The sequence below is a fragment of the Capra hircus genome, chromosome 12, assembly GCF_001704415.2.
Source record: "Capra hircus breed San Clemente chromosome 12, ASM170441v1, whole genome shotgun sequence".
NCBI classification, from domain to species: domain Eukaryota; kingdom Metazoa; phylum Chordata; class Mammalia; order Artiodactyla; family Bovidae; genus Capra; species Capra hircus.
In genome coordinates, this window is record NC_030819.1 from 50,430,638 (window position 1) to 50,491,953 (window position 61,316).

The 61,316-nt window shown below is 36.1% G+C and overlaps 1 protein-coding gene and 1 pseudogene across 1 annotated transcript; both read right to left on the reverse strand.

The window, feature by feature from the left end:
- Nucleotides 4,906–54,217, reverse strand: PSPC1 (paraspeckle component 1). Its single transcript, XM_018056523.1, has 9 exons — nucleotides 53,711–54,217; nucleotides 49,749–50,050; nucleotides 41,316–41,411; nucleotides 37,008–37,204; nucleotides 32,431–32,515; nucleotides 28,818–28,923; nucleotides 11,235–11,292; nucleotides 7,580–7,749; nucleotides 4,906–5,383 (listed from the first exon to the last, which is right to left on the reverse strand). Exons 1-9 carry the CDS (start codon nucleotides 54,071–54,073, stop codon nucleotides 5,198–5,200), a joined length of 1,563 nt encoding a protein of 520 aa, XP_017912012.1. The 5' UTR covers nucleotides 54,074–54,217; the 3' UTR covers nucleotides 4,906–5,197.
- LOC102172912 lies at nucleotides 46,183–46,504 on the reverse strand (annotated as a pseudogene).

Here is a 61,316-nt window from a genome sequence, read left to right on the forward strand (position 1 = left end):
AAACATTTTCTTGTCATAAAATGATATATTCATATTAGATAGCACAACATTTATTTCTCACAATCCAGTTTGCTCAGTTTGCTAAACTGTTGGCTCCATAGTTATTCTGTTTAAAATATTCTAATCACAGGCATAAAAATGTAAATATTTTAAACACAGGCATAAAAAAAGAATGAACATTATAGATTAAATAACCACTGAAGAAGTTATTATTGTTTATAACACTAAAAAGGTCAGAAATTATTAAAAGAGAATCACTATGTGAAGTTAACATCTTTTTAGTACATAAAGAGAAAAAAAAAGTCACACTTGTAAATCTAAGCAATGGATCATATTTGATACGAATTTACAGTATCTAAATTAAAACATACCTTGACGAGAAATTAACTAAAATCATCCTGGCAAAATGTACAATGAAATAAGATGGTTTCTCTATTCTTACGTATTAGATAATATGAATAATTTGCAGAAAATAATTTTTTAAACAAGCATACAAAAATAAAAATGTACATAACTTGCACAGAACATGGCAAGGATAAACATACACAAAGCTTCATTCACAGAAGCCTGGTTCACTGACACTTCGCATAAAAGACATCAGAACTCGAAGACTGTTTCTTAAAGATCCACTCACAAATATGACATGAAACGTTATAGCTTTTTATATTATTTCATACATATATATTCTACTTTAAACTGAGATGTATAACACATAATAAAAATGAACTTGATCCTGAAGTGATAATTTCAGAGCTAGAAACAAATTCCAGGTATAAATATCAATTCCAAAACCTTCAACAACATGCCATGTAAGACATATATGGTGCACTTACATTATTATGGAATCAATCAACACAGGGCCCTTGTATTTAATGAGTAAATTAAAACCATTTATTTTTTTATACTTTTAAAAATAAAGAATATAGAAAGAAAAATTCATGTATTCAAACTATATACACTTCATTCTACCTAATCCTAACAATTCAAGTCAATTTTTACACAGAAGTGAACTGCCTGAAACTTGACATTTTTACTTAGAAGCAATACCATCTCTTTTGAAATTCACTGCTTTAATTCGGGATGACAAACTGTAATTTTAATGAAGATTTTTAAATGAACAGTCAAAATCTGAACAAAGGAGTCAATAGTTACAAGAATGATTTAAGCTATAATAGAATATACTTGAAAAAGAATTTTTAAAAATATGAATTACAAACTCCGGCTACATTACTCTAAGAAATGTGATATTCTTCATCTAGAAACTGAAAGTTTATCATATTGAAAGTATCACAAAACAAAAAAGTACACAGTGCTAATTCCACCAGGTGAATAAAATATACCCTAATAATAGGTTTCCACCAAAAGGAATCCTTAAAGATATTTATAATCTAAACACAATTTTATAGAAAAAGACAAAAGGTCAAACAATATTCCCAAGGTAACACAGCACTTGGACCTTTATATATTCAGTCATGTAAGATTCAAACTTCAATCAGTAATAACGTTATTCAGTAATCAAGACCCTTTGAAACAAAGACCCTTTCAAGATATTTTTTCCTATACTCAGAAGATACTGCTATTGATTTAAAAAAAGAATATACAATATATAATCCTGATTTTAAAGATCAGAAAACTTTTTTAAAAATCAGATTCTATAAAAATAGTGAAATTCTTCACCATTTTCCCACAGTGACATTCTATAAACTACTTAACCACATTCAACCAGGAAACTGTATCTGTATACTTCATTACACACACTGGAGAAAACCAGTATCTTATACTACTACAGTTTCCCGTTTTTAAAAATTTAGTAATGAATGGTAGTGGAAAGGAAACAATGCTCTTGAAAAATATAAAACTACTGTCAATTTATTCCATTATTTGTTTACAATGAAATAACCCAGGTTGGGCTATATATACCACTTAAGAGATGGCCTGGCTATTTACTCTGAAGTAGCCCCTCACTGACCCCAGGAGTTCCTGTGGAGGAGCATCTAACCAACTAGGAAGTAAAAGACAAAAGGCAATATTTACAATGGTGAAATCTAGGAGTCAGGAATGTGCCTTATTCTTGAAAGCAAGTCTGACTTTAAAATCAGTTATGCTCTCAATTTTCAGGAATATAGTTAAACATATTACTACATATTATAACAAAACTCTTTAACATACCAGAAACCCCACATTTAAGTATCATACTACTCCCTAGTAAAGTATCTTTTTCATTTCTGACTAGCACCATCTGACACTAAATATCAAAAATTTTAAAGGTTTAGACATTTATCACATTCTTCCACAAACCATCTCAGTTCAATCACACATTTAATGTTCTTCCTCTCATTCATAATCTAATTTGTAATTATAAACCCACCCCCAAATCATTAATGTGACTATTAACCATTCATTGTGACATTCAGCAATTATTATAGAGTTTACACGTAACACCAACTTTCTGAAACTTGTATGTTCGACAAGTACATTTCTGAATAAAATGTGATAGCATAATTTCAATTAGTACTCGAGAAACAAAATTCAATTCAGATATTGTCATTGTTGATCATCTCTGATTCTATTAAATGGCGATTCTAGGTAAAACAAATATTTTTCCATGTTACTGATATTGTAGGATTCAAAACAAATATTTAATATCTTCCAATGAATGCTCAGCACTGATTTTAAGCATAAAAATCCAAAACCTCAAAATAATAAATTGAGCTTTATGAAATACAAGTGAACCAATAGCTTTTTAAAAACAGAATCTGTCAAAAAGAAAATGAATACATTCATTCTCAAAATAAAAACAGAAATTAACAAAATACATCGCTAAAATAAAACAATTAGAAAATGGAATTCATTTTATTTTGTGCATGTTAATAACAGCATACGAAACCTAAATCATGCAGACTTTAAATGCAGTGTTTCAAATCATTACACAAAAAGAAACATAATATTGTGATGTTATACTACTAATATTGTTTCATATTATCTTTTTAAGAAAAGAATTATGGGAGTATGGATGACAAAAATCACACTTATTTAGAAAAGCTAATACTATTCTTTATTTTTACATCTACAAGCTTTAAGCAAACGGCATTCAAATGTCTTCCTTGGCATTCTTTTCCACAAGAAAAAATAATGACTGAGCCACAAAGTTGTTTAACTGGACAAAAACACTAAAAACTTGAGTAACTAGGAGTTCACAGATGCTCCACTTGACTCACTCAGAAGCTGACTGTTCCCAGGGTAAACTTGGTAAGAACTGGAACAAGGACTTTCTCGATGAAGGGAAAAAGCTGTGTAGAGCTCTGTTCTTGGAGCCAGAATGAGCCGGACATTAGAATGTTCAGATTAGGGCATCTCTTTGTGCAATGCTTTCAAATGTTCTTGAATGAATCGTACGGAATTTCACAGCCTTGGCCAAAGCTAGCTTGGTATTAACATCAAGGACAAAGTTTCTCCCAATCTTAATTCAGTTTTGAAGCAAAATACAATACTAAAAATTACCTAAAGATTTTACGAATAAAAATACAGATGACGGGAAATGTATATTCAGGTGCAGCAGATATCACTTAAAAATTATAGCTGATGTTAAAACTCCCCACACTGCAATTAATGTCACAAACATAACAAATTACACCCCTTGCCAACTCACATTCACAGAAAATGTGGTAAGAATAGTCTATTATTTTACCATCTCCTTATCGTGTTTTCAAAGACTGCCAAAAACAATAGAATGCTGCCAATTTTGGAAAATAATTCCATCCATATTGTTTCTAAAAAAATAGAACATAAAATAGTACATAAGAAAAATGTGATACAAAAGCATGCATCTCAAGCCTGCCTTATATTCAGTTGCTTTTATGCAATCTTAAGTAACCAAACTTCTTTCAAAGGACACCTTCCAGCAAAAACAGAAACCATGCCTGGGTAATATTTACATACTGCTCACTTTTTTAAAGCATTCTTCAGAAAAAAGCTAAAAGCATGGTACAGTAACACACTGAAATGTTATGTGAGAAGTAACTGTGCTACAACCAATGCCTGACGCCTTAGATTTGTGGCATAAATACATGATTCCTCAAATGTAATTTTAAATTAAACATGGCTAACATACAAAATTTTAAATATAAAGAGAACTCTGTTTTGGAATAAAAATCCTAATGTGATGTTTCTCCATTCTATTGAAAATCAATCTTTAAAACATAATTGATAAGAAAGAGATCTAATCTGATTGCCGTAACACTCACTACATGAACCATATTTCCAGGAGACAAAGCACACCTCGCCTGTCTGAATGCAGAGAGACCCCTGAACATTCATAGCCCTGCAGAGTCAGGCTACCTTGAACATTTCTGGAAACAAACATGCTCAAGAAATGCCGAATTTCTTTTAAATACCACAGCAAATTCCCAACTAACATCCTAGCTAACGCTATTTATTGTTTGATTTTAAAGAAAATGTAAAGAGTAAGATCTAGATATTGACACCAAATAAATAACAGCCAATACGATTAAAAATAGATATTTTATAAGCAAAAGAGATTTGCCTTCAAACATTTTTTTTTCAAGATTCAAAAGATTTATTTGGAAAACTCAGCACAAGACAAAGATATCCTTAATATTCCTCCTCAGAATATCTGAATATTCAGAATCTGTATGAAATGTAGACAGCAACTCTGATTTCACAGGACATCAATGGTGCATACAGGTGTAATCCCCACACCCGCCCTCCCCCGCTTGCTACTCTGTCTGCCCCTTACTGACATCAGTTTTCACTAAGCTCCTATCTTCAGGGCAACTTGCACAAACGAAAATCATTGTCATTTGTAAATGGCTGGGGTTAGTTAAAGCAATCCAAGTATTACCGTTACAGCAAAGTTTAATAAAACTGTTAAGAGAATACCACTAATAACAGTTTAAAATTATCCAAGATGATTTCTTTATTGAGATTAACTACACAGAATTCACAGTACTGTGGCATACTTATATTTAGCTAAAGTCACAAACACATTTGAACATTCACAATGATGAGTATCATCATTACCATTCTAATCTACAAAGCTTATGAATAAAGAAAAATACAAAAACTTCAAGTATTAAAAAAAAATTTTAAGTCTAAATACAATAACAATAAAACTTTTCTTCTAGGTAACAGGTAAAAGTTATTTTTCTCCTCTAAACAGTCATGAACGAAAGACTGTTTAGTATCTACGACGCTTGTTAGGGCCTTCAAAGTTGGCCCCTTGGCTCCCTCTACCAAAACCACCAGGACCACCACTAACAGGACCTACGCCACTCATCGGTGCTTGAGGGGTTTCAGAACCTGTTCTACTACCCATAGGTGATCCCATCTGAGACGGTGGTCCTTGCGGAAATCTATCATTGTGCTAGAATACCACATAACAAATGTGAAGTCCATTTGGAACACGCCAAATATAAGTGACAAGAAAAATTGGCACAATCCCAAGTGGTGGTGTCATGAAGTTCAGCAGAAAGTCCAGCAGAATCAGGATCACACATAGAAGGAAGAAAGGAGCAATTTAATTAGTTACTATGTTTTAAAAATAAAAAATAAAAGAAGCATCTGAATGAAGAGTTACATTTTGCTAATGCTATGCCCCAATTTCATGAAAAAAGAACTGATTTTACGAAGTGAATGCCATCTTAAACTTAGTTATTATTTTACTGTTCTGATCTCTCTTTTTTATTTTTATTTAGTTTTGCTTGGCCATGCCATATGTGGCTCGTGGGACCTTAGTTCCCTGACCAGGGAAAGAACCCAGGATCACAGCAGTGAAACCACACAGTCCTAAACACAGACTGCCAGGGAACGCCCTCTCTTTCATTAAAGTTTATACTGCACGTAACAGTTCAGTTAATAAACGTACTGTGTTTCAAAAATCAGAGACAAAACTGGGGAGCAGCATCACATTGTTTGAAAAAGTACTGGGTTGGCCAAAAGAGTTCATTCAGGTTTTTCTGTGCCATCTTATGGAAAAACTCCAACCAACTTTTTGGCCAACACAGTAAATATTATAAAAATTTAAACAGTAATGCATTTAACATAGAAAGTATACATAAACACAGTTATAATTTCAGTATGAAAACTTTCAAGGAAGGTGCTTTTCTGTAAAGACTATTACTGGGAAAACAGTTTTTAGAAGTCAAAAGGCAGAATTAAACACAAATTATGTATTCTGAAAAACTTCACAGTAATAACTACATATCATAATCACAAGGGTTGACCAGAACTCCCTATAAGCTAGTAGTAAAATACCACTGTGAAAAAGACTAAGGGGGATATTTAAATAAATGTTACCATTTCTGTGTGAGGTAGGGAAAAGCAGACCAGTTCCTTTTACTACGTCTCTGCTGATTACATGCTACACAAAACTTTAACCAAAGTATTTTTACAAGTTTTTACTAGCTCTCAGACACTTTACTATGAAATAAGCCTCCACTGAAGGACACAGGTACACTGATCAGTATGTAACACCTGATCTGATCACAGTCAGTATTATGTTACTGCCTCGTTATCTGTGTAGATACTCATTTAAAAAACCTGTTAGCATATCCAGTTTGTCCAAATTCTTAAAGGACTATATTTAAAGTAAATAAAGTTTAAAATAGAATACTGCATCCACTGGTTCTAAGACCCACGTTCAGTGCTTGCATCTCTGAGATCAGGAGGGTAAACTTTAGAGCTGATGGCAGGTCTGAGTCTTAACAGCAACACCTTCTCTTTCTCAGCAGTAATGGTATCTTCTACTCCAGAACTGAGCTTCCTTTCCCAAATACACAGTCAACTAATTTCCCCTTTCTTAATGTTACTCAGGACAACCATTAACAAAAACCAAATAAGAAAATGTTTTACCAATATAAAGTCTCATTTAAATAGTGACAGACTTTAAGGGAAAAGAAAAATGGTATGAGTTTTGTCACTGATACTTAAAATATGAAGTACAACTGAAAAACATTTTTATAATATGTAACCCAGACAAAGATATCTTCACACTCTCAAACCAAGATATGAAATTGCCTAAATTTAGAAATAAATGTAACTGAAATTACTAAATCTATTTAGTGAGAATGCAATATTAATGTTTAAAATATACTTTAAAACTTTAATGTAAATTTTACAGTTAAATTATCTGAAATTACTTGTGATTTTTTTTTAAAAAAGACAGAAAACTGTGTTTTCATACATATTGGGGCTTCATACCTCACCAAAGGTAAGGAATTCAGTGGAAAAGAACACAATCACAAAATACTAGAATGTACACTGAATGCTGGTAAGAGGTGTATACAAATGAAAATCACTGCAAAATGACTGTAATTAACATACACATCTGCTATACACTCATATACAAAAGCATGCCGTGGATCATAATCCTAACTCTTGAGATAATAAAAAACTGCCTCTCATAAATCAACATCTAAGTTCATAATATTACCTTTTCTTCATTGGACATTGATCTTTACTGACAAAACAAATGATGCCAAATTATGTTAAGTGTGAAGTTACCTTTGGGGCAGAAGTAAATACTACTGATATAATCACAATAATGTGCATGATACATTACCACTGCTCCATTATCTGGCATCATTGGAGTTCCCATATTTGCAGCTCCTTCTGGCCCCATGGCAGGACCAGGACCCATTGGCGGGCCAGGAATAGTTCCTCTGTTGTTCATATTCATACCCATCATTGCAGGAGGACCTTGGTTACCAGCAGGTGCTGGGCTAAACGCATCTACGCAAAACAATCTATACTTAGAGCTGTCCTATCTTAGTTGAGTAAACATTTAAAATTTAATAATACTTAGGCAATCTATATAACAAGAATATTATCAAAATCATTTTACTTCCTTAAGAATGGGACACTCAATTATTGACTCTGATAAAGCACTACATTTGCTAAACAAAAGTACATATAACAAATGAGAAAACTATCAATTATTTTATGTCTGAGACTATCCAAGCTTGAAAAGTTTTCTTTAAAACATCAGTATTATTTGCTGCAGTCTGCTTTTTAACCTAATTATTACTCCCTTATGAGTGAAGAAATTATGACAACTCTCTACCAGTTTAAATCAACTGCAAAGGATTAGCACTTACAAAACCACTTAATTTTCTTAGTCATGACTAAAAATACTAGCATGTAAACTATATTAAATTGTGATAGGAGAAACCACAACCTCATATATAGATATGTGTGTATATATGTATATATAGTATAGGTATGTGTGTGTATACATTATATGTATATGTGTGTGTGTGTGTGTATATATATATAAAAAGTTGACTGTAAAAAACTTGACTTTTACATAGTTACTGAAAATCTCCCAAAATTACAGGAGGTACTCTATTAACTAGAAATATGCAATAGAAACAAACTAAAAAATTGAAATGATTCATCATGACAAAACTTTTTTCTAAAAGCAAATGCAGATAAAATACAGAACCAAACACAGATAAAATACAGAACCAAATACAGATAAAATACTGATGCAGCTATTTAAATTTTTTTTTGAAATACTGAATAAAGAAATTCTGGAAATGAGAACAATCAGATACCTCAAATCTTTTTTTCATCAAGACATCCATCCACCTGCCTCATGTTAACTACATGTAATACATTTATAATAGATACACTTTTAGGTATCCTCTTGTAACTTTTTAAACTTTTAAACTAGTTATACTTGTTTATCATTAAAAATTCATGACAAAGACTGAATTTTCTTCTAGTATTAGCTAATTTCATGACATTCAGAACTCAATTTCTCAAAAACATATTATAATAGGAGTGGGAAGTTATCATTCAAATTCACAGTTCAGTATCCAATGAAGCTCAACTTTGCACAAGGCCGAGTACAGGAGCAGCTGAGGGAGGAAGTCTGACTTCCTGTCATTCCTGGCAACATACTCTGTGGCTCCTTCGGAACCCAATCCCCAGACCCCAGCCACTTCCTGGAAAGGAAGTAGTTCCTTAATCCCCCAAAATTCTCAGGAGTAAATCTACACTTAACTATCCAACAATGTTTATTCCCTTAGGATAGCGACAAATAAAATTTTTACTTGACTTCTACAAACTTCTCCCACAAGCAAAATGATTAAGGGCAGAGGCATGATCCAGGAGGAATCCTACCTCAACTTCCCCCAAAAAGAACAGATCAAGGATTAGGGCTGTTTTTGTTTTTTTCCTTTTTCTTTTAATTAAACATAATTATCACACCTAACTTCTAAGATACAATTTAACTATACAAGTATGGGTATAATAAAAAAAATATTTTCAATTATCAACAGTTGAACTACTCTTATTTTTAGTAATTATGTTCTTCTACCAGATGGCTGGAATTAGACTAAATGTAAAGATCTAATAAGGAATTTTAGAATTATCTGGTCCCCTGAAAAGCAATTTTATAAATTGTGTTCCACGTGAAGTATACCAAAAAAACCTTTGTCACATTTCATCTGTGTAACTTGAGAGAATATGACAATTTACCAACTAAACAGTGACATTCAACTGCATGATAAGGACTTAAAAGTCACAACTCTCACTTTGAGGATAAACTCTCACTTTGAATAAAATATAAAGAGAAAATTAAATGGAGTGGATGTTAGGGGAGCTAACTAAGTGTTCAAACATGGTTCTTTAGTGAATAAAATCCCATCAAAACTTTTAAATCTCTTAAATTCCTAACTAAATAAGAAATCTAAAGGTATATTCTCCCATTTCTTCTAATAAAGTTGCTCATCAAGTCAGACTGTTTTCATGGTCCCTAAAACATCAGAAATATTTCAAGTTTGGTTCTGATGTTAATGGACAATCTAACAATTATAATGGCATTTCAAACTACCTGTAAAAATGCCATTTCAAACAACCTCACACTGAAAATCCTTAAATCCACCTGGATTATATTATATACCAGCCCACAATTCACACTCTGAAAATGATATAAACACTCAACTACCTGTACATCACTATACCCTCAACTGTACTACCTGATTTAAAACTTCTCATGTACTCTTGGTTCTGATTCTTTTCATGTACCACTGTACTACAACTGTACTACACAATTAAGTTCTTTGAGTTAAGGGCCATGTTTTGTGCTTCCTTTGCATCTCAGAGACGGTCAATAACCACCTTTTTTGCAGATAAGAAAAGTGACACAAGTAAACAGCAGTGGTCTTAAATGATTTAGATTAGCTAACTGGCAAATGGCAATAAACTGGCACAGTGGGAAGTGGTCAGTCATGGAAAATGCTCAACCTACATAGATGCTTTCAGGTTTCTTATTCCACACATCGTGCATACATTCTAAGCACAATGTGGATCTCCTCACTGGGAGTGCACTTGATGCACTGGAGTGTAAGGTGATGTAATCCTTGCAACAATATGTACATTTGACTTATGTAGATTTAACCTCAGCTTCTGTGAAACTCTTATATAAAATTTATTTATCTAAATCTCAAAGGTATGACAGTTAAAATTTAATAAAACTTATGAAAACATCCCACTTATGTTTCTCTTAGCTTATTTACTTGGTATTGCTCCCCTGACCACCTGGGTAAACAAGCAATCAATATTAAAGTGCTACTATGAACATTTTCTTAAAAACTTCACATCAATTCTAAAGATATACATGAGCTTAAATATGTAAGACATATCTCATTTACTTGACAAGTCACACATGTCTCCAAACAGTGCATTTCTGTGTACGATACTGAGGGCTAGGGCAAAATAAGTTAAACATTCAGTAAAATGAATAAAAATAGCTTCACAGTTATGCAAAATGTTATGTTAAAATAGAAATATATAAAGTATCCTCAAAAAGTTTAAAGACACTGTAACCCAGAAGCTAGCAAAATTCCAACACCAAAAAGCCAATTGCAGGGCATGAAGTTTGATTTTTAAAAGTACAACAACATAGCTATATTATACCATGTGATGACTACAAGTTTCAGGTTGTTAATCAAAACCTGTTTACAGGTTTCTTTCATTGCATCTATTAAAACATAATACATCTTTTAGCCTTTGAATAAAAAAACAAAACTGTTCTTCCTAGCATGTATTTTAAATACACTGATTTTTTTTCTCAGTTTAATAAATGTAGGAAATTTCACCACTTACAAATGTTGGTTCCAAATTTTTGTTACTGACATACCAAAAATAGCATGTATAGTTCCCTGAAAAATGACAAGTAAGTGACAGAAGCCTGTGCTTCAAATCCCTACCTCCCATGTTTATTGCTCCACGGGGACCCATATCACCCATTCTCATTTCCTGTTCTCTCTGTAAGTAAACATAGTTGTCACAGTCAACCTATCGATCTTAGGACTTAACATTTCCCATCTAAAATCAAAAAGAAAAAGATAAATTGGGACATAATGTTCCATTAAAATTTTAAATTTCCAACATCATTTACTTAATAAGAACACTGAAAAGAAACTTCACTCTCACAGCCTTAATTAAACATATTACAAATGCTTAGGGCATCCAATTCATACTTCTATATATTACCAGTGAGTAATACATAAAATCTATTACATGACATTTTAAATATTATTCTTCCAAGAGATTATAGACACACACCTAGATTCTAGAAGAAGAAAAATCTAGTAATAATAACCAAGACCACCAATTATTTCTCCCATCTAGGTCTCTAAAGTCTCAAAACAGAAATGACCATTACCGCTTTCACATTCAAATATATTCAAACACACAACACAGCTGTGGGGCACTAAGCCAAAAATAAGGTTATAGACAATTTTCATTTTTGCAATATAATTCACGTTTGCATTTTTCTTCAAGTCCTCTGATATTATTTCACCAGGTCTTTCAGATATATCATAAAGCCTCCACTACATACAAGCAACTATTGAAAGCTCAACATAATATTGCTTCCTTTATCTGAATAAGAATTTTTTTAGAAACTGAAATAAAGTGTTATCACACAGCCATCAAGTTCTGAAACAAAATGCTCTTGAGGTTACCTATGACATAAAAGGCCACACAAATGTACAAAACATTTTAAGTTTCAGTACAAAAACTATTTCTTAAAAGCTCATTTACCAACAGTTACATAGAACTAACTTCAGTGAAATCTCTAGGTGAAATTACCCAACATATTATCATTGAAATTTATACTATTATTTAATGATTTTTTCCAATACCAGACAAGTGTTACAAGTAGCAATCATAAAAAAATTCCAAGTGATGTCTAAATCTAAAGAAAGCATAATTTTTCTACTTTCAAAAGCAGTTTTATTACAATGGGTTGATTTTAAAATACTAGTAAAAAGTACCTATAAAGCTAGAAATGAAGGAAATAAAAAGCCTATAAATGGAGAAAAACCACTAAGCAGCAAGTCAACTGCCCATCTAACCTAATGGAGGTGCCTCTAAAGCTAACCCATTAGGAAGCTACAACACAAGAAAAACACCACTTACATAACAGTTCCATGAAGAAATGTTTCTCGTTGCCCAGAAAATCTGAATACCAAAGCTTTCTCAAAGTTAACGTTTAACTTTCCAAAAAATAAATGTTTCATCATAAAACATTTGACTATTAACAGGTAGTAATACTGACCAGCAAGAAAGCTAGACTATTTTATAAAACTGATTACCAATGAAGTCATGTAATTCTGAAATTATAGGGAAAATATTATTCTATAATCATACTTCACACTATTATCAATAAATTAAGCCAAGCTCTCATTTCCTCAGCAGCAGAGCTTACTGATAACGTGTGGACTCTTTCAGCAAACCCAAAATCTTTAACGTTACTATTTACAGTAGATACTTCCCACAAAGAGCTGGCTAAGCTCCAGTACCAAGAGTAAAATACATGGATTTTATGGTCCCAACATGTTGGAGGGAACAAAGGTTTAGCTTGTTTTTACTTTTGATTTGCCTTAACTATGAAAGATTAGGTAGCCAATAGCTAATCACTGACAGAGAGTAATTATTAGTCTCACTGTTTGAGACTTCAATTTTCAAATCCCCCTATATATATTCCAACACCCATACTCAATGCCTGCAGTTCATAGTGGGGCAACAGAGAATCTTTTTTATTGTTTAAACCTCTTTATGATTTCAGCATTACCTGTCACCTTCTGAAATAATACTGTTTAGCTTTATCATTCATAAAGTACTTTTTAAAGAAACATATTGTATTAGTCTATTTCCTTCATTAACAGAGTTTTGCGGAAAGCGTATTAACATACTGAAGAGATCTATGGTTTTAAGTCAACTATTCAACAGTGGCCGAAACAGTCCCTTTTTGATGCTCTGTTATAAACTATTTCCAGTTTTAAAATATCTTTAAATGAGACAATCAGAATGTCATAACACTCTAAGGTAGCAGATCACTGGATTACAGTAACAACTCATGCTATGTCTTACACCATTTTTCACATAGCTATAATCACAAGATTAAGAAGAGATAATATAGATGACAGATCAATTTTTAACTAATTTAGAAAAAGCAAAATTTTTAGCTCCCTAGTCGTATTTTAAGGTTATTAACTTTCTATAAATTCACTGCTACATACTTCCAGCAAAATGCAAGAGGCAGAGATAATATTTAAGGGTAGTGTTATCAGAAGAAATTAAGACAGTCCTCATAACTTGATATATTAAATATCAATAAGGAAAAATCACTTGAAGTTCACTGTAACTATGTACCTACCCAAATAATACATGAGGCCCTCACTGCTCCTGCAAATCCTTCTAATATATTTTAAATTGGAACTGATACAATAATATGTGATATTTTCATAATACAAATTTTAATGACACTATTACTTAACCAAAATTTTTGCGGTTTAACAGGCAACAATTTATATGTAAACAAAATCTCAAAAGACTGCAGCGCTACATAAAAGGAGAAAGCTAAGATGTCAGTTTTAATTAATTCAACAAATCCTCACAGCAACCCTATGAAGTAAGGTCGAATGTTATCCTATTTTAAAGATGATAAACCTAAGGCTCAGCATTGTTCAATAACTTATGCAGGGTCATGCGTGTAGCAAAGTGATTGAGCTGACCTATAACAATCTGCCCAAATAGAGTTCATGGAATTATCTTCTTCACAAGGCACCTTCATTCTTCAAGAATCTCACTAAAGACTAACAAAAGGCAATGGTTTTTAATATGTTTTTACCATATTAAGAAGGTGTTCCTTTCAATTATAAGAATTATGCATATGTATTTTTGAAAACTGGTTAGTGAAACATGCTTAAATACACAGTTGACCAAAAACAAAAGAAAAGTACAACTGATCCCAGAGCCACATTGTATCAGAGCAACAATTCATCAACACAAAGTTCTCAAGATGTGGTTCATGGAGTGAAAAGATCTCCCAAGACGCACCCAAGATGTGCACTACTTCAAAGCTACTTCATCAGAACACAGTTCTAACACTGTTCTATCTGGGCTTTCCACTGAGACACTCTAGGGCATGGCGCAAGAGCAATGGTGGGCAAAAATCCTTGTGTTAAGAGCACAAAGCAAGGCATCTGCACTCAATTTTTACTAGCAATCACTGTACTCTTCACATTACAATTGCAGTTAAATAACTTCAGTCACAGCTGTCTGGGCCAGAGCACCTGGAAAAGACTAAAGATTAGACTGTAAGAAAAGAAAATATAGAAGCCACATTTCAAACACCTGTATTTTATTTTCATTCATTGTGGCTGAGTCAAGGCATATGGGATGTTAGTTCCCCAATGCAAGCGTGGAGTCTTAATCCCTGGACCACGAGGAATGTCCTTGAAGACCTGCTGTACAACATGGGTCTGAAACAGCTATCAGTTTGCTTCACAAAACATCTCTGAATTGTGTGCAGTTACTTGGTTGAGTAGGTCAAGAACCCTGTCACGAGACAGGTGAAAGGGAAAAAACCCAGTCACAGATTTTCTCTAGCAACAAATGAGATGTGGTGATCAGGGCAAAAGAAGCCTATCAAATGGGTGACATCAGTCAAAAGACAATTCTGACCGGGCTTCAGAGATGCAGCACATCAGTTTTTGAAAAAAGAGGTGTCGAATTTATGTGGAAGGAAAAGCAGACTATGGCGAATATATGGATGAAAGAAATGTGAGATGACAAGCAACAACAATTACAGCTGATGTTAAATTTCTAGGTGACCAGACAAAAGACAAGGCATAGAATGCATGATTCTTCTCTGGCCACAGTGTGGTACAGTCTTATTTCCAAATCATGACAAACAGTATTTATACTTGTATAAGGACAAGAATTAAGGTACTTTTTTACATTAAAAAATAGTAATTTCAACTATGAACACCTGGATGAAATAGTAAAAAGGATTACTTTTATGAACTTTCAATCTTTAGGTACATATTTTTAATTATTTTATGCAACAAAATAGACGTCTACATTAAGCACTTCTACTGCATTCTGAAATAGGGTGGGTATTTCAAGAAAACTACTGCTGTGACTGGGCTGCAGCTGAGTAAGACACATTTTCTTGGAGCAAGATTATTACTTGAGACAGCATGTCACAGACAACCAGATTACTGACCTGTGTAATTTCTTATGAGTGGATGGTATTAAGAAACGTGACTTGCTTTAATTTTGTATAACAAAATACATTAACATTTAGATAGTTGGTAAAACTCAAGGGATCACTATTTTTCTGTTTGGTACATTACAAATTCATGCATAGGAAAACAATCCACTCAAAGATAAGGTAGACCAATGGATTCTAATGCAAAAGAGTACTTTTAAGAAACTACTGCTTGTCAAGTTTCACTGCAGTATCAAACAAGAATATTTCAATTATCTGAAAAGGTTAAAATATATATACTTGTCTCCATTTACTTATCCATGTGAAACCAGGTTTTCTTCATGCTCTTTGATCAAAAGAGCAGTTTGCAAAAGGCAGAATGCAAAAGCAAATATGGGAAGCCAGCCATTTTCTTATAAAGCCCAAAATTAAAGAAATTTCACAAAGGAGTAAAACAATACCACTCTTCCACTACACAAAGTCAAGTACTAGAGAAATTTGCAAAAACTGTAAAATAAGGCCCCTCTTTCCACTACAACACATTTGCTTTTAAATGTCTCTTTAAATTGTTAATATGGCATTGATATAATGTAATTAAAACCTTTTGGGGGTCCTCATTAATTTTTAATAGCTTTTAAAAAAGGTTTGAAACCAGAAAGCTTAAGGACCACTGCTTTTAAGTTCCTGTCAATATTTAATCATGAAAACGTAAAGTAGCAGAAAATCTGCACTAATGTAAATTAACTAAACCAATATACCTTAATGTAGAACTTGACATTATTTTATGGAGAATATTGACTTTTTTCCTTAATATTTAATGTGCTAAAATGTGTATATGAATGTCTAGGGTTTAGCAAACAGTAAACTAAACAAAAACTGACTTTACATAATTATCAGCTGGAACAACATTCTGCAAGCAATGATATGGTGTGTTCACCCAACACAATGATCAATCTATGTCCTCGCCTGAGTGAATACAGTCCCAACAGCTACAATCCTCCTCCTTTAATCCATGAAGTCCTTTCTTGGGTATGTCTCTAAAAAAATATCTAAAGATCACGATGTGCCGTCTCAGTTCTGTGTCTTAACAAAGAAAATGCTAAAAATCCTGAAATAAAACTTTCAATCTAAAAGAAATATAATTCTAGAGAAATGTATAAGTTCTGGCAAGTAACAATATTCAACCTATTATTATATATTCCTAGAGTTTTTCCTAAAAATAAATTCTTGTAGCACATGGAAATGTATCTTTTCACTAGAGAAGTTTACATAACAAGAATAACTAGACTGTTAGAGTCAAACTTTCATTAGAGAAGACAAGCTGTTAGCATCTAGAAATATTAGGGAATAAACATTTTTATAAACAAGAAAGTAACAAAAATAAATTACATAAAATATTTTTTAAATAGGTATAAAGAAAAATAAAATCAGAAAAAAAGGTAGGCCACTTTGCCAAGAAATTATCCACTCATTTAAAATGTGTTATTAAAAGGTGTGTATTAAGAAAGCAATCTTCTAATAAACTAAAATGGGAAATAAGAAATGTACCTATTAATAGAACTCAAATAACAGCATGCAAACCTTCCAACATAACCAACAGAGAAAGGCATGGAAGACTTAACACTCTAAATTCAAGTAATAAAAAACAGTATTTTCCAAGACATTTATACCATTCACTGCTCTATGGGGAGGGGGGAAAATATTTTAATTAACATAAGACAACTATTAAAATATAAACTATACAGTATGTTTTCCATTCAATTTGAATGCATGCATTCCAAAGTATCTACACCCATGAGTATGGAGGAAACGTTCCTCAGTTTATGATTGCCAGAGTGAACCATTAATTCACACTTCATTAGGGAACCACAAAGTAAGAAACACATCTATCAGAACACATCTATTAGAATGCCCAAAATCCTAAACAGTGACAATAGGAAATGCAGGTGAGATCGTGGAGAAACAGGAATTCTCATTCTTTGCTGGTGGGAATGCAAAACAGTATGTCCACTTTAGACAATTTTAACAGGTTTTTGTTTTTTTTTATACAAAACTAAGCCTCCTCTTACCATATGATCCAGCAATCACACTCCTTATTATTTATCCAAAAGTATCAAAAACTTATGTCCACACAAAAACCTGCATACAAATACTTTTAACAGTATTATTCATAATTGCCAAACAAGATGTCCTTCATTTGGTGACTGGATAAACTGTGGTACATCTGGGTAATGGATTATTATTCAGTGTTAAAAAGAAATGAGCTATCAAGCCATGAAAAAACAGAGGAGGAACCTACTTAAATGTGTATTACTAAAAAGCCAAAATGAAAAAATTCTTGATTCCAACTATGTGACATTCTGAAAAAGGCAAAAATATGGACACAGGAAGGGAATCAGTGGTTGCCAGGAATTATGGGGAGGGAGAAATACTAGGTGGAGCACAGAAGATGTTTAAGGGCAATGAAATTAATTACTCTGTGTAGGTATGTGTCATCATACATTTGTCAAAACCCGAGAATGTGCAGCAACAAATATCAACTATGAACTTTTGGTGATGAGGATATGTTAGTGAAGGTTCACTTGCTGTGACAAGTACACCCCGTGTGCTGCAAGGATCTGATGTGAGGGAATCCGACAGTGAGGAATCTGTAGACATGTGGGGTGAAGGGAATATATTTTTTATCTAAAAAATAAAAGTTTACTTTTTTAAAACTTTAAAGTGTTTCTCTTTGAATAAATTTTATCTTAACTTACATCAAGTTTTAGTCATGAACTTGTTAAATATTGAATCAGAAACAGAAGGAACCCCAAATACAAGTAGGGAATTTTATTCTTAGCTTACTGTATTCATGAACCCAAATATATGTGCCTCTTAAACTACATTCACTCAACAGTGCATTTCTAAAGCCTGGTTCAGGTAACTTAGTAGACATAATGTTTGGAAGTCACTGTCCAATTCAACTGACCAAGCAGCAAACTTAATTGCCACTTGTTAATACACAGGATGACTCTCTAATTGAAAATGAAGTAAATGTAACTGCATATAATCTAGCTATACTCATCAAGAGATAGAAGGGAATAAATATTTTAAACAAATTAATTTTTAAATAAATTTTTATTGAGCTGAGAATTTTATTTCTAATCTATATACCTATGGGACATTTTCAAGATCACTCTTTTCAACTGTCATGGAAAATTCTATTTGAAAAGCTGCTTCAAGGAACTGAAATTAATTAGGGGTATATAATTATTCCTCAAATTTAATTATTTTACCTCAAACGCTTAAAGAAATCAGCAATCTGGATATCAACTACAACACAGACATAATACTTTTAATTGTATCTTACCAATGTACATATAATACCAGGGATTGGTTTGCGTTTCTTTACCTATAACTTCTTACCCAGTACACTTCCATATCAAAATCAAAACATTTATCATGACTGGCCAGATCAAGGGATGAAAGACGAAACAGAAGAGCAAATATCAGCTGCAAGAGAAGCAATTTCAAGTCGGTCTCACCAACAGAAGAAAGCTAATAATAAAGCATAAGTATTTCAATGTATGAAGAATTATGTATTTAACAGATGAGAATATCTTTTTCTACCTGTGATACTAGACATAAAACAAGTTATCTTAGCAGTCTACCAAAAGATTAAAATGTTGACAAACTAGTTTCTAAGTAGTTAACTCAATATACAGTAATATTTAAAAGTACTTAAATGATACCTAAATACAATTCAAGAAGTTACTTAAAATTTACATTTATAAGAGAAACTACTATAAAAGCATTTAATTTGTTTAAAAGCAAGATTTACGGAAAGTAACAGCAGACCAAATTAAGATGTTACATCTTTAGAATCACTACTTGTAGAATCACTATACAAATTTATAACCAAAAAAAGACAGGATATGTAATGTGGTTGCACAATGTAGTGGAGGGTATCACAAGACAGTGAGGCAAACTTACCCATATATGTTCAAGAACTTGGAATTCTAAACAGAAGTGCATTTCATCAGCAGAACATGCTTACAAACTCAAGCTTCCTGCTCCCTACCACTCAGTTCAGTTCAGTCGCTCAGTCATGTCCTGACTCTGCGACCCCATGAATCGCAGCACGCCAGGCCTCCCTGTCCATCACCAACTCGCGGAGTTTACCCAAACTCATGTGCATCGAGTTGGTGATGCCATCCAGCCATCTCATCCTCTGTCGTCCCTTTCTCCTCCTGCCCCAATCCCTCCCAGCATCAGGGTCTTTTCCAACGAGTCAACTCTTCGCATGAGGTGGCCAAAGTATTGGAGTTTCAGCTTCAGCATCAGTCCTTCCAAAGAACACCCAGGACTGATCTCCTTTAGGATAGACTGGTTGGAGATCTCTACCACTAGTAGTTAGTAATTACACAGGGATACTGACATCCACATTTATCTCGTTTGATCTGGTAAAAAATTCTGACATTTCAGGTGATACTATAAAGCTTCAATACGAAGTATGGAATATACAAAATACTGATTGGCCATAAAAAAATTTTTTTACATAGTTACCTCATAGGATAACTCCTGTAAGAGGTTCTAAATATTTTATCAAGTCACAAAGGAGAAGTAACAAGTTTTTATGCCTTCATAAAATGTTTTGTTATAACTTCAAGCTACTTAATAATTGAACAAAATTCCTATTATTTACACTGTACATAGTGGACATTTCAAAATCCGTGTTCACTCTAGTTCACTTACAAGTGAGCTCTTTTCTCCAGCCTCTCTTAAAAAGGTAAACATCAGCTAAAGTGCTTACCATTCTGAACCAAATAAGATAAGAACAACTTATCATTTCAAATATACCTACAACACAGCGGAATAGTAAATCAATCACATTAGCTTTTAAAATACACCCAATATAGCCCCTCAACAGTGCAGAGACTATACACTCTTTCTCAAGAAGGCAATTTTCTCTAAACTTTCAGAACATTTTTTAGCTGTGTCTCTTAACCTACTCCACATAGCTCCTCTGTATCTAAAATACTCTAAAATCCTCAAAGATGTGACCCGAGGCTTGATTTCTTTCTGTATCCTCTACAAAGCTCAGGACTATTATAAACACAGGAAAAATAGTGAACAAAATTTCCTTACTAAAGGCAATCTTCAGTCTTCCTGTAAGTCTAACAATCTTGAAGGGATATTCAAGTGGAATGCGCCTACTAAAAAGTTGTATGTGTGAAAACTAAGCACAAAAAATGGTTATTTTACTCTTCACTATGTGATATCATTATGAACACTACAAAAATACATCAATAGCTACGTCTCAATGCCACCTATGTTTCAAAACTACTGATGATGAACATCTGAGACTTTAGTATTCAATAAAAATACTGAGGTTTGGTGGCTCATAAAGAACACTCAAAACCATGTGATTGAGCTGTTTGCTGTAGTCTGAAAGACAACTAATTAACCCTCCCAATTTACATTTAAGTAAATATAACAAATACAAAATATCTGACCGCGAAAAACTCAGAGAGGTCAACTATTGAACAAAAATGTCAGAAAATAATTAGAAGGCAATATAAGTACTAAAAATCATATTAAAAATGATCCAGGATCACAGCTGGGGTGAGTAGTCAAAGATTATATATGTGCTGAGCACACACATTCTCCATGAGGGAAAAAGGGATATGGAAGTTGCTGTAGAAAATAAGCCTCTTTGTGACTATAATGGAAGGTAAGGTCAAAGAAGTCATCTAATATGACACAGAGATAATTAAGTCTAACAAACTGTTCTCTGATGAAGTGTGTAAAGAATCAAACCACTTTCATCTGGATTCATTCAAAAGACTTTGAAATATGAATGATAAAACAGAGGGGATAAAATGCTGTTCATAATCATAACAAGGGAACAAGGGTGACCACAAACACAACCTGATTTGCCCAAGATGGCTTACTGTATACCTGATGTTTAAAAAAAAAAAAGAAAATTTTACCTAGTACTCATATTCACTTGTCCTAGTTTGGATGAAAACTTTAAAGTTTTCCCTACAAGTAATTAGATATTATTAAAATAAATAAATAAATCCTTTTGAGACGTGATCAAAGATTTAACAGCTGTTAAAATGGTGTTATATCTTCAACCCAAATTACACAAATCATCAAAATTCTAAAGATCATCTAGGGTCTATGTTAGTTAACATTATAAAAATGTTATCTTTGCTTTTATTTGATTATAAAGTCTATGTACCATCCTCAAATATTCAGAAAAATTCTTGGCTCATTGTAATAAATCAATTAAATTATTTTAGTAAATAAATGAAACCATATTAACAACAAAAAATGGTCACAGCTAGTACATCCTATGAAAGACCACTGCAACAAACCTCCTATTATCCATCTGAATTTTCACTATCAGGTGCAAACCATCAGAAGTGGGCTTCCATTATACCAGCAATTGGCAATGACCTTCCCACACCTAAATCTGACACCAAACCCTACACCAAATAACTCTTCAGTTATTTCCGTAGGATGATGAAAAGTGTCATCCTACAAAATGTGTCAGATACTTAACCCTTCCAAAATAATGCAGTTTTCTACTGCAATACAACCAAATCACTTGTTAGAACTAAATAATTTTACTGAAAAAAAGAGAAATAATAGCCATGAGAAAACCACCAAATTTTGGCAGCTTCTCTCAAAAACTCAAAAGCCATTTAAGAAAATGTATTGGATCTACTCATTACCAAGTGACAAGTGGGATCAGTTGGTTCTGCCAGCACCTATTAATGAAACTTTATTACTGGCTAGAGTTTCTGTTGAGTTTTATACAGGGAAAATAGGGGATTGTTGGGGGGGGGGGGGGCGGTTATAATTAAATAAAGGGATAATGATAAAGAGAAACAATACCCACACAAGAAGCAGGAAGGGACTGGAATAAAATTAAACAAAGGCCAAATGTGGCAATCCAGGTCAAAGGATTTGCCTTAACTGACTGAAAAAAAGAGACTTGATCACTCCAAGACATCAGCAAAGTGGCTGTGACGCTGTATCAGCTCTTCCCATAACTTCTGCTCTGACTTATAACCATGACTACCAATGAACACTCAGGACACTAATCTGGATTCTTCAGAACCAAGAATCAAGGTTCTAGGATATGAGGCATTCTGCTCAATAGGCCTTCTAAAAACACTGAAAAAAAAAACAACAACAAATTAATAAAATTACATCTTAAATCACAAATTATGAGTTTGTTTAACATGGGGCATTTTTTATAGATTCCCTCCCCTAACTGAAAGGTTGTTGCTGAGTGGTGGAAGATGTTGGGATTCTCGGCCTCCGGAGGAGAGGAGGGGCCAGTGATGAGGCTGATCGCTCAGAGAGTTTGTGTGATAAGGTTTTATTAAAGTATAAAAAAGAGACAGCTTCTGACACAGACATCAGAAGCGGGCAGAAAGAGGGCCCCCCTACTAGTCTTTAGCCGGATGTTATATAGCTACTAGCAGGCTGTTAATTAGAGAAAGGAAATGTCTCAAAACTCGGAGACTGGCATCAGGACCCTCACCCAAAACATGCATTTTGGGATGACATTGGCACAAGGCGAGTTGTCCTGGGCCACAAAACTACTGACATGAATCTTGAAGAAGGGCAGGTTTCCAAGCAAATACTAGTCTCATGAACATAGCTTAAGAGAACATTTGCATGAGTAAAACATACTAGTTTGTCAAGTCAGTTCTGAGTCTTAGGCAAAACCAACTTGAAGACAGAGTCTAGCTTAAGAAAAACATTTCCGTTAAGAAAAATGCATTGGTTAGCTCAAGGTTAAAGAAAAGTTAAGTTCAGGTGGAACCAGGTGTCATGGCAACACAGAATTTTAAAAGAAACCTCTTTTTAAATCTGTATAGAGAAAGGAAAAAAATCTAACACTTGTAGTTTGTTTCTTCCTGCTGCTTGAGAGAGAGAGAAAAAATGTCTGACACTTTCAGGCTATTTCCTCCATTTGGAGACCCCTGGCCTTCCTGCGTGTTACCCTCTCACAACTCTCTAACTGGCCAGAGATCACAGGTCAGCAAACTTTTTTGGGAAAGGACTGGGTAGTATTCCAGGCTCTGCTGACCATACAGTCTTGACACAACATCAGAGTTATGTCACCACTAGTCAATGCTGCCATTCTGGGGCAAAGCAGCCATAAGCAAAACATAAACATGGCTGCATTCCCATAAACAGGCAGCGCTCAGATTTGGCCTGACTTACCCTAGTCTGCAGACCACCAGTCGAATGAAATATTTTAAAAACAAAAAATTAATGTATCATTTGAGACAATACTCCCTTCCATATAAAGGATGAAAGTCCAACAAAAAGTTGCCACACCAAAACCCTACATAATTCACACAGAAGGCTGTGCCATTTGTACTGTTAACTAGGTGAGCCCTATTTCCCATGCAGAATGAACCTAACGTTCTCACTTCACCCAAAGTCCCCAGATTCCATAAAAAATTCAACTAGTATCACTATATTCATCTCAACATATATCTCATTTCAACATCTGGCCAGTGGTTTCTGACCTTCACTAATGAAAATAAGTAACCCAAACAGCTTTTTAAAATGCTGATCCCATGCAACCCAGTCCCACTGGACTGTATCTCAGCCACTTTTCTAAGTTCCACAGAAATGCTGCAAAGGTTGAAAATTACTGGATTTTCAACCAGTATGTTACCAATGGATAATCCATCAGAATCTATTAAAATCACAAAATGAATCAGTGAGTAGGATGGAGACCTGAGCACCCACCTGTTTTAAAAGCTCCCTGATTCCTTATTATGCATGATCAGAAATACTACCAAGAAGAGGCCTCTCTCTCTTAGCTGGGCTGCATCCCCTCACTGCTTGTGGCCTTGCTGTCCAATCCCAAGAGCTACAATGGACACCTCTGACTAAGGAACGAGGGTCAAATTACTGCCTTGGCATGTAATAAACATTCAGGGTTTTATGCATGTGTTCAATTCTACAGGGCTATTCTCACCTACTCAAAAAGGAATAAAAATTACATATATATATATATATATGAAACAGATATGAAGGGCTATTCTTTTCTTTACTAAAACCCAAACATTAGTATTTGACCATGCCAGCCAAAGAAACTACTTAAGTTTTAAAACAAAGTAGCATCCAATCTCGGAGAAGGCAATGGCAACCCACTCCAGTACTCTTGCCTGGAAAATCCCATGGGCGGAGGAGCCTGGTAGGCTGCAGTCCATGGGGTCGCTAAGAGTAGGCACGACTGAACAGCTTCACTTTCACTTTTATGCATTGGAGAAGGAAATGGCAACCCATTCCAGTGTTCTTGCCTGGAGAATCCCAGGGACGGGGGAGCCTGGTGGGCTGCCGTCTATGGGGTCGCACAGAGTCAGACACAACTGAAGCGACACAGCAGCAGCAGCAGCAGCAGCAGCATCCAATCTAAGCACTGATCCAATTCTCCAAGTCGAAGTATTTTATAACTACATGATACCACTACTAAAGCCAGAAAGATATTTACAAGTTTTATGACATCATCATTTTTCCAAGAAAGTTTACTCCAGCAAACTGCATTTTTAAAATATTCTAATTAAAATTTCCTCTTTACTCCAATCCAAGCTGTATCCACAAATAAAGACTGGTACATACATAGCAGTACTTAAATTTTAAACTACTGAATCTACAAGCAATAAAACAACCTAATATTAAAAAAAAAAAGACAATCATAAAGACAGATTCACAAAGTCTTACTGTTAACTGAATAACTTCTGTGTTCAAAGCTGTAAAATTGTGATAAGTAGAAAATTTCAACCTAGAAACTGGTCTGTCTAGAAAATGGTCCCATTATACTGCAGTAAAAACAAACCTAAATGAAATTAAGGAACAGCATAAAAATATATACAGGAGTCAAAAAAATATTATACTGCAGGACTGAAAAATAACATGTTTAATTTATAATTACAAATTTATTATCAAAAAGCATGACTTCCTCTAAGGAGAAATAAGGTATGAAATTAAAATGACAGCTTCTAATTGATGAAGAGTTGACATATTCTTGAAACTCTTAAAAATATATTCCTATGTATGTTATAATATTATGATCAATTTGAAAGCTAACAAAGAAAAACGTGATCAAATATAATAGGTCTTTTGATACATTAAAAAATATATACTATTCAAGACAAAATAAGTGTTTTTTTAATACTCCAAAGCAGCTACTATTTGTTGTGTTGGAATATTCCTAATAGGAATACTAGAAAGAAGTGAGAGGTGGCATCTTAAAACAAACCAAGTAAACCTACATGACTTTTATTACTCAGGCAAGCTGAACACTTACCATGTGATTCCTCCCTTTACACTGAACAGGGAAATAAGAGAAGCACATAAGAGGGCCTAATTTCAAAGCTTTTAAAAACAAAAACAAACATTAAAATTGTTCAACAAATTTTTCCAGAGACAGTTTTGAAAATAAATGAAGAATAACTGATGCAACAATGGCCTCGATGTTTTTCTATTAACACAAACCACTTAACACCAGTAAAGAGCTTTTGTTAATATTTCTTTAGTGCCTGATTAGTTTACACTGACAAGCATTATGAAGCTAGGAACCAAATAAAACTGAGACCAAAATGATGAAAAATTTGTCTATTCATAGTTTCTTATCTCAGAAAAACCTGAAAATAGAATGAAGACTATATTTTCCTCTACATATTAAATATCATTGCTACATACTATTTTAAATGATTCCTTTCCAAATAAGTAAGAACATACTAACTTTGCGGTCTAACATGACTATTAATTAAAAAAAAAATCACCAACTCCAGCCCACTGTTCAGTAAACTTTTTCTGTAAAGAGTCAAAGAGTAAGCCTTTTAAGTTTTAATGGTCACAAGTACTGTTTAGTAGTCTTTTTTTTTTTCTTATCTATCAACACTTTAAAAATGTAAACACCATTCTCAGCTTTATGGTAGGGTGGTATAAAAATGGGTGGAGGTTCCAGGCTTCCTTTGCAGACCTTTACTCCACCCAAATTAATCTTATGATGCTTCAAATATGTAAAACATTCTTTTGGTAACTATTTAAAACTCTATGTTAAAATATTTAATCATCTAACTTTTCTGACAGCATAATCTTGTGAAACAATAAATGAGCTACTTCTGAAATTCCACTAAACCTGCCATACTTTTAAATATCTAATTTATTTATTCTCAAAGTTCCCTGGCTATTACATCTTACCCACCATTAAAATAAATTTGAAACATTCCAATGTTTTAAGTATTTGCAGGATTTCAACTTTAAACTGTAGCAAGATTTCTAAATAGTTTTTGCATTAGAAGTCAAAACTATCTGTCCTTCATTAATTATGCCTACCACTTGGACATATTAAAAAATATTGATGTACATTTTTAAAAACTGTGAAATTTCAAAGAATCAGAGTTTGTAATCAAGCTTTCGATGTAGCCAACTTAAGTTTAACAGAACATAGTAATCATTTCTTTCTGGTCCCTAAATGACTTAAATCATTAGACACAGCTACATATTTGCTCCAAGGACATAAAGTTTACGCCAGAAAAATATTAAGAAAGCTAATCCCACCAGCTTAACTATAGACAAGCACTTTAGAAAGTGATATACTGAGGTACACAGAAGAACTAGGAAGAATTTCCTAGTTATCAATGGAATGAAATAAAAATTCTCTAAGAAATGTATCACATGTACTTCTATATTTTAAGATTAAAACACTTTACTACTTTTCAAAATATACGCATTTGGGAAAATTTTTAAATTCCACATTGTTTTACCACTGTAAAATATTCTCACATTGATAAATCCAACAAATTTACATTAAAATTTAACAGTGAAAAAGAAGACCACAATTTTAAAATGTCACTATGTAAGTATTATGTACCCAGGAGGAAAAGAGTATTGCAATAAAGCTAGAAATTACTATTAAAAAAAAAAAAAAAAAAAAAACAATGCTCAAAAAATTTACTCAACTAATTTGGTAATGGGATTTAAAAATCTATTAACTTTTAGTGTGATTATAAATAACAAAAAATTTTCTAACTGAATTTAAATGAAAATGTAATTTTCATTCAAAGGATATTTACTTGATGGAAGGCAAAATAAGAAGTTCTTGATTACCATTCTACTTAGGATTTACTTTGCTCTATTCATTTTAATTTAAAAAGCTTTAAAATTTTTCAGGGACAGAGACAGTCAGGAAAAAAAAGGCACCGGTGATTTCAATTAATACGTTTAGCCTCAGAAACTTACTTAAGAATCATGGCTTTAAAACAGAGAAAAAAATATTGGTAAGTATTTTTTAGAGTCAGTTGTTAAGCTGTCATTCATCTAAGGTGAACAACGAGACTCTGTTATCATTCAGAACCTGTGGGTTATAACACATTTGAAGTATCCTTTTTTACCCTACCATTTTGACTCCCTAAAACAAAAACCTAAGTCAGATAAAGTCTCTAAAACTAACTTCCAGTTTGTAAGAAACTCGGGCATAAAGAAACTTGTTGAACATCACTGCCAGGATATAACCAACAAAATCCAGGATGTGAAATATTCTTTATGAGGGGCTGTTTCTTTAAAAATAAAAACAGTAAGGAAACAATCAAAAACAAAAAAAGAAAACCTACAGACTAAAAAATAATGGATTCATCAACCTATTTGAAGAAACCAAATTATTTTTTTAAAAGATTGAAGACTTGGACAAATTGGGGCTTTTACTACTTAATATTAAGTAACTGACAACTTGTAAGGTATGATAAAGAATTTTTTTTAAGAATCCTTATCTTTTATAGGTCCACAGTCATATAAAATTACATGAAGTCAAGGTTTTCATACAAAAAATTTCAGGATTACTTAAAGATGAAAAAGATCAGCCAAGTACTAATAACTGTTATGGCTGACTAATAAGCATATACTACTCTACTTTTCTATATATCTAAAATCTTCCAAACTAAAGAACTGACATCAATTAATGGTGAATATCAGTCAAGTGGCAATGACAGGATTTATCAAGATTCCTAGTTTAGCAGCAATTAAAAAAATAGTGAAATGAAGCAAAATTTAATATCCATTTCATAGAGCATGATTATCTTCAGAAACTAATTTTGGTTTACTACCTGTAAGAGGTTAAGAGACTTGTTAGTTTATCATAAACATGATGATTCAGAAAGATTAGAAAATACAGTACTATATAAGGCAGTATCTAAAGAATTCTAAGTATACATCATCCACCTGACAATATAAAATCACTTTAGTTAACTAGTACTTTACTTACATTTTCCATATAGTTTGGCTTAAAGCCCTCCTGCTGTCGCCTCAGCTCCTCCTGTTCTCTGTGTCGGATCATTTCCTCTTCACGACGACGGTGCTCTTCCTCATGCCTAAGAGATTTGTAAATAAAACCTCAGAGTGTAACATATAAGCCATAACCAGATATCTTATTTCAGGTAAAATAAAATCATTTATGTGTATCATGTATTTATACATTATGCCAGTCTCTGATAATGAGTGACTTAATCAAATTTATCTTCCTTCTATTTTGTTATAACCTCTAATAAATCAAACAAACCAATGAAATGGTAATTGTCCAGGGTAAATTTTAAAAAAAGTAAAATAACAGCATCCTAGTTATATGCTTACAGTCAAAAAAAATCCAGCCTCCAAAAGCTCAAAGTGAAGTGAAAGTGGAGTCGCTCAGTCATGTCCGACTCTGCAACCCATGGACTGTAGCCCACCAAGCTCCTCCCTCCATGGGATTCTCCAGGCAAGAATACTGGAGTGGGTTGCCATTTCCTTCTCCAAAAGCTCAAACCAGTACTCTATTATGGAACAAAGAAAAAGCCTGGAATTCACCAATGGCAAAGCAGTTAGTACCAACCATTGCAAATTACCACACTGCGGAGACAAAAATCCTACTATGTACAGAAGGAAGCCTTCACAAGCCCCCTCTCCCTCACTGCATCAACCCACTGAGGAAATCTCCTGGGAGCAGGTATCTATGTACCACCTATTTTTGTAAATTTTGGAACAATCATTCACTCACTGTGGCTACCTCTGGGTTAGAACACTGTTAAATAGTTGAGACAGAGACCATATGACCTGGAAAGCCTAAAATATTTAAGAAGGAGCCCTTTCCCAGAAAAAGTCTGCCAACCTCTGCCCCAAAGGTATATTCAAGCATGGAACAACAAAAATACAATATGTATGTGAAGGATTACTATTAAATAATAATTAGTTGTAATATGATCAAGAGGGAAACCCATAAAATATTAATATTATTGAAAATATTATCTCAAAATATTGAAATATATTGAAAATATAATAATATTTAAGATATCATGCTACTGCACACTTAAAAGACTACAGTATAATATAAAGGTGACTCTTTATTGAGGTATTCTCTTGATTGTGGTAGCCTGGAACCAAACCCATACTAACTCTTTAGTATGCCTGTATTACTGCAGTATTCATTCCTTGGTAATTTTCTCTCAGGTTCCTTTCCCATTTGTTATTTGGATTCTACTTCTAACAACTAAGGAAGAGCTGTCCATTCTCCTCCATTTATTTACTTATTTGTTAAATTACTTTTATCAGCACAGACTCATGGGTATTTGACCTCAGTAAATATCATTTGACAAATGTAAAACCTATCATTTCTTATTTTGTTGTTGAAATTGTTCCAACTTTGGCCTTTAGGAGCGTCTTCAGTTTAGCTCCTGTGTTCTTTCAACAGGCCTGAGCTTAGTTCAAGGACTTCCCTTCACTCTGGCACAACATCAGTCAACTTAGACTTTTTAATACTGGAATCAGCCACTTTTCCAAAAAGCCCTGTTTCCTTTTATTGGAGAATGGTATTCAGAAACAAAAATTTGGGCATTATTCCCAAGGCATCACTGCTTCTGAGTAGACAGAGCTAGGAAATATATATACACATATGAACCCACATATATACACACATCTGTATTTTTGTATCCCTAGACAAAACGGCACTCAGTTCACACTGATACTGATCCCCACTGAACATGACAGAATTCATTTTCATTTTAGCCTTTCTGCCTTCTTTCTTTCTCCAACAATGAGAAAGCTCAGGTCATATTTACCTAATTTATTCATTTAAGAAAGTATATACATTATTTTCAATAAAGTCTTGATCAAAAAGGGAAAAAAGTAGTTTCAGAATTGCAAACCTATATCTTCTATATATTTTTTCATTATGGTTTGTCACAGGATACTGAATATAGTTCCCTGCACTATTCAGTAGGACCCTATTGTTTGTTTATTCTATACATGATAGTTTGCATCCCACACTGCTTACTTTTAATTACTTATTATTTCAGCATAAGTATAGGGCACTAATTTTAAAAGCCTAGCTGTAAAGGATAAATGTAAAAGGAGAAAGCTAGATTCAGAAAGGTTTATTTTAGAAGAGAGGAGGTTTCCTTTTATTTGGACAAGTAGAGACTTAAACACAATTACATAAAACAGTAAAAAGCAGTAAGAAAGAAACTGAGGACATCCCTAGTGGTAAAGAATCTGCTTGCCAATGCAGGGCACACGGGTTCAATCCCTGGTTTGGAATGATTCCACATGCCACAGAGCAACTGAGCCCACGTGCCACAACTACTGAGCCCGCACGCTAGAGCCTGTGCCCCACAACAAGAAAAGGCACAACAACGAGAAAAACGTGCACCGCAACTAGAAACTAGCCTCTTCTCTCTGCAACTTGAGAAAGCCCAAAGGCAGCAACAAAGACCCCAGTGTAGCAATCAATCAATAAATAAATAAAAACTGTTTAAAAAAAAAAGAAAGACATTGAAAACTGCCCCTCGGGAAAGGAGTTAATTGGGGAGTTTCTTTTACAACAGTGGTTTCCTAACTTTAGAATGCCTGAGTCACCTGGAGGGTTTATCACAACACAGGTGAGTCAGCTTATGACTCAACAGTACTGAGGCTAAGATGCTGATGCTGCCTGCCAAGTACTATAAATTGAGAGTAAGTAGGTTAGAGTAAAATCAGAGTAGTCCTAATACAGAAACACACATACATTGATATCATCAGGTACAAAGTTGGAAAAAATATACTATATGAACTACTATCTACCTCCAGACCCTGAGGACACTTCAAACTCATTAACAGTTTTTCACTTTCTTTTATTTCCCATGATCACCTTACTTCCCATCACAGCACTCAGTACTTTAACAGCACTTTCAAAACAAAATTTTAAGTTTGCTTTAATCTATCATAGCCGTGCTTACAATTCCTAATTAAGACTGTTGAAACATGTAAGAGTAATATTTATCTTATATTTTACAATTAAATCTTGCAGATGCAAGAAAAATTGTTACTTTTTCTTTCCACATCTGGATCAACTACTGCCTTAAACTTCCTTTCTTAACCTAAAAGATTTTAAGTTGCCTGTCACAGTTGTCTATCATGCACTGAGATCTCTGATGCTCATACCATTTTTACCGTGAATTCCACCGCCAGATATCTTTTTTAAATAAATTATCAGAAGAACAAAAATGCATAATGGCATTCAGACAGGTCTTAAACACATGGAAAAATCAAAACTAAGAATGCAAAATATATGCATCTATAGAAAAATAGTTCAGTAAATCACAGTCCATTTTTACAGTAAATTATATGAAATAATGCCTAGCCCTCTAAGTTCACAGTGTCTGTGAAGTGTCCACAACTGGCTAGAATCATATTAATAGAATAATGAATTATGGGAGATTGTTAGTAATCCCGTAACTGTAGTAAAAAATGGACAATTCTGTTATTAATATTAAATACAACTTGTCAATAACAGACACTGGAGTTTTATTAATAACATATGCAATAAAAGCTACATATATTCACATATACATTATAATGATGTTCTTTACCTCAGCTGTATTTGCTTTCGTTTTTGTAGCTCTTGGTTTCTGAGTTCTTCCAAACGTCTGAGTTCCTCTTGACGCCTCATTAAATCTACAAAATATTGACTACAGATTAATATTTTTAGCTTCTTCTTCTGTATTTTTACATCTATAAGCATACAGGTTCTCCACGACTGGCAATATATGTAGTAACTTATTTATACTCATGCACCTAGCTTCTCTTTTTAAAGTCTTATTGCATCATTCTACAATGAAAGATTATAAGCTGTGTAATGAACCAGATATCATTTCTGGGCCTATTTCTTCAGGTATATGAAGAAAATAAAATCTACCCTTATGCTAAAAAATTAAAATAGGTAGTAACTGCTTTAACACAGGGTCTGGAACATACTAAAAATAGAATGAACAATAGCTACATTTTCATTTATACAGTTTTGAGCAAATTACAATTTTTTTCAGCAGCAAGCTTGAAGCCCAAAATGATGCCTTGGGAAACATCAGCAGAGGGCACATTTAGCATCAGACCAGAAACAGTAGGAAAAATGGGATAGGACACAGCATAAAACCCCAAAACATCCCTCTCAACACTATCAGCACGTTTCCTCCTGCATCAAATCAGCATCACATGAAAAAAAGAGGGGACAGTTCCTGAAAGGGGAAAAAGGGCTGAACACTGATGTGAACAAGCCCACTTTAAACAGGACGAGCATTCCCACTGTCACCAACCCATGTCACATATCAAGAACAAGGCTTTCAGAGTGAAGCAACGCAATGAAAGATGCCCATTTGAGAAGCAGTGGATAAACTTCCCAAGTGTTAAAATATCTTTGTACTATCCTACCAAATTATACATGCATGCATGCACTAATAAAAATATTTTAAAATATATATAAGTACTCCATATAACAATTATTGGCTTTCTTTTTTCTATAACCATGTTATCTCAAATTTCTAAAATGAACATAAATTATCTTAAACATTTCTTAATAAAATACTATATTCAGAATTCTTATAATACTAACGGTTCAAGTTAAAATCCCACAGGCAAATAACTCTAACATCTTAACTATAACAACATAGGCATCATAATTATAAAAAGGTAATATTATCCTCCCTGAAGGTTAAAAAAGATTGAATTATGAATTAATTATGTGCACAAAAAAAGATCCAGACAGATTATAAGGCTCTAGTCATCCAGGCATGATATCTCAGTATTCCAAAGCTCCTCCCAAAATGCCACATCCCAGACCTGGATGTTCAGTCTCAACTGAGAAACTAAAAAAACAAAAATTTAAAAAAAAAATTGGGGGACTCTGCTCAAGGAAAGTCTGCTTTGGTATATGCACCAGGAACCAGGTGATTCAGATAACATGCTAGTTGAAAAAAACATTTAGCTATCTAAAAAACATGACAACAATGATCTTCAAACATTTTTACCATTAACTGTCAACCTTACTAGCTCATTAGAACTGCTCAAGTGCCTTTTAACCACAGATTAATTAAACCAAAATCTCCTGGGATGTGAACCAGCTACGAGTTTTTTCTTTTTTGAAGCTCCCTAGATGACTTCATTGTCCAACCAACATTGAGAGCCCATAATTGTCATATAATTTCTATAGCTGGTTAGACTGGTAAAGACTAAAAATATACAGTCTATTTATATTCCTAAGGGGAAATGCTTCAATAAGACAAAACATGGGAAATATCTTACTACCATTAACTAAGAAAGTCAATACAGTGTATCCTGTAACAATTTTATTACTGGTTTTCTAGGTTTGCTGCTCTTAAAACAGCAACATATATAGCAATAAATGTAAAAATATGTACTATATTTTCTTCTATGAAAAGGAGTTAAGAAAAGAGCATGAATATTTCCTGAAAACTGGATCACCTGTTAAGAAAGCTGCTTTGCCCTCTCAGATCATGCTTCCTCATCACAACAGGGTACAAAAATTAGCTCAAAGGATCTGACAATCAAATTATCTGATAAGCAGACTATCTAATACGAAGCAGGAGCACGATCAACTTAAAACAACATTTTGTATCTTCCAATTAATTCCTTTTAAGTTGCTAATACCCAAAGTTTCTGAAATTTCACAAGAAGTTAAATATATTTGTATACTGCCATGATAATGTACTTCTGGACGAAAGTATTACCCAAAAAATATGTAATCTGAGGTGTTTTTTATCCTTTAATCCAGTAAATAACACAGGAATTTTTCTTAAAAAAAAAAATAATAATAATAATCCAGGAGGCTTCCCTGGTTGTCCAGTGGTAAAGAATCCACCTGCCAATGCAGTGGACACAGCTGTTCAAACCCCACTCCAAGAAGATACCACATGCCATGGAGCAACTAAGCGCTTGCACCACAACTTCTCAGCCTAGAACCCACTAGCCACAACTAATGAGCGCCTGTGAGCCACAACTACTAAAGCCTGTGTGCCCTGGAGCCCATGATGCACAACTAGAGAAGCCAACACAATGAGAAGCCCACACACCAGAACAAAGAGCAGCCCCTGCTCACCGACACTAGAGAAAGCCTACATGCAGCAAGACACAACACAACCAAAAGGAAGTATTTTTGTAAAAGATTATAAATATAAATAAAATAACGAATATTAAAAATAACAGGCAAGAAGAGTTACTGACTGGAGGAGGGAGAGAAGATGGGAGATGGTAGAGCTGAGGAGTCATCAGCAATAGGAAACAGGGCAAGCTGCAATTTCACTCACGCTTGATGCTGATGGAACACACATCTTTGGAAGCTTGCAACTTGAAGATTCCTATTGAGAGGACTTACCGTATATCTTTAAACATACTAGTATATTGTATGAATGAGTTAAATTTTATTAGAAAAAGAGTGACTTTACAGAAACATTAGGTTTAGGGTACCAAAGAAACCAAAAATATCTGACTAGTTTCTGTCGTTTGCTGAGCTGGATTTTAACTTACTTGGCACAAGCAGTTATTCAGTGACTTGACTGAAACTGCTTCAAAAACATGTACTAATTGTGTTGGTCACTCAGTCATGTCCAACTCTTTGCGACCCCATGGAATGGGGTCCATGGAATTCTCCAGACCAGAATACTGGAGTGGGTTGCCATTTCCTTCTCCAAAACATGTAATGAACAGGCTAAAAAAAGCTAACATGGATTTTATACTAAAGAAAATGAGAATCTACCATATAAAGATTTGCAGATGAATGCTGAGCAAATGGCTGATTCATGTCAATGTATGGCAAAAACCACTACAATACTGTAAAGTAATTAGCCTCCAATTAAAATAAATACATAAATAAAAGAAAATACTGGCTCTAGTACAAATACTAGTTTAGAGGAAGGCAAGATTAGATGACATAAAGTCCAATAAGAAAGCCTCTGCCAACTTCCCTGGTGGTCCAGTGGTTGAGACTCTGTGCTCTCAACGCAGGGTGCACAGGTTCAATCCCTGGTCAGGGAACTAAGATCCGAAATGCTGTACAGAAAAAAAAAGACTAGTTGAGTCAGTAAAATTCATAAAGAATAAAAACAATTTATATATATAAAAAAGAAAGAAGGTTGCCATAGAAACCAGGCAGCTATCTGTAGCACCTTCATCTCTGACGGGCAGCCAAGAGAAGGTAGATAAAGGTTCTGTTGTTATTGTTGCAGTCATTAAGTCGTGTCCAGCTCTTTTGTGATCCCGTGGACTATAGCCCACCAGGCTCCTCTGTCCATGGGATTTCCCAGGCAAGCATACTGGTGTAGGTTGCCATTTCCTCCTCCAGGGGAGATAAAGGTTTAATGAAACATTAAATTTAAAAAAAAAAGGCAAAAAATTTAAAAGCAAAATAGAAAGCAATTAGACGCTTTAAAGAAACGCAAAATTCTGGGCAATTCCCTGGTGGTTCAGTGGTTAGGACTGCACACTTCTATTCCATGAGCACAGGTTCAATCCCTGGTCAGGAAGCTAAGATCCTGCAAACTGCACAGCACAGCCAAAAAAAAAATTTTAAGGAAAAAAAAAATAAAAATTATGGAAAATGGAAAAGTGATAGGAAGAATCAGAAAAAATTACATGGAGAATTAACAGAAAAGAACAAAGAGGAAAGAGAATATAAGCAGGCATAATAAGAAACCTAGAAACAAGGCTGGGAAAAAGGAAGTTTCTGATATATACTTAAGCAGCTTGTCACATTAAGTATCTGACCAGTAAATATTAATAAATGTATGTTATGCGTAACACCTGTTATGAGGGCTCTTAAAAAGTCAGTTAACAACAAAAAATCACACACAAAAAAATTCAGTTAGCTCTGTCTCAAGTGTTTAAAGTGTTCTTGCCAAATACTAAGAATTTAGTCTTCCTAAATTCCCATATCCATCAGCAAACCTGAATCTTTTTCATCTCCGCCAAGGAACATCCATCTGTAATCTTTTGACACGTAGTAAGAATCTTAAATAGTCAGCTTTTTTAATAATTTATTTTTTCATAAGGAAGTTCTCTCAGAAGAGCAAAAATTTTGTTTCTAGTATTTTGAGTTTGAACTGTCTTGAAACTCTTAACTAGCTACTTCAATAGTAACGGTTATCAATGAGAAACGTACCTTGCCGCATGAGCATCAGCTGGTGCTCATGCCGGGCGGCTTCCATCTCCGCCTCCAGTTTCTCTTTGGCTTCTCGGATGTTTCTGTCAACCTGCTCACGCTGCTGCTTCTCCATTTCATCCAGAGCCTTCCATCGAGATGCATACTCAAATTCAAATGTCCCAGGCTGAGCAAAACGTGGTGGTTGTTCTCTTTCCCTAAGTTTACATGAAAAGACATACAGAAACATATGTTTAAAAACTAAAACAACACATAAGAACTACAAGCATTACCATTAACTAAGCTCATATAGTGTTCATGGCACTGTCTGACAAGTAACTTCCAAGAAATACTTCACAGCAATGTTGTCAAGCACTTTAACAAGCCTAAGTTTAAGAAACTGCCCAAAGATGCCCAACTAATTAATAAGCAATAGAACCAGGATTCAAACCAAGACAACCAGATACTACAACCTGCACTCCCCAAATTACCACCTGCAATAAGGCCTTTCTGGTTTTCAATCAACAATTTTATATAAGGCAGTCTGTAACATATGAAGCAAATGTCCCCTAAGTTAATGGTCTGAAGTCAGATTTTTCTAAAAGTAATAACTTTTAGGGACAGTGATAAAGCAGAAACAGTTTGTTGAGTGTTATATGCCAGGTTAATTGGCTACACCAAATAATACAGGCCTAATTTACTTCAATTTGTATTATACTTGTTTGCCTTGCTAGACTATAAACTCAATGAGCACATGAAATTCCTGTAAACCACTATACCTAAGTACCTAGCACATACCTAGCACATTGTACACATTTAGTATTTATTTCTTAAATGAATGAATATATGACGGGGGAAAAAATCTCTTAAATGAAGACCTATGAATGTACCCAACATTCAAAGAATTTCAATTATTCAAAAGTACTTTTATAAGAACACAATTCTCACCCACCAATAAAACTACTGATGCCTTGTAATCATAAATTTTATTTGGGGATGGGGAAGGGAAGATGGTGGATGGGACAAAGTTGGGAGATAAAGGAGGAGGTTTTCACAGAAGGAAAACGTAGTGACAAGAAACAGCTTCAAAGATATTCAGGGGGTAGATAAAATCAAAGTTAACCATGATCAAGGGATTCTAGGCCTAAAAACAGACTTGGATCTTTTTTCTTTTTAAAGCACTGACTGGAAAAGGGAAAGGAATAGAGATCCACCACCCACTAATTTTTCTGAAAGAACTGTTTATTAGCAGTTCCTAAGTCAGGTGTTGACTACAGTAATAAATATAAAAACTTCATTTTCTCCCAAAAGAAACACTATTGAAACAATATGGATTTGGGGCACCAGAGCTGAAGTTGAATCTTGACTCTTAAGTTTCATGAATATTCCCTTCAGAGCATAACTCTTTAGCAGTAAAGTTTAAAATACTATGAGATCATGTAATGTTTGCTGGAATAATTCAGTTAAATAAACAAGTTTGGTTTGGGTTTTTTTTTCAATAAAACAAGTACAATCTATAAATTCTACTTCTTGTAACACCCTTATAATTCCAGTTCTCTAATTCCTGAATGCAAAAGGATGTTCTACTTAGAATCTGTAAATAAGCTATAACCAGAAGTCAAATGAATAGGAAATTAAATGTAAGCCATTTGAGAAACAGCATTTAAGAGAAATTTACATGGTTGAGTTACAACTGATTACTACCAATCCCTTGCTTCTAGGACGCATTCTGCTGGATGTCCCTCCCACTTCAGGGACTGCTCCCACTCAGTCTCTGTTGATTCCTTTTGACCTTTCCAACTTCTGTCAAATGAGCATTCAGGAGTTTGACATTCTTTTCCATCACATTGGTAACTTGAGCCCAAACAGCACATCTGAATTCCAGACACAAATCCAACTACCTTGACAACAGATCCCAAAACAAGGTTCCTGATCCTCCTCCCCCAAATCTACTCCTCCAGGTTCTCCATGTCAGTCACTAGCAAGTCCCTACTTCCCAGTTATTTGGGCCAAAAACCTCATCATCACTCTTTTAACTCTCTTTCTCCCACATCTCCATATCCATCAGCAAAATCCAATCTATTTTCAAACCACATTCAGAATCTGACCACTTCTGGTCATCACCACTGTAACCACTTCCTGTCAGCAGGATCCTAAACTTACCTCCCCAATCCCACCAGTGGCTCTTTATAATCTAAACAGAGCAGCTACAAAGCTGCTTTAAATTTAAAATTAAATCACTATCCTGCTTCTTCCTTTCACATGAATCACAGAAGCCAAAGCTAGTTCAATAGCCCACAAGCCCCATAGTCTGCACTCCTCCCACTACGTCCTAACTCCCCTGATCGCCACAAGGTTCCCCATACTCACCCTGGTCCAGTTCACCTGGCCTCCTCACTGCACCTGCACCATGTCAGTCCTCCCCCAAAGCCTGCAGAGCCGTACCCTTCAGCTGACTGAGATCCCTATCCCATCCGGTGCCCTCCCCCACCAGCCCCTTCCCCCCACCCCCGCTTTCAAGTTGTGAATCAAATACTACCCTCACAAAAGCTTCCTTAACCATCTGTATAAAAAGAGGCATATTCTTCTGCTCCCCTACACCCACTTCTCCCTGTCTTTCTGCCACCTTTATTTTATTGTTTACCCCCTGCTTCCCAAGGGCTTCCGTGATAGCTCAGTTGGTGAAGAATCTGCCTGCAATGCCAGAGACCTTGGCTCAATTCCTGGGTTGGGAAGATCTGCTGCAGAAGGGATAGGCTACCCATTCCTCCATATAGCAAGAATTTCTGGTTTATTCTGTTCATTGATACATCTCCAACACCAGTTAAAAATAAGCACCCAGGGACTTCCCTGGCGATCCAGTATTTAAGAATCTGTCCTGCAATGCAGGGGACGTGGGTTCAATCTCTGGTCGGGAAACTAAGATCCCAAATGTCGTGAAGTTACTAAAGCCCTCAAGTCACAACTACAGAGTCTGTGTGCCACAACAAAAGCCAAATCAATCAATAAAAAAGCACCCACATTTGTCATTTAAATCAACTACAAGGGGAAAACCAGTCTACACTAAAATATCAAAGAGTGCTATTAAAACATGTGTAAAATGTTATTTTGAACACAAACTATCAAATCTTATAATCATAACCATTTTTTGGTCAGGATGAAGAGAAATACTTTTATGCATACACCAATGAGTATAAATCGGTATAATATTTTGGGAGAACCATCTACCAGAATTAATCACCATTAAATATGCATACTCTTTGACCTTAGCATCATACCTCACTTTAGTGGTTTTAAATGGTATTTCTCACTACTTAGTATATTTATTAAAACATTAATCTTTGGTTCAGTATTTATTGTGTAGCCCTGCCACTAGAAATGTAAGCACCATGAGGGCAAAAACAGTTCTAAGTTGCACTGGCAGCATCTAGGACAGTGCCTGGCACAAAGGCGTTCCAATATTTAGATTCATGCATGCAAATATTACAGTGTTTTTTGTTTTTCAGTCACACCACACAGCATGTGAGATCTTAGTTCTCTGACAGGGATCAAACCAGTGCTCCTTGCTTTGGAAGCACAGTCTTAACTAATGGGATCACCAGGGAAGTTCACTACAGTCTTACTATAATAAACAACTGAGTAGTTAAGAACAACACAATGTATTCACACAGTCAGCTTACATAAAAATATCTGAACCACACTGAATGAAAAGTACTTGTTAAAAGGTTATTTTTCTTTTTCATCTTTAAGAATTCTTTGAAGAAGGAAATGGCAACCCACTCCAGTATTCCTGCCTGGAAAAATCCCACAAACAGAGGAGCCTGACTGTCTGTAGTTCATGAGGTTGCAAAGAGTAGAACACGACTGACAGAGCATGCATACAAACACACAATTTTGAAGAATAATTCTTACCCTTTCCCAAGTTATTTAACTAGAACCATCTTTCTACTCTTGCCAAAGTCTCCTCTTAATTCATAATACACCTGTAGCATAGTCAATACAGAAACTTTTGTATCTAAAATTCACTGTTTCTCTGGCATAGGTACTACAGACAGTATACTCTTATGGAACCCAACCATGCCCCAGTTATAAAAGTTGAACTTTTTGAAGTCAAGTTAACCTTTTACCAAGATACACAAGAAAACTAGCATTCCATGTAAACCAGCCCACTCTATTGACCAGATTGTTACTGGCTAACAATTGTTACTAGCTAACAAGACTAAGTAGAACACCTTATAATCCAACAATATTCAATAACAAATGTAAAGTAATAAATACCCCTGAAAGCACATTCTAAATTTATCAGAATTTATCTTATTAAGATCTTACTTATGATACTGCTGAGTTTTCTGCATTAGTTTCTCTGGCAAACCATCTTCATCATCAAACTGTTCCATGGGCTCCACAATGACCGGACGAGGGGTCCTGGATAGGTAAAAAGCATTAGTAAGAATTAAAACAGTACCTAGAACTAAAATCTTCCTAGAAATCTTTTATAATAATTCCAAAATACAAACTTGGAAAATTTATCTGAGAAAAAAAGTCTCAGAAAATATCACACATACACATAAAATCAGTCAATAAACACTGGCGCACCAACACAGGTGAACATCTAAGTCAAAGATGAGTGCTTATTTTTAGAGCATGGAGTCTATTCGAGACCACAGAAAAAAACATCAACATAGACCTGCCTGACCACTGCAGTTAACTTCTACAAAGAGCAACGCAGAGGAGCAAGTATCCAACTCGCCTGTGTGTCTCATCCACACACATACCCGGACCCCCATCCCCTCCATGGCCTCAAACTCCCAACTTCACCCAGCTCCTAACCTTCCACTGCCCAACTAGTCTCAAAAGGAAAAGTCTTTCTAAAACCTAAAATATATCAGCCTAAAAGATGTCAGTCAAGCAAAAGGGAAGGGGGTGTAGAAGTGAAGTGAAGTTGCTCAGTAGTGTCTGACTCTTTGCGACCCCATGGACTTTAGCCCACCAGGCTCCTCCATTCATGGGATTCTCCAGGCAAGAGTACTGGAGTGGGTTGCCATTTCCTTCTCCAGGGGATCTTCCCGACCCCGGGATCGAACCCAGGTCTCCCACATTATAGGGAGACGCTTTACCATCTGAACCACCAGAGAAGTCCAAGGGGGTGTAGAGGGACAGCCAAAAGCAACACAATCAAGGAAGAAATGGGGTGTGGGGACAAGAGTAGATGATGAAAGAGTTGACCTGGAAACCCTCCTTCTGTATTGTTTTCCTAAGGAAGGGAAGGCTCACTGAGGAAAGACAAGAGAAGTAAGTGGAGGAGATGACATACTAATACTAAAGTTTCCTTGCTATCAGTCTCTCAGCATGAAAGCAAGTCTGAAAAATGAACATAGATGCTTTAAAGAGAAAAAAAATCATGGCTAACTTCTGAGGTGTTAACAGAGGAGCTAGAGAGGTGAAGGAGCTTTCAGGGTTCAAAATATTTCCCTTTATAAATAAAGACCCAGAGATTAACAGAGACTAAATCCTTCTCTATATGGAAAGTAAAGCTATAAAATGGTCACATAAAAAGTTATTCCTGAGCTAGTGAGACATTTGAGAGAAAAAAAGAATCACAAGCATGTGTGGAATACCTTAGAGTAAATAAAAACAATGCAATTAGAAACCTCAGGTAAAGTGAGTGGAAACCCAAAAGAAAAAGAACTTACAGGCCTCATTCTCCAGTCTGAGACCTCATGTCCAATACATAAAAACAGAAATGTAATAAAGAATGAGTAAATAGACCCTCAGAGAGTTCACACGACTCAATGAAGTTTGAGAAAGCAGCTGAGAACTCCTGAACCCACCCAGCCCACAGGAGGATGTGGTACTTCTAAGAGGACCCAAAAGGGCCCAAGGACAAAAGGAAGACACATCATATGAACCACTTACTCCCTGGAAGCTGAGGCAGGACCACAAACATTCAAAGAGTAATAGAGCCAGGTAAGAACTACACCTGAGTAACTGTAATTGTACACCTGAGTAAGTGTTATAATTATACAATTCCAACTTCAGGGACTTCCCTGGAGGTCCAGTGGTTAAGACTCTGTGCTCCCAACACACTGGGGGAAGGGTTCAACCCCTGGTTAGGGAACTAAGATCCTAGATACTCCAAGGCTTGGCCAAGAAAAAAAATTCAATTTCAACATAAATGTGGCCACTAGATACTTTCCTACAAGTTCTCTGGCAGAGAACTTGACAAACACATACAAATGTTATATATTTACATCTTGCTTCCACTATTCCATTTCTCAAGAGATATATGAGTAAGTAAGAATCACCCACAACCATTCATCATATTAAGACCATGCATGTTGCACACAAGGGACATCTTTAAGGGACTGTGTCTTGTTTTATTGGGATACGTGCTAAAATGTGAACATTTATGGCTTCATTGTATGCACCACTCTTGTGTCCAACCCACCTTGTTTATTTAAGTTTTAAACTTAACGTAAGGACTCAAAGTTCTCACTACTGAGCACCTAGGTTCAATCTCTGATCAGAGAACCAAGATTCCACACCCCACAAGACTTGGGCAATGTGGCAAAATAAAGAAAGAAGGAAAATCTAACTTAAATTTTGTCTACAGGACTTTCCTGGTGGCTCAGTAAGTAAAGAATCTGCCTGCCAATGCAGGAGACACAGGTTCGAGCCCTGATCCAGGAAGACCCTACAGGCCCTGGAGCAACTGAGCCAATGCACCACAACTACTGAGCCTGTTCTAGAGCCAGGGAGCTGCAACTACTGAAGCCCAAAGTGCATCACCACTAGAGAAAAGCCCATGCAGCAACAAAGACCCAGCAGAGCCAAATAAGTAATTTTTAAAAATTTTGTTTATACATGTAATTACTTAATTTACTCCTTCTACAAACATAGGTAAATATTATATACAAAAAAAGACTGACAACCATGTGTTAAATCTGGAATTGTTGATACCTTTTCCTTCTCACGTTGCCCCTAAGTTAATCATTACTTTGACTGTAAAACTGATAAATGTTCAAGTGTGAAAAATTTTAAATATAGTAATTTTTATGTAACCAAGTAAGACCCAGGACTTCTCTGGTGGTCCAGTGGCTAATACTCAGCATTCACAATGCAGGGTCCCGGGGTTCAATCCCTGTTCAGGAAACTAAATCCCACATGCCACAACTAAGACCTGGTGCAGCCAAATAAATAAATAGATAACTTTTTTTTTTAAGTATAAAATACATTGATAGGCAACGGAAAAAATTTTAATATTCAATTAGGATTAAATTCTGACATTCAATATTAAATAAAAATATTGGGTAAGCGTTGTTTCCTCAGTGTGACAATTACACTGCAGCTCTGCAAGAGAATATTCAAAGGATATACATGCCAAGTACTGTAATTCAGTACTGTACTCTGCAGCCAACTCAACTGAATTGGCAAATAAAAAAGAAAAAAAAAAAGTATGTATTTCCCATAGTGAAAAAGCTATGGCAAAATGCTAACAATTAGTGAAGATAAAGGTAACATTTACACTAACATTAAAGGATTCTTTAAAGGGAAAATATCTTTCTCTAAATTGAAATTAAAAGACACATTTTCCTGTTTCTAAGGAAACAACTCCCACAGCATTGTTAGGGTATAATTCGGAAAACAGTAAGAACAGACCACTACATCTTCATTTAAGTTAACCTGCAATGATCTTTAAAACAACAAAAAAGTGAAAGAAAAATTCAAAAAGTGAGCACTTTTCATTATCATTATGCCTCCTCAATTTATGTGAGTTCTAAGCATCAGCACTTCTGCTGCTCTAGATATGATTCTAAAGTTTAAAGATGTGGGCATACCATTATAATCATAAATTTTTAATTTTCCCTTTTTATCATTTTTCTGCCTCGTTAGTAATTTCAAAACAGCATAGATATATAACTTATACATACTTTTTCAACTATGTGTTAAGCATTATACATACTGTATACAAAGCTGTTTATCTAAAGCCATGTATAGTATACAACATTTTATGACAATTTAAAGATATTTTCAAGAGAAATCTTGATTATAAAAGATGTCTACATTCAGAAACAAAATCCCTGTAATATCACATTTATAAATCACTTGTATTAACTAAGATATCTGAGATTCAGTTAGTCAATAAATCTGATCACCTAACAGGTTCCAAGACTAGTTGGAGCTAGGGATCCAAGGATAAACAAAACAATCCCTGCAAGTCTTCTAAAAATTGCCCCCGCCCTTAAATGAGAAAATAAAAGGATCATTTTAGAGCCAAGAAAAAATCACACTGTCAGAAGGAATAAGAGGAGCCACTTTAGATAAGGCAGTCAGGAAAACCCTCTCTATAAATCAACACTTCAGCTAAGATCAAGTATTCAAACAGCAGGGAGGACATCTGGAGCTCCATGAGAAGCTTTAACAACAAAAGACCTAAGCAAGGAAAATCTACAGAAAGTAGAAACCACTCCACCTGTGGCATACTTTAAGAAGCAGGGAATGTGGCATCAGACTGAACTCCACCATTTATTAGCTGTGAAATCTTAACAAGTTACTTAACATCTCTGAGTCAATTTTATTATCTGAAAAATGGGACAAATAATAACCAGTTCTCCAGAAATCCAAGAGATCGTGATTATGAAATAAGACAGATAAAATGTTCAATACCTTGCCCATTCCCTCTAAGTGTTGTGTGTTAAGTGTTAGTCACTCAGTAATGTCCGACTCTTTGTGATCCCAGGGACTGTAGCCAGCCAGGCTCCTCTGTCCATGGAATTCTCCAGGCAAGAATACTGAACCAGGAGAAGGAAATGGCAACCCACTCGTTTTCTTGCCTGGAAAATCCCATGGACAGAGGAGCCTGGTGAGCTACAGTCCATAGGGTCGCAAAGAGCCGGACATGACTGAGAGACTTCACTTTCACTTAAAATCATTGCAGACAGTGACTGCAGCCATGAAATCTAAAAAATTTTTTTAAAAACAAAAATAATAAAAAGAAGAATACTGAAGCGGATCACCATTTCCTTCTCCAGGAGATTTTCCCAATCCAGGGATTGAATCCTCTTGCATTGCAGGTGGATTCTTTACCATCTGAGCCACCAACCAGGGAAGCCCTCAAAACTGTATATAAATTATTTTTTATATAAAACATTTAATTGATTGGTCTTTGGGGGGAATCTGATGCATCACCAATGTATTACAACTGGACCACTAATCTTGTAGCTTCATCAACATTAAATGGTACATTCTCATGACATGGCTGAGAAAACTGTTTCTGCAGCAGCTCAAAGCAAAGGCCTTTTGAGAAGTCTGTATGTTCCTTTTGTTTATCTACAAAAGCTTTATTCACGGTTAACTTTTTCGGCATTCACAATGTTTATATTCTTAAAGATTAGTGGTAACAGGTTTTACTTTATTTTTAACCTTAAAGCTTTTTTAGCTAGTTAGATGGAATACATTCCTGGACTTCTGCTCTTTTAGTTTGTTCTTGGCCATCATCAGACCTCCAAGATCCCTGTGCAGCTGCTCAAGTTCCAGGTGATGACATCTGCATGTCATTTATGAATTATTCTAAAAGCTACCTGTTAAGAAATACTTTGGCCACCTGATGTGAATGGCTGACTCACTGGAAAAGACCCTGATGCTAGGAAAGACTGAAAGCAAAAGAAGAGGGCGGCAGAGGATGAGACGGTTGTATGGCATCACCAACTCAATGGACGTTAATCTGAGCAAACTCTAGGAATTAGTGAAGGACAAGGAAGCCTGGCATGCTGCAGTCCACGGAGTCACAAAGAGTCTGACACGACTTAAGTGACTGAACAAGAAGAAATAGTTAAATATTTATCAGTTACCGACTATGACTTTAACAAACAGCAATTAATCAAAGCTTACAGCAGAAAACATATACTAATTACATGCTTTGCCTACTGCTTTAGGACTTGCTTTCCTTTACTCTTTCTATTGCAAACTTACTAAGAATCCAGGAAATATCAGAATACAAGTGTCAGGATTATAGTGTTAAACGAGACAAAGTCCCTACCTCAGGGGAGCTTACATTCTAGGTAGAGAATGCAACCTTAAGTGCTATGAAGAAAAGTTAAGTTGGAGAGTAAAGCATTAGGCTATTTTAACGTAAAACAGTCAGCTTTCTTTAGGAGATAACATCTTACCGAAATGTGAGAGCAAGATCTGTGATGACGGGGAAAGAGAGCATCTCTCTAAAGCAAAGGGAATGGGAACAAGACCAAAATCTCTGAGAGAACAAGCTGGCAGAGCTGTAAAATGTCTGCTCTGCAAGAGCTTCAGCACAAATGCTTAACTGTCAAAAACAAACTGAAAAATGCTTCACAAGTCACCAAACTAAGCTCCTTGGAGATAGAAAACAATTTTTCTACACTGTCTTTGTATCCAATTCCCCAAACCCTAAATATTTGAATGATTCCAATCAATAGCTTAAGTGCCAGAGCTAAAAGAAATCCATTCAATAATCAACTTAGGAACTTTTACAAATTCAGTCTGAAGACTAAGAATGCACATTGAGAACTTTCTTGTGGGCAAACTGAAAAGAAAGCCATGTTAATATGGCAACAGGTTTAATGACCACTATAATTACTTTAAAATATTTTTAAGTAAATGGACAAACACATCACATTCATGGATTGGAAAAGTGCTGATACTGTGAAGATGTTAATGTTCCCCAGAATGATCTGTAGATTCAAAACAATTTCAACCAAAAGCCCAACAGAACTTTTTAAATTGACAAGCTGATTTTAAAATCAGTAAGGATATACAAAGAAATGATAATAACCAGAACAATTAAAAAAAAAAGAATAAAGCTGGATGCTACTATCTGACTTCAAAGTCTAGGGTAAGGTAATTAAGAAGTACAGTAACAGCATAATAGACATACCAATCAACGAAACAGGAAAGAGAGCAGATTTTTTTCCAGTTATTTGATAAAGGTAAAAGGTAACAAAGGCAAAATCATAACCTTCTCAATTAATGGTGCCAGAACATTAAAGTAATGAACTGCTATCTCACCTCACACTCAAAACGTATCACAGGTTTAAACAAAAAGCTATAAAATTTCTCAAGAAAATATGAGAAAGCTTTGCTACCTTAGGAAAGGCAAAGATTTCATACACAATAATTCCAAGGAACAAACCAAGAAAGAAAATAAATTGATAAACTGGACTTCACAAAATAGAACAACTTCTGGTTTGAAAAACACGATTAAAAAAAATTAAAAGGACTTCCTGGTGCTCCAGTGGCTAAGACTCTGCGCTCCCAATGCAGGGGACCTGGGTTCGATCCCTGGACACTCCGACATGCCGCAACTAAAAATCTTGCCATATGGCAACTAAACATTCTACATGCCCCAGTTAAGATGGCAGATTCTGTTTGCCGCAACCAAGACCAGGTGCAGCCAAATAAATCCATTAAATAAATTATCTTTTTTAAAAAATTAAAAAGCAAGCCACAGACGGGGATGAAATAGTGTTAATACAGGCCTAGACCCAGAATTGTCAAAAAAACATTAAGACAAACCAGCCAATTAAAAAACAGGCAAGGAACTTCTCTGGTGGTCCAGTGGATATGACTCTGTACTCCCAATGCACGGGGGCCAGGGTTTGACCCCTGGTCAGGGAACTAGATCCCACATGCCACAACTAAGCTGCGGTGAAGCCAAATAAATTTTGTTTTTAAGGCAAAAATATCAACAGACATTTCACAAAAAGACACATATCCAAAAAGCACATGAAAAGATACTTATCATCAGTTGTTAAGAAAACAATATTTAAACCACAAAGAGACACCACTACACTCACTAGAATATCTAAAACTTTCAAGTGTTGCTGAGGGGCATGATCATTAGAACTCTCTTATTCATTGCTAGCGGGAATGTAAAATGATACACATATCTAGAAAACAGCTTGGGATTTCCTCATGAAGTTGAACATACATTTACTCCTAAGTATTACCTAAGCTACATGAAAGTATACTGTTCACAAGAAGTTTTATACACAAATGTTCATAATAGCTCTTTTTTAGTTCGGAAGCCACTTGAACATCCACCCAAAGGTCACCACAGTTGTAACTTGGCCATAAAAAGGAACAAAATACTAATATAGTGATATGGATGAAATCTCATAAACATTATGCTAAGCAAAAGAAATCACACACAAAAGAATATATACTATTAATATATAACTTCATTTATATGAAATATAAGAAAAAAACAAAACTATAGTAACAGAAAGATCAAGAGCAGTCTAGGCAGGGATAAGAGGAGTAACTGCAAAAGGACACATAAGAATTTTTGTTGGATGCTGAAAATGTTATCTTGATTGTGGTGGAGGGTAAATGACTACATACATTTTTTAAAACTTCACTGCACTATACATGCAAAACTGGATGCATTTTAACATATGTAAATTATATTTCAAAACTGATTAAAACCTCATTCATTAAATGTAACGTTTTGCTTTGCACCTAATACATATTCAATAGGCTGAATAAAAACGGTAACACAAAACATTCCTGAGATTCCGTATGGATTAATACACTGAAGTTTGAGTAAAGTATTGATTCTTGACTCCTGGAGGTACACAAATAATACCCTTATTTGTATTCACTGAATACTTACTCAACACCTATTTACCACATGCCAAGACAACATACAGGGAAGGAACTACATAGAAAAGAGGCAGAACAGAAAGAAGCCTATGTGTAACTCTATAGAAGAAAGACGTTTAAACTTACGTTGTTAGCAAGAACGCCCCATCACCACATCTTTCCAGAGCCTTTCGTGCAGGAGGTTTTGCTGCAAATTCCACAAAACCTTTTCCCGTGGCTCTACCACGATCATCCACCACAACAACAGCTTTCTCTACTGGACCAAACTGGGAAAATGCTTGCTCTAGTAGCTCATTGGAAACCACTGGAGAAAGGTTCTTAACAGTTAGGGCTGCTCCATGTGTAGCAAAACGAATTCGGAGAGGTCTGCTCTTCAAAATGGTGCCATCCAGCTCTGCTTTTGCAATTTCAGCCAGTGTTCTGGACTCCTTTTTAGGAAGAAAAAGATCACTTTTTAAAAAATTACAGTTAACAAAAAAATTTTTAATAGTGGCTTGTTTCTGAAGAGGGCTGGGTAGTTTTACAAAATGGCTGACAGGGCCACTTTGTTTCTGTGTCTTTCAGTTATGGTATCACACGTATTTTATTAATTTTTTTAAGATAAGTAGTTTTAAACATTTTAATAGAAAGTTCCAACCCCAACATTCTGTTAAAAATCATCACTTAAAGATGATCTGTTCATAAACAGACTGCTATTGTTTAGTCGCTAAGTCAAATCCAACTCTTTTATGACCCATGGAGTGTAGATTACCAGCTATTAAATATGCAACCAGTGTCTTTCATAAGTCTCCTAAATGTATTAAAGGAAATACAGAAATACTTTTTAAGACCAAGTATCAATTACTAGAAACTATTATTGAAAATAGTTTCTCTATACACTTCATGTTTGTTGTCACCTCTCCAATGCCAGACAAATCCCTTTTCATTTCCATTTATTTTACATTATTTGTTAAAAAAAAAAAAACAACTGCCATCAGGTGTTATTAATTACTTTTTCTAAAACATTTTCATGGTCTACACATTTCTCCCACTACACTAAGAAAAGCAAATACCCGTTCATGGGCTGTAAGAAGTCTCTCCATTAAACAGAAAAGCATGTACACATATCCTTATTATTATAAACTAGAGAATATGTTCATTGCCAAACTACAAGGTAAGAGAATTTCCTTCTTGAAGAACTCAAAAGTTTCTACAAAACACAGGCAGGCATCTAATACAGCAAACTTGTAAGCTTACTACAGGTATGTTCTTTTTCAGTTGTGAGAACTTCCAGCAAAAAACTGAAAGAGGCTTAATATGCATTTCGTGAGAAAAGTACAAATTGTACTTTCTTATGAAAAAGTCTTAAGATCACAACAGCTTTTTATTCAATCTCTGAAATGTTCACAACAGCTTTAAACTACTTCACTTATGCAAAAATCTACCTACAGAATTAATTTTACAAAAACAAATGAACCTAACCTCTTTAGATATTCAAAATGGCCATTTTATTACTCTTTAACTCTGTAACAGCAATAGTACCAGCAAACATTTCACAAACACCTAACAAGGGTTACGTCCTTTGCAGCCAAGATGTCAGTAACTTAACTCTTGAGAGCTAACTTTTAGGAACAGAGTCTTGGATTAGAATTGCTGTCACACATATAACTAGGAATGAGAAGAAACATGAGCAAATTTCACGGGGTGATGACAGTATCTTAATCTAAAATCACAAGATTATACACTAAGTATCTGTGCATCTCATTATATGTAGGTTTCAAATACCTTAAAAAACAAAATTGGACTCTAGTTAATGATAAGCATGCTGAGTCATGGACTGATGGATGGAGTGAGACAGAGATGAACAGATACGTGAAAAAATTACAGCAAAATTTAATTGTAGACTCTCGGTATTGAATGTATGAATATTGAGTGTATCAATGTTCATTTCTAAACTCTGAAATTAGTCATAATAGTATGTTTGTGGGCAGGGCACGAGAGCGCGAGCCTGGTGAGGACTCTATGAAGTGTTTCTAGAGAGCATCTTCTGTTCAGATTCAGTCAGATATAGTGACAAAGTGTGACATGTCATTTTTCAAGATAAACAAACTTTCATTTTTATGTTAAATCAAGTACTTTTTTATTGTTGGAAACAAATACAATTTTTAATACTTTCTAGGAAAAATAATAAAATGTTTATGCTATCAAGAATTTCATGCCATAGTGCATCTTCAAAGTTTATACTTTTGGTTTTAAATGGTTGTACATCAGAGTTTCCCAACCTCAGCATATTATGGACAAGATAATTCTTACTGTGGGGGCTGTCCTGTGCACTGTTGGATGTTTATGCCAGTAGAACCACCCCTCCACCACCACTGTTTAACAACCAAAAATGTCTCCAGACATTGCCACATGTCCTCTGTGAAGTAAAACCACTCCATTTGAGAACTACTGCTCTATATGTGTACTGAAGTAACTATCAAGACAATTAAAATTATGTACTTGAAACGAACCAAGGATTTCCTTACTTCATAGCTCAGAAGTGACAATAACTTTTACTAAGTGGTTATTACATGCCAGTCATTTATTCCTCCCCCATATATTAATACACATACACAGGTCTTTGCCTTATCCTTCATCAGCCTCACCAACAATCTCATGAAGTGGGTTTTGCTACTATCCTCATTTCACATAGGGAAACAGGCTTATAAAGGTTCAAGTAACTTGTCCAAAATCACACACAAATCTGATTTGAACCTATACAAAATCCACAATTCATCAATACAGCCTTCCAGCTCTATCTCTGAATCACACTCTTCATAAAACGTTGAAATTAGAGGTTCTTAAAGGAATACAGAAAACAAAAAACTGAAGTTACTACCCCAAGAGAGACTGCTTGAACTTGGGTCTAACAACCTCCACTGGCTCCACTTGCCACTTTCCAACAGCCACTACACCAGCACTACACACTACAGCCATTGTGCTGGCTGTAGTGTGTTGTTTAGTTGCTAAGCTGTGTCTGACTCTTGAGAGACCCCATGGACTGTAGCCCACTAGACTCTTCTGTCCATGGGATTTTTCAGAAAAGAATACTGAAGTGAGTTGCCATTCCCTTCTCAAGGAGATCTCCCCAACCCAGGGATGGTAACGGCCTCTCCTGCATTGCAGAATTCTTTACCACTAAGCCACCTGGGAAACCCCACACCATTACCAATATTCAGATCAGGTACTTATATTCAGATCAAGTATGCACTATGATTTTCCTAAACAGAAAAAAAATGTCTAATAGCTCACAACTATTTAAAGTTTTTAAATTCACCTGTTAAACACAGAGTTCAGATTAAACAGTAAAGTTATCCAGGAACTCAAATCTCAAACTAAACTGTAATTTCCAACTGAAAAATTTTTAACATTCTTACACAAATATTTAGGGTGATGGCTCTGAAGAAGCATATCTCAAAAGAGCAGACAATAGCAGCCCTTCTCACCTCCCCATTTCACAATCCTATAGAAAGCTTTTTTGAAGAAAAGTGAGGACCCGTGTTATCCAACAGTAGCAGCCACAAACCACATGTGGCTATTTAAACTGAGAACAAATAAAATTTAAAATTCAATTCCTCGGCCGCAATAACCACATTTCAAGTACTGAACACTCACATAGTTATACTAGTGACACTTAATTAAGATCAGTTTTCTCCATATTAAGATTTTTGCCTTGTCCACTCACGGAGAGAAAACCTATTAAAGTACTTGAACCAAAGATTTACTTTATAACTCAGGATAATGATAACTTTTACTTAGTGGTTATTACAGGCCAGCCATTAATTCCTATTAAGGTTTAGATGAAACGGAAAAACGCGTGCTGTTCTACTACCACAGGGCGTAAGGGAGACACACAAAAAGCGGTAAGTCCTCGTGGGAAGTTCCCTCACGCGAGCCAAGCGACAGCCGCCCGGCTTGGGGGGAGGGGGAGGAGTCCGAGGTGAGGGAGAGGTGACGGGGGGTCGAGGTGAGCCGGGGACAGCAGAGAGGCGAGGTGAGCGGAGGGAAAATGAGGGACCTAGCAGCGCCCGAGCCCCGGGAGGCCCGCGCCCCAGCCCGCCCCTCACCAGGCGGATGAAGCCGAAGCCGCGGTCGCGGTTGATGAAGACCTCGCTGGGCTCGCCATAGCGTTCGAACAACCGCTTGAAGTCGTCTTCGGTGATGTCCGTGGGCAGGTTCCCCACGAAGAGGCGGCAGCGCTGCGTGTACGTCTTCTCGCCCGGCTTGAGGAAGCTCTTGATGTCAATGGTGAAACCGCCCTCGTCAGCCGGCCGGTCTTCTCCGGCGGGCGCGGCGGGAACCGGCGGCTCCCCCGGCAGCGCGAGCGCCAGGGCCGCCGGGTCCCCCTCTCCGGCCGCCGACTCCAGAGCGCGAAGGCGCGCCGGGTTCTTCTCAATGCGCACTTGCTTCAAGTTTCCTCTCAGCATCATCTCAGCGCGTGCCTCCCGAGCCGGCCGAAAGCTCGAAATGCACGTCGGTGTCGACCCAGGGAACAGAGGTCGGGAAGAACTAGCTTCGAAACACCTCCAGCCAGCCACCCGCACTCACGCCCAAGATGGCGCCGCTATAGCCGCGGTCGGAGAGAGAGACGCCACGCAAGCCCCGCCCCTCCGAGGGCGCGCTGAGGCCGATGCGCCTGCGCACTCCTGCGCCAACGTCGCCCTGGAGGCGTGCGCATGCGTACCCATGTGCGCGCGTCCCTGTTCCCAGCCTTCCCAGGGCTCGGAAAGATGCGGGTTCTCAGTACAAGATAACAGTGGCAGTAGGTGTTGCAGCAGTGTGTGAAAACGCAATGATTCAGGGAAACATCCACATTCTCCTTGACATCCAGCTCTATTTTCAATGACAGCGGGAAAGTGAAGACTTGCAGATTTTATACATAGCATGAATAACGAGGTATTTCCCAGTAATTGAAACAAGTGAAAATACATTTCCGCCCTTTTCAAGAGCAAGGTTATTATATTTCGTAATGAAAAATCCAGTTCTATATAATAGTTGTGATGTTGATTATTCACCTCAAAGAAGGACTCCCTGAACTATGGATCACACTCTAGGACAGGGTCATCAAACGTTTTCTGTAAAGGGCCAGATGGTAGATATTTTAAGATTTTCAAGCTAAATACTATGTCGGCCAAACTACTCAATTCTGCGCGGTACCGCTCCCGGCAGGCACATTAAGTATTAAAAAGAAATCCATTCACGGTCACTTTACAAACCCTTCAGTTTCTCGTGAATTTAAATGCTTATTTTAGAATGGGCAGTGTTGCTGTGCTGTGCTTAGTCGCTCAGTCGTGTCCGACTCTGCTACCCCGTGGACTGTGTAGCCCCGGTACCCCTCTGTCCGTGGGATTTTCCAGGCAAGAATACCGGAGTGGGTTGCCATGCCCTCCTCCGGGAATCTTCCCGACCGGGGAAGATCTCCCGGGTCTCCCTCATTGCAGGTAGGTTCTTTACCCATTGAGACATCCGGAAAGCCCAGAACAGCAATAATACTCAGTATCGGCTAAAGATTTTGCACGAGACGTTTAAATTAAAAAATTGGAGAACGGGAATACCTCTGCTATTTACCCAGCTGGAATGAAAACCTGTGTTCACACAAAGACCTGTATGAAAATCTCTATAGGGATTTTATTTGTAATCAACGAAAACTGGAAAGAACCCAAATGTCCAACTGGTGAATGGACTAACAGTGGTACATTCATATAATAGAACATATTCAGCAATAAAAAGGAAAAAACTACTGATAAACGCAATAATGTGACTCAAAGGCTACACACTAAATATATGACATTCTGGAAAACTAGCTACAGTGGTTGCCAGAAGCTGGAAGGGAAAGTAAGATTGACTAAGTAGAGATAGAGAACTTTTTGGAAAGACGGAAGTAAATCTTAGCGATTGCCTGACAGTCCAGTCCTTGGTACTCTGCCCTTCCACTGCAGTGGCCCCAGGTTCAATCCCTAATCTGAAATAAGATCCTCCCCAAGGCACTCATAGATGATATTGTCAAATTTGTTAATTTCACTGAAGAAAAAGACACAATCAGAAGAAAATTGCCTCATTCTATCAGCACCAAATCAGCCTACTTAATTCCATATGTAGCCATACGTGCTGCCTTATGTCCTATTAATAAAACGACTGGTCAAAAATCCCCTCTAAGGACAAACCACTGGATGGCATCTTTTAAGTGCTTTGCTTCTACAGTTACCTAATCCCCTTCCAAGGTGAATAGTTACTTGATCTAATAGTTAATAGATCAGTTCTATTGAACTATTCAGTTCTACTGAACTAGTCCCACCAGCAAAAGAAACTGTTAATGAAACTAGCATCTTGAAAAAAAGGAGGGGGGGAACTATTCCAGAACCACGGGTTGTCCTTTAGTTACCATTTCTTGTTGGTGAAGACTCCAGAGTCCCTTGGACTGCCAGGAGATCCAACCAGTCCATCATAAAGGAAATCAGTCCTAAATATTCATTGGAAGGACTGATGCTGAAGCTGAAACTCCAATACTTTGGCCACCTGGTACGAAGAGCTGACTCACTTGAAAAGACCCTGATGATGGGAAAGATTGAGGGCAGGAGGAAAAGGGGACGACAGAGGATGAGATGGTTGGATGGCATCACTGACTCAATGAACATGGGTTTGGGTGAACTCCAGGGAGGACGATGGACAGGGAGGCCTGGCGTGCTGCGGTTCATGGGGTCGAAGAGTCCGACAGGACTGTGACTGAACTGAACTGTAGTCAAGCAAGAAAGGAAACAAGTTGTGTTTGCTTTGTCTTGATTCACTCATCACCTGATTTCTCCTTCAGCCACACAAGCACATGTCTATCCCACATTCCATCCCACTGAAACCTCTCTTGTCACCATGGGCAACATCTCCCACTTTGACCAGAGACAGCTGTCCTGTCACAGATCTTGCAGTAGCATTTGACACTGTAGATCTGGGAGTTTCATCACGTGTCATATAGAAAAAATACCTTCTTTGCAGAGTTTTTGTGCATATTAAACAAATTAATTCAAGTACAGTCTGCGACTTCCCTTGTGGTCCGGTGGCTAAAACTCCACACGCCCAGTGAAGAGGGCCTGGGGTTTGATTCCTGGTCGAGAACTAGATCCCACATGCTACAACTAAGATGTGGTACAGTTAAAGTATATAGTCTTAGGGAAATAGTCTGGCATCATAAATACAACTCTATTATTAATGATCACTTCCCTCCTACTTTCTTAAAACAGTGTTTTATCTTTTGCACTGTGATATTCCCTGATATTCTCACAGCCACTGGCCACTCTTCACTCTCTGTCTTTGCTGGGAATCTACACTTGAGAATGTTGGAGAACCACAGGTCTGAGTTCTCTTCTGCCATACTTATTCCCTAGGTCAGACCATCCACACTGAGGTGCCTCAGAAGCACTGGAACAGGTTTTCTTAACTTCAACACTATTGATATTTTAGACTGATTATTTATGGTAAGGAAATGTGTAGCTGCATGGCTGGCTTCTACTTACAGGGGTGCTCTTGTACTGGGCATTACTCTAATTGCTTTTTACTTATTAACTCATTAATCATCACAACACAGTCTTTTAAGATATATATTATCACCTTAAAATTTTTACTTATTTTTGGTTATGCCGAGTCTTTGTTGCTGTGTGGGAGCTTTCTCTAGTTGTGGTGCTCGGGCTTAGTTGCTCCACAGCATGTGGTATCTTCCTGGACCAGGAATAGAACCCTAATCCCCTGCATTGACAGGCACTTAACCACTAGACTATCAAGGAAGTCCTCATCTTTTTTTAAGACTTTTTTTGGAGCAGTTTTCGGTTGGCTACAAAATTAAGAGGAAGGAATACACTTTCCTATACACTTCTTGCCCTTACACCTGCACAGTCTCTTCTACTTATCAACATCCCCCACCAGATGAGACATTTGTTACAGTCCACGAGCTTACACTGACACGTCATCATCAACCAGAGTCATGACATTAGGGTCACTTTTTATGTTGTACATTCTGTGAGTCAAACAAATTATAATGACCTGTATCCAGCATCGTAACATCACACATAGTATTTTCACTACTCTAAATCTCTTCTGTTCTCCACTTATTGATCCCTCTCCCCATCCAACCCCTGTAACCCCTGATCTCTCTGTCTCCATAGTTTTGCCCTTCCAGAATATCTCAATATTGAGTCTTCCTATTCATCAACATGCTATGTCTCTCCTTTTATTTATTTCTTTGATTTCATTTATCAGAGATTGGTAGTTTTCCTCATATATATCTTATAGGTAATTTGTTAATTTTTATCTAAGTATTCATTTGTTTTGGGTGGTAATGGAAGTGGTATTGTGCTTGTAATTTTAAGTTTCACTTGTTCATTGCTGGTGTGTAAAAACATTACAGTCTATGAGGTCCCAGAGTCAGACACAACCTAGCAACTGAACAACTATAGCAACAACAACAAATTACTGACTTTTGTGTATTAATCTTGTATCCTTCAATCATCCATTTACTTTTTTTTTTTTTTTTTTTGGCCATAGTATATGGCTTGTGAGATCTTAGTTCCTTGACCAGGGATGGAACCTAGGCCACCCAGAAATGGAAGCACAAAGACCCTAACCAGGGAATTCCCCCATTTAAATACTTTTAATTTATATATGCCTTTAATTTAAAGTGGGTTTCTTATACACAACACAGAATTGAGTCTTGCTTTTTGACCCACCCTGACAATCTTTTGTCTTCTAATTAGTGCATTTAGATCACTGATGTTCAAAGTGATTACTGATACAGCTTGATTACTGTCAACCATTTTTTTTGGAAAATTTATTTAACTGCATCAGGTTTTAGCTGAGGCACTAAAGATCTTTCCTGGCAGCGAGTGGTCTTACTTGCCCTACAGGATGTGGGATTTTAGCTCCCCAACCAGGGATTGAACCCTCGCCCCTGTGTTGCAAGGCAGGTTCCTAACCACTGGACCACTAGGGAGGCCCCTTTCATATTTTTTATCATTTTCCACTTGTTGCTCTTATTCTTTGTTCCTATTTTTAATGGTTTTTAATTGAAATAGTTAATGTACAATGTTATGTTCATTACTACTGTACAGTAATGTGACCCATTTATATACATATATAAATTCTCTTCCATATTCTTTTCCATTATGGTTTATCAAGTTCCTATTTTTGTATACCACTCTCTGCCTTTTGTGATTTTAATTAAGCATTTTATAGTTTCATTTTCTCTCATTCATAGCGTATCAGTTGTATTCATTGTTCTGCTTTAAGTGGTTGCCCTAGATTTTGCCATATACATTTATTTACAACTAATCCTAAGACCACTTTCAAATTATACTGATTACTTCACTAGTAGTGTAATTTATAACAGTAAAATAATCCTTATTCCTCCCTCCCATCCCTTCTATCTCTGCAGTCATTCATTTCATTTATACATAAGCATAAATAAGTAGGTAGCCATTCCCATGCTTACATTCCCAACGTAACCAGGACTGAGAGCTATGGGCCTCCCCAAAGCCTTTCTCAACAGCAGCTTGTGGATTCCACATAACAGTATCTAAAGCATTGTCTGAAACTTTTCAATTATGAACACAGAGCAGGGTTTTACACTCAGATAATCAAACATGCAAACAAAAATAAGCCAGGAGATGAAGAGGAAGGTCAAACCAGTTAGAGATGATGCACACAGAACCTGAAGTCAGGACAGGGTCTGCTTCTCAGGGAAACAGGATTAGAAAGGCAAGTCTCTGAGGGATGGAAGGAAGGATCATGGATGAAGCTGAGAGTGCGGATGGTCAGGCCTGATAGGCTGTATCCATGTACCAAGCCCTGAAGCTGGTGTGTCCTCTCGAAGCCCTTATGTTCAAGTCCTGTCCCCCCAGGACCTCAGAATGCAACTGAGGATTTGAAGATGACATTTTAAAGAGGTGATTAAGTTTAAATGACATCATTGGGGGGCCCCAATCTGATGTGACTGGTAACTTTTTAAGAGTTTAGGGAATCCCCTGGTGGTCCAACCGTTAGGACTTGGGACTGTCAATGGGTCAGGGTTCAATCCCTGCTCAGGGAACTAAGGTGACAAGCTGTGTGGCATTGCCAAAATAAATAAATAAATGGGTAAGAGAGGATGGCATGTAATTTTTCTTCCTTGTATTATTCTTGTTAGGTGTTGTTGTTTACTTGATATTTGTTAAATTTGTTACTTGGTATTTGTCTATGGTATTTCTGACCTTGTAGAACAAGCTGGGACAAGCCCTTTTCTTTCCATTCTCTAGCAGTGTTATGTTCAAGATCTTGTCCCTAAGAAAGAGAAGGAATCTGAGCCTATAGTTTCTTTGTGGGAAGGCTTGTAATTTCAGAGTCAATTTCTTCAACAGGGACAGGCTATTCAAATTTTCTATTTCTTATTGGGACAGATTTGGTAAATTTTTCTCAAGTGATTTGTCTATCACATCAAACTTACCAAATTCTTGACCTAAGTTGATCATAATACCTCAAGCTTTTAGTGTTCATAGGATCTCCAGAGATCTTTCATATTAGTTATTTCTCCCATTTTTGATCCCTTAATCAGTTTTAATAATGAAACTGAGTAGAACTCTGTGGGGTCTGCCTGGGTATAAGCCTCTCCCTGTTCCACACCTTTTGTCTGTAGAAGCAGCTTTGGTCTCTGAGACCTTCCCCAAGTTCCTCAAGGGATGTAGGTAAAAAACTGAGCACACCCTTGAGTCATTTTACAGAAACTGGGGCCCCACAACATGAATCAGTTCAGTTCAGTCACTCAATCATGTCCAACTCTTTGCAACCCCAAGGACTGCAGTATGCCAGGCCTCTCTGTCCATCACCAACTCCCAGAGCTTGCCCAAACTCATGGAAACTGCTTAACAAAGTCAGAGCCCCCAGACACGCTGGAGCCAGAATGACGGAAACCTGTTAAGACCCAACCAGTCAGAACCATGTCCACACAATTAAGACCCTTACCTTAATTTTAGTCTTTAAAAACACTTGCCTTGAAGCCACCAGGGAATTTGGGCCCTTTGAGCCCCAGCTGCCAAGTTTACTTGCTGGCACCTTACAAATAAACATTACCTTCCTTCTCCACAAGCTGGGTCAGTGCATTGACTCTGGTCAGTGCCTCAGGTGGGCAGACCACAGTTTAATTTGGCAAACTAGTGGTTTACAATTCTATTAATTTATAAGCATATGACTTATGAAAGTCTTTTTAACACATGCCTGACTGAGGTGTTAGTGCCATTTCCCAAGTTTCAGGTTTCCCTTGCTTTATCTGTAAGTATGAAATGGGTTAATTGCTCTTCACTTCAAATGTGACTTCCACAACAGAGACTCATAACCATCTAGCAATACAATCTCAGCTCCTAGGACTTCCCTGGCGGCCCAGTGGTTAAGATTCAGTTATTTCCACTGCAGAGGGCATGGGTTCGATCTCTGGTTGAGGAATAAAAATCCCACCTGCAGCAGCCAAAAGCAAAACAGTTTTTTCAAAACCTTCTCTACTCCGGAACATTCAGTTCAGTTCAGTTAAGTTCAGCCACTCAGTTGTGTCCGACTGTGACCCCATGAATCGCAGCACTCCAGGCCTCCCTGTCCATCACCAACTGCTAGAGTTCACTCAGACTCACGTCCATCGAGTCAGTGATGCCATCCAGCCATCTCATC

What these genes read in the sequence shown, in the direction of transcription:
- PSPC1 (XM_018056523.1), bottom strand. Translation starts at nt 54,073, where the DNA reads ATGATGCTGAGAGGAAACTTGAAGCAAGTGCGCATTGAGAAGAACCCG. An exon ending in AAAACTCAGCAGTATCATAA is followed by an intron (nt 37,205 to 41,315) that starts GTAAGATCTTAA and finishes ATGTAAACTTAG; the next exon opens with GGAAAGAGAACAACCACCAC. An exon ending in TGGAGCAATAAACATGGGAG is followed by an intron (nt 7,750 to 11,234) that starts GTAGGGATTTGA and finishes TGTTTTGCGTAG; the next exon opens with ATGCGTTTAGCCCAGCACCT.